The sequence below is a fragment of the Gordionus sp. m RMFG-2023 genome, chromosome 3 (genome assembly GCF_954871325.1).
Source record: "Gordionus sp. m RMFG-2023 chromosome 3, tfGorSpeb1-WG-v2, whole genome shotgun sequence".
In the NCBI taxonomy this organism is placed as follows: domain Eukaryota; kingdom Metazoa; phylum Nematomorpha; class Gordioida; order Chordodea; family Parachordodidae; genus Gordionus; species Gordionus sp. m RMFG-2023.
In genome coordinates this window covers 37,907,413-37,959,294 of record NC_088777.1, presented here as the reverse complement: position 1 = coordinate 37,959,294, position 51,882 = coordinate 37,907,413, and the positions used below count along the sequence as shown (strand labels likewise).

At 25.6% G+C, this 51,882-nt stretch overlaps 3 protein-coding genes across 4 annotated transcripts; 1 reads left to right on the top strand and 2 right to left on the bottom strand.

Annotated features, from left to right (window-relative positions):
• Nucleotides 1-9,431: 9,431 nt before the first annotated feature.
• Nucleotides 9,432-10,605, bottom strand: LOC135926948 (uncharacterized). The gene is made up of 2 exons (XM_065462881.1): nucleotides 10,055-10,605; nucleotides 9,432-9,618 (listed from the first exon to the last, which is right to left on the bottom strand). The coding sequence occupies exons 1-2, from the start codon at nucleotides 10,603-10,605 to the stop codon at nucleotides 9,432-9,434; spliced, it is 738 nt and encodes a 245-aa protein (XP_065318953.1).
• LOC135927370 (GTP-binding protein 1-like) lies at nucleotides 10,561-32,836 on the bottom strand. Of its 2 annotated transcripts, none has more exons than XM_065463338.1 (10): nucleotides 32,693-32,836; nucleotides 25,580-25,710; nucleotides 24,774-24,895; nucleotides 24,094-24,189; nucleotides 23,577-23,812; nucleotides 20,474-20,645; nucleotides 20,000-20,182; nucleotides 19,579-19,714; nucleotides 18,574-18,814; nucleotides 10,561-10,645 (listed from the first exon to the last, which is right to left on the bottom strand). In XM_065463338.1, the coding sequence occupies exons 1-9, from the start codon at nucleotides 32,704-32,706 to the stop codon at nucleotides 18,627-18,629; spliced, it is 1,278 nt and encodes a 425-aa protein (XP_065319410.1). In that variant the 5' UTR covers nucleotides 32,707-32,836; the 3' UTR covers nucleotides 10,561-10,645; nucleotides 18,574-18,626. The 2 variants fall into 2 exon arrangements, with proteins under 2 accessions (XP_065319410.1, XP_065319409.1); XM_065463337.1 differs by lacking the exon at nucleotides 10,561-10,645 and adding an exon at nucleotides 16,967-17,125.
• A 1,309-nt stretch (nucleotides 32,837-34,145) lies between these two features.
• LOC135925774 (transcription initiation factor IIB-like) lies at nucleotides 34,146-43,160 on the top strand. Its single transcript, XM_065461246.1, has 9 exons — nucleotides 34,146-34,233; nucleotides 34,388-34,498; nucleotides 34,617-34,698; nucleotides 39,528-39,722; nucleotides 39,858-39,987; nucleotides 40,445-40,554; nucleotides 40,855-40,949; nucleotides 42,068-42,144; nucleotides 42,827-43,160. The coding sequence occupies exons 1-9, from the start codon at nucleotides 34,208-34,210 to the stop codon at nucleotides 42,958-42,960; spliced, it is 960 nt and encodes a 319-aa protein (XP_065317318.1). The 5' UTR covers nucleotides 34,146-34,207; the 3' UTR covers nucleotides 42,961-43,160.
• The last annotated feature ends 8,722 nt before the right edge of the window (nucleotides 43,161-51,882 follow it).

Here is a 51,882-nt window from a genome sequence, read left to right as displayed (position 1 = left end):
ATAATCAATTCAATTTTAGAAGAATACACAGAAGTAGAAAATTATTTAAATAAACGTATAGTTGTGACTTATTAGGAGCAAATCTTGTAAGTGCATTCAAAGATGATGAAACTCTAGCATGTATATGCATATTAATTAATATTAAGCAATATATTTTTGACAATTGTTAACCTGAAATAGCCTTAAATATTAAAGGTGTAAAAAAATATTACAATATTTCAAATAATCTATAGCTAATAGCAAACTAAGCCACACCCTTAAACAAGATGTAATAATGAGATGGAGCTCTGTATATATCATGATACAGAGTTTTTTTAAATCATATTCTAAAATGTAGGTGTACTTGCTTAGCAAGCAAGAATCAAATAGATTAGCCACAATTGATATTGACAACATACGCGAGTTAGATAAATTTTTATCGGTATTTAAAGAATTCTCGGATAATCTTTGAAAGCCCAGCCCGGCCCGGATAAATTAAAAAAAATTTTTTTACAGCCCGGCCCTGCCCGGATTTAAAAATTTAAGGCCCGGCCCGGATATTTTTTAAAAAAAAATTTCAGGCCCGGCTCGGAATTTTTTAAAATTATATTCGACCTGGTATATACAAAAATTCACCTATGAGGTATTTTACCATATTTTTCAGTATTATCGCTTATTATTTAAAAAATACATGAAAAAAGCTAATATTTTGAGAATATTATATTGAATTTATAAAACTGTTATTTATAAAAATGGATATTTTGAGCATATACTATATTTTTTGCATTTATAAAAATAAAACTAATATTCATAAAAATGGTAATAATATTTTGAGCATAATTGCATTTAAAAAAAATAAAACTAATATTTAATTTATAAAAATGGAAAATATTTTGAGAATATAATATATTGTATTTAATTTATATAAAATAAAAATAAATCGCTATTTAAAAAATTGCATGTATAATAAATAGTATTTTGAAAATATAATCTAATTGCACAATATTAATATAATTTATTTTATAATTTTTAAATATTTTATATTACATTTATAGGTTGGTTTTTCAGGTGTAAAAATTTTTTATTAATTTTCATGGATTTACCATCACATTTATGTCTTTTTAGATGTGATGTACCATGTTTATAATTATAAGATAATATACTTGAACAATTCTTACATTGTACGTAGCCAATGTTTTTTTTATTATCATCTATGATGATGTTAAATTTAGCCCATATTTCAGATTTTAAATTATTATTTGTATTTCTAAAAGAATAAATATTATTTTTAATTTTATTAATTATATCATTAGTATTTTGTGCCATGTTATTCCTTTATTTGATTGTTTTGGTAAATATTCTAAAAATTTAGATATGAATTATAAAAAATATATTATTAATACTTGAATATTGGGGCTTATTTAAGATATTCCTTTATTTGATTGTTTTGGTAAAATATGTTGTAAAAATTTAGATATGAATTATAAAAAAATATATTAATACTTTGAATAAATTTGCAGGAAATTAATAATTAGATCGATCTGTGGGTGTTAGGTGTGTTAACCATTACCCAATATTATATTAATCACAACTATAATATAATATAATCTTATAACTATTAACTCATAATGTAAAAATTTTTATAAAAAATATTAAGGCCCGGCCCGGGTTTAACAATCTTAGGCCCGGCCCGGATATATTTTTTAAAAAATTTTTAGGCCCGGCCCGGGTATATTTAAAAAATTTAAAATACGGCCCGGCCCGGGGTATAGGGCCGGGCCTGCAGGTCTCTGATATATATATAATAATTTATCGCTGTTTTAATAATTAATGGACATCATGTGGCTAAGCAATTTATATGCTTACAATTTAATAGTTAATTATCTTTTTTCATCTTTCATTTTAAAAAATATTTATAAAAAGTAAATATTCATCAATTAAATTTGTTCCTTTCAAGTTCCAACTAATTGTGCACAATATGCATTAATTAATTAATATTTTATATCAATGAACAAATTTCCTTTTAGTTTAAACACAATTATGGTCTTTTTATAAGATAAAATTGTAATTAAAACCAAACCTTATAAGGCAAAATAATCCTCGTAAAAATTAAGTTTATCTGTTGTATAAAAAATTATAACTTTTTAGCTATACAATTGATTAACAAATTTATTTTAAACAAATAAATAACTAAAACTTTTTTTACAATAATTTCATTGATATTCCTGTTATATTATTATTTAAAATTAATATTGCTTACTCGTGTATTCGCGTAAAATATATATTTTTTAAATATTTATCGTATTTATAAATAGTCCCCTGATTTTATATATCATGTGTAGAACACACGTTTCCCAAAAATGTATAAAAGGAACGAGATTTAATTATAATAATTTTGTTTTTTTATTTTAATAGATATATATTTTGTTGGCCAATAAAATTAGCAGTGGAAAATTTATTACTTTTAGGTTAGAGTTGTGTTGGTAAATTGTGTGATTTATAAAATAGCGGTGTACTGGTAGAGTTTTCTATTATATAATTTTCACAATTTCGTTGATTTTTAATGAATAAATTATAAGTTTAATGTATTAAAAATTTATTTTTAATAAATGTTCGTTTTAAATGATAATTTGTTCGAAAGAACGGTAAAAAAAGGAGTAGATATTTATTTATCACTTTTTTTAATGATGTTGGAAGAATGATAACGAAATATAAAAAATGCTTACCGATTTTGTGATCTCAAAAAAGAGTGTTCGAAATAAATGGCAAACTCTGTATGCAATAATATAATTATATAAAAATCTATGTCAAATCTACTTATGGCCCTTCTCAAGGATGTGTAACTTGTTACATGCTAATCCAAATTAGAGATACATCACAGTCTGAAAGTTTGGCCCGCGGGCTAAAATAAAATATGGGGCCAGGCTGGGCAATTTGTGCAAATCATTTTTTAATGCAGGGTAATCTGTCTAAATAAAAAAACCCGGAAAGCTAAAAAATATTTTTTTAAATTTTTATGAGGAGGTTAATGCCGAATGTGGTGATAAATCTAAATCACAAATTAACGACATCCTCGGCAAATGGTTTAATCAAATATTCCAGAGCTGATCAAGCTGAAAAACTAAACTCGGATCTCAGAATTATAAGAAGCCAAAATAAACAAAAACGAATTGTTTTTATAAGCAATCGACAAAAATAAATAGTAAAAATTTGTAATTATTTTAAAAAAAATTTATTGTCATTTTCCCCGTTCGTTGGAGATATCTTCATTTTTGCTATATTGTGATTTGTGATAATCTCTTATCAACAAAATTATCGCAATCGATACCATTAAAGAGGCGAAAGTTGCGATAAAAATATATTTTATAATGTCTTGAGTCACACGCTTGTCTTCGAAATTTTTTGCATAATCAAATTCGTCCGTTTCCATTGAACTTTTAGATTTATCTATAAAGAGGTATATTTAAATTTAAAATAAAAAGTTTCTTGTGTATCAAATGGATTCCTAACAAGGTTATAGTAAGATATAATGGCATTTGGTATAAAAAATATATAATATAATCAAATGATTTGTTTTCGGCTATATTGTTAAAATGGTGGAGAACAGAGGGAACTATTAAAATTCTCACCCATAGAAATCAGATTTAGTATTTAAGAAGACCAAGATAATTGTACCCTTTTTGGATATACATATATTTTTTAAATAATTATAATAACCTTAAATATAATAACCTTATAAATGATTGATTAGCATAATCTTTAGAAGTCCTTCTTTTAATGAAACACAATTAATATTACCCTGAAAATCGAATTGAGCATCTTTATTTGCTTTATCGGTAGACGCTGCAGGTCTATATAAATTTTCGAAATAATCGCGGTTTTGATAAAATGAGGAAGGGTTTTTGTAACGAAAATAAAAATCTTCCTTCGAAGGAGCAGCCCGCTCTTTTGATTCATGGTTTTGATTTCTGTATTTTAAAGTTATAATTTCCAAATAAAAAATATTCAGAAAATTTATCAATCATAGCTAGCACACTAGGGAAATCATCTCACAGTTTATATTCACCCTTATAAATATTGTTATTTCAACATGATATTGTTAATGAATGACACATTTAATTTATAGAATTTATCTAACACCAAATTTTAAAATCGTTATATAAAAAAAATCTACATATAAACATATATTTTATGATCTGGGTTTTTGAGTATTAACTCCTATTTTATGCTGTTAAACTACATTTCTGCAAAGTTTCATGTATTTAAATTTTACCACTTACCGAAGTTTTTTTCCACTCCACCACTGAACTTTTAAAAAATAAAATATCTATAAAGAATGCGTGCTTACAAAAAAAAGTTTTGAGTCTTAATGAAAAATAGTTGAATTTGAAATCAATTACTGATAGTGATTCTTTAAAAAATCTTTGACAGGATATGTAATGTAGTATTCCATCATGTATAGAGTATCGGGAGTGCAATTTGAGTTTTTAATTTATATTTAAAAATCTATATAATAATTCATATAAATTAGGAGTAGTTTAAAAATTCACGATAAAATTTTGAAAAATTACAGCTCTATACCTGCTGAAGCGCATTTTCGGTCAAATCAGATTTTTCTGATTTCTAAAATAACACTAAGTAAACGATTTAAATTTGAGTGGTTCATCCCCGTGAAACCCTTATTCCGTTAAGACAACTAAAAATGATATTATTAGCAATAGAGGTCATTGAGTTTCCAAAGTTGGTGCTCAGTTAAAAATCTGCACCCATTTTGGGACAAATTTTTTTATGAAAACCATCCTTTTGCACTAGGTTATGGCAGATTATATAAAGTTAGAGATATGGTTTGATTAAACTGTAAATGTGGGTAAACTGCGAGTTCTTAGGGTAAAAATTATTTTTATAGTTATCTTTTCTTTTATATCATTAATGGATATATTTAATAACGTTTTGTATTAACAACAATAAAGATTCATTAAAAAAATAATAATATATATTTATATTAAAAAAAAAATATATATCAAAGACCAACAGGCCCGAGTCGGGTACACTGGGCCTTATTTTTATTTTTTTAAATATAGCCGGGCAGACCTAAAAAATTTTAAAAAAAATACCCGGACAGGGCGAGGCCGTATATTTTAAAACCAAATATTTCAAATCGTGATTATTAGCTATAAAAATTAAAATAATATATATAAAAAAAATCCGGACCGGGCCGTGCTAATGGTACCTCTGCAGGTCTCTGATATATATAGAGTTGATATATCAATTTTTTGTTTTATATCCTTAAATTACTTCGATTTATTATTTTTTTTGTTATAAGGCAACTTAAATATTTCAGTTTTAAACTGACTTCAATTTTTTTTTTGTTACAACGCAGCGTAAATATTTCGTTTTAAATCTTGATCCTAAAGATATATTTAAGTTTTATTTTACTGTAAAATTTTATTACCGCTTTGATATGCACTTTAAAATTTTGTTTAAACCTTATTAATTGACGATAAAAATTTTACAAAATAGCAACAATTTTTGATCATAATTAAAAATGTATTATAATAAATGTATATTACTTTAGAAATGAAAAATTGTAATGTTTCTTTTTATAATATAATAAAAATGACTAACGTATTAAATCTAACTTAAATTCCCCCTCCCCCTCACCCCCATTTCCAGCATAAAGATTATATAATTATTTCTTATTTTAATAATAGATGGTTTAAATTTGTTAATGAATCGTATAAAAAATAATTATAATTAAAAAATAAAATTTTATAATATATAATACGCAAGTTGGCGTTTATTGTTATCTAATATTATAATCAGACTTGCAAGTAGAGGTGGGACCAATACCAATATAATATTGGTTTACAATACCAATACCAATATAAACCAATATATAATTAAATATTGGTATTGTTTTACAACCAATACCAATACCAATTACCTAAATATATTGGTTTTGAAATATTGTTTAAATACAATTTTAACCAATACCAATATTAAAAATTTAAAATAGATAAATACATAAAATTATTTGGTTTTATGCGTGGATAATTATATCGTGGTATATTTTTTTACTTTCATTCATAAACATATTACATCTGTTATTTCTTCCAAATATTCCTGTGATATCAATATTGGTGTTATTTATAATTATAGTTTATTTTTATTATGGAAGTAAGTTTTCTATATATCTATCAATTTTATCTATTAATTCATTTAGGATATTATAATGAATGAAAACCAAATCGAGAAATAAATATAGATAATGATGTTGATACTAATAATAATAGCGATAATGAACAAGAAGAATCAACGATATCTAATAAAAGACGAAATACAGCAAAAATCTGGGAATTTTATACTAGTTGTGATAACAAAAAAAAGGCTATTTGTAATAAATGTAAAAAAGATTTATCTATTCCCAATTTTGGAACCTCAGGATTATGGACACATCTTAAATCCATCCGCCCAACTTTATATAAGAAATGTGAACAAATAAATAATGGCAGTAAAAAAATTAACACCATAAAATCATTTTTAATTAATAATGTAAATAATAAAACTAATTTAAATAATTTAATTATGGACTTTTTTATTCAAAATAATTTAGCCTTTTCAATGGTTGAAAATGAGTCATTTAAAAATTTAATAAGCTTTTGCAACCCCTCATTAACATTAATTTCTAGAAAAACACTTAAAAAAGAAATTATGAAACATTATCATAGTTCTTTTATCAATTTAAAATCTGTACTTTCTAAAATTACTTCTAAATTTTCTTTAACAATGGACATTTGATCCTCTCCAAATAAAATACCCTTTATGGGCATAACCATTCATTATATTGATAATGATTTTAAATTAATTAATCATTTATTAGATTTTATTCCTTTTAATAATATTTTTAATTCTGTATTAAAAGTAAAATTTGAAATTGATTTTTTTTGTATTACATTAGATAATGCTAGTAATAATTTAGCATTTTTAAAAATTTTAAAACTAAAAGACAATTTTGATAATGTGTGCAAATGTTTTTGCCATATTATCCATTTATCTGTCATGGCTGCATTGGAACCTCTAAATCCAACTTTAAAAAAAATAAGAAATTTTTAAACTTTCTATATCTAAATTTAATAAACTTGAAAAAACATATCTTGAAAAAAATCCAAATTTAAAATTTCCTCACCCTATTTTGGATATACCAACACGTTGGAATTCAACGTACCAAATGCTCGAAAGGGCTATATTGCTCAAACCTTATCTCACAATATATACCAATCATCAACAAAATACTAATGAAGAATATTATATTAGTGCCTTAGCTTGGAATAATATTGAGATATACCGAGAATTTTTAGAACCATTTAATTTTGCTACAGAGATGGCCTCATGTGCTAATACTCCATCAGTTTCAACAATCATTCCTTTATATTCCAGTATTTGAGCACGTTGAGAGTTATGATAATAATCCTAATGCTATTTTAAAGACAGCTTCATTAGCTGCCTTGACAAAACTTAATAAATACTATAATTTTAATAAACACCTATATATTATTTCAACAATATTGACCCAAACTATCAAGTCACTTATTAAAGCATAATAGTATAGAAACTCTTATTGGATGTCTAACCAATGAATATAATATTTATAAAACAAATAATTACAATTCAGCTGAACCTACAAATGAAACACAAAATAACAAAAAATTATCCTTTTTTGACAAAATATATCAGGTTAAACCTAGTCACAACAATAATAACTTAGAAATAAGCAAATATGTGGATGAAGCCACAATTTATAATGATACAAATCCATTAGACTGGTGGAAATTAAATAAAAATAGATATCCAATATTATCAAAAATTGCCAGAGATTATCTTGCAATTCCAGCTTCTTCATCTAGCTCTGAAAGGGCTTTTTCAGAAGAAAGGTATCTTATAACATATCAACGTTGTTCACTAGATGAGCATACTATCCAAGCTTGCATGTGCTTAAAAAGTTGGATGCGCATGAAGGATTCTTCTTAAATACATAAATTTTTTTCTTTATATTACAATCTTTTGCACTATATTTTATATAAATAGACAATTATGTTACATTTTTAGTGTATTCATTTTGCTATATTCTTTGTGCTAAATAAAAAGTTTCAAAATATACGTTTATTATTTGATTGGTTTGTTGATTTCAAAAATATATTAGTTTAAAAAAAGAATTTGGATTTAGTAAAATTTTGGAAGTTGGTTCTTAGCCTTGTTTTTATGGTAATGCTTCATGATTTTTTTTTCCATGTTTATTTAAAACTAGAAATTAAGAGTTTCATAATCACTATTTCTATTCTTTTAATTAGTAATTTGAATTTAAACCAATACCAATATAAACCAATATATACCAATATAAACCAATACCAATAGCAATACCAATACAAGAAATAGAAAATATTGTTTAAACCAATACCAATATTTTAAACCCAATACCAATACAATATTTTGTTTATATTGGGTTTTTAATATTGGTTCCAAGCCCTACTTGCAAGCCCGGTATATAGGCCGGGCCGTATTTTAACTTTTCAAAATATACATGTGCCGGGCCTAAAATAATTTTCCGTATATTTTGATTCGCCATTATTAGCGATAAAAATTAAAAATAAATGTAATACATTTTTAAAAAATTTAGGCCGGGCATAAAAATAGCCAGGCCGGGTAGAAAAAAATATTAATAAAAAATCAGGGCCTAACCAGTATAAATTTTTTTTTTAATCCAGGCCGGTTTGGGCCATGATAATGGTGCCATTGCAGGTCTCTAATTATAATATATTATATAACAAGAATAATTATTGGATCAATTTTGAAAAATTGGACAATTTATATTGATTATAATTTATTCATATCTAAAATCTCAAAATTTAAATCACTATAAATAATTAATTATAATATTTTCCTTTACTGGTAAATACATTTAAATAATGTACTAATTTTATTTAAAATAATAGAGAAAAAGTATATTTACTGACAAATCAATTAAAATGTTAAAAAAATATGTATCTATTTATTGTTAAATATTAGAATCCTCCAGAGGTAACAAATGCATAGCCCAATCTGGGTACGTAAAAATAAATTTCAGTCTGGACCAGATTATTTTTAAAAAAAATTCAGCCTGGCCGAGCCCGGGTTTTATATTTACCAACCATGCCCACCTATTTTTTAAAAAAAATATGACCTGCCCGTTTATTAAGGTCAAGCTTTGGTTTAAGTCTGCTAGCCTAAGGTAATTATTTTAAAACATCGAAAAAACATATATTCCGAAACCTATATTAATAATTAAAATTCAAAATACAATAAATCCTCAACTGAGAATTATTTAAAAAGCTAATTCCCCTAAAATCTGACAAAATTAACACTTAATAACCAAAGAATGAATGGATAATTAACTAAAAAAACAGTATAATCTCGTTTTAAAACGACCTTTTGTGGTTAAGAGTATTCATAGCTTCTAGCCGAGCCAACCACCAACGAGATTCGTAAGGTTGAGCTGGTCTATTTTTACTGGCATGATCAAAATCTTCCTGATATTTCAACTGATCTTCAAAACGGGCGCTCCAAAAATTCGGATCGTAAGTGGATTCGTTTTGGTCATCGGAACTATAATATGCATATGCAAACATTTCTAATATATAATTTGTATTTTTTAAAAAAAAATCAATATTTTGTATAAATTTTGCAGCAGAGTACATGACCAGATGGTGTAGAGTATTTGATGTTTCAGGGGGTACGCTTTTAGGATGTAGGGGGTAAAAATATTGAGAGCATTGGGTAAATCTAGGCGCGTTACCTCTAATATTTTTAATCTATGGTGAAGACACCCGAAAAATATGAGTAAAACTTTGAAGAACTAACTATATCATTTATACCGCGACATTCTTAAATAAAATGACCGTTTATATTGGTTTAAAAATCAGAAATGTGTAGTTTATATTTCCAAAAACTTTGAATGGATGCAACACTTTATTTTATTTCTGACAACCGTTAAACCCTAATGTATAAAATAAATAAAAAAGTTAAACAACTTATATAAAACCTGTCGTAAAACGATGAACCGTATCTGTTCGAAACATTCCTATATGAAGACCTATTTTTTTCGAAGCCTTTCCTAGCCTTATCGAAGTCACTCCCATTTTCGTACATTCTTGACTTTTTTGCAAAAAGAATCTTATCATATTCTTGTCTCTTGACGGGGTCTATCAAGCATTCATAGGCTTCCGCTATTTTTCTGAAATTGTCAGCTCTTGTTTGACTATTTATCCGCGCATTTTGATCAACTTTAGAATCTGGGTGATAAATCTTGCATTTAGCGTAATAGGCACTTTTGATGGCTTTGTTGTCGGAATTGAATGATAATCCCAACAGAGAATAGTGATCTATCTTTTGTGATAACTCCTCTTCGCTAAGATGAGAATTTTTGGAAAAATATTTGATTTGAAGTTTGAAATTATTGTTACAAGATTTCGGAGTAAAAATGGATTTAAGCAAGAGAGAATATTTCATACGATTATTATTGTTTATCAACTTCAAAGAATTTGTATGTGAAAGAATGGGTGGTGTTGTGTCAAAATGATAGTTATTTATCATATTTAAAGTATGTCTATGTTTTCATGTCGGATGTTTAAGACTGTGATTATTAGAAGAATTATATATTGGTAGGTTTAATTTTAAAAATAAATAACAAATATGGAAAAGCAAAAGAGGTTAGTTTTTTTGAAAAAAAATAATGAACGGTTTTCTTTTATTTTTGACGAACTTTGAACGTGAATGCGTTCCTTTTTTGACGAATGCGTTCGTTTTTTTACGTTCGTTCAATTTTAGAAAATTTTTTAATTTTTATTCATTTGAAAATAAAAAATATTAATATAATATTAATCCAAATTTTTTTAAAAAAGGGGGTTTAATCAGCTGTTTTTAGAAATATTTTTTTTTATTCACTGTAAAATATTAATTTTAAACATGGCCAATATATTGTGTTAAAAAATATACGGCTTTTATTTATATTAAATTAAATATTAAAGGGATTTTTTAAAAAAAATTTATTCATAAAGTTTTGAAGGAACATAATTGCATCCTTTTTTTTGTAAATGAACATTGAACGCATTCAGCACTAATAAAATCTAATATATGCTGTAAGAAAATATAATTTTTTTAGTGCAAAATTGAATCAAAATATTATTCAAATAACCTTCAGAGAGTAGAATAATTTGGTATTGACCTATGGTACCAGCAATAAATAAAAACCGCTGGCCATAATCTCTATTATAAAACATAAAAAAAATGTGCAAGTTAATATTATTTTAAAAAATATAGAATATAATTAAAATTTTAAGAAAAAAAAAGTTTATTATTTTCTCAAGGAATGTATCCAAGCATAAACCTGCAAAAATAAATATAACCCCTCAATTAAATTTTGTTGGGGGGAGTGGGGAAGCCACTTAAAAGTTAACTTAAGAAAAAATCCTGATAACATTGAATTTATATTTTATCTATTACAATAATTTTTCATATATATATTTCTTCTGGTAACCATATTTTCCTGCAAAATGGGCATATACCCATCCTGATTGGGATCCTTTAAAAATGATTTATTAAAAAAAGAAATAAATAATATACATCCCTTATAATTTTTGTAACCTGTGAAATTTTGAGTAGAATACAACTTTAAATTAGTTTTTTCTTCTTTTTATATATGTCAGATAAAACCAATCTTATATTATATTTATTATACATATTTAAAAATATGGTAAATATTCCTATTCTAAACAATATAGGTAATTTTTTGAATCTTTATTTGATATCTAAATCAGTTTTCCTAATAATTAATTTTTAGGGGATTATAGATAAACTTCTATTTAAAAACCAAATTTATTTGGATGTATAAAACTTAAAATTAAATAATTTTTGATGTACTGACGTATACACCTATCAGTATATAATAATTTTTATAGCTACCATTGCTTTACCATATATTAAAGGGACAAAAGATTGTATTGCCAATCACAACATAGAACAATATTTCAACCTTCAATAAAATAAAAACAATACTACCCTAATACCTATCTTAATAAAAATAATTACCTCAATGACCTAGTATTTACCATGCGATTCTTGTAGTAAATGCTATATTGTACAAACTGGAAGAATAAAAAGAGAATTGCTGAACATTCTTATACTAAAATTTTTATAACCATCTCTAATTAGTTTAGCTGAAAACTGTATCATTATAAACATCTAATAAAATTTTAATAATAGTCAAAGATTCTATCAAAATACACAAAAAACCTAATAATCTTAAATGGAGGATATTCCATTTTTCCTTATTAGCATTTTTACAAATATTTTATTTTGTATTTTTTCTGCAATGACTTCATGAAAGTAGATAGACTATTGCCCTCACTTATATATTATAAATAGATATTATTGATCAATATTTAAAACATCAAATTTTAGAATAAAAATTTGCCCTCATAGAAAATAAAAGTCAGCATGTCAGATTATAATTCGTTTGTCTATTTTATCTCATTTATAAATTAATATTGATATACAAGTTAGTACATATTTTAATTATGTTTACTTAGGATATTTTATGATAAATAAGCGTATATTTAAAAATAGTAATAAAAATTTTTTGAAATGTATCAAAATATGATATATTAAATAAAAAAGCATTTATTATAAAAAGCGGCCCAACATATGTTTTTAATTGTCATTATTATATGATTTAGACAGTTGTAAATTTGATATTTTCATATGAAATTATTATATTAAATTTGTTTTATTGCATTTTATATGAGGTATTATCTCTCCTTTAGATCTTTAGTTTTGACTGAGATGGTGAAGATATTAGATCATATTTCTCAGTTTCAAGTGATGATAGAAAGCAGTAGAAGATATGAGACTGAGAGGGGGGGGGGGATATGACGCAAGATTGCTATTAAGATTAGTGCTCTTATTATTTTAATAAATTTTGGAGGGGAATAGGAAGTAGTTATCATTTTGGTTTCCTAATTAGAGATAACGGAGGAGGGTGGGGAAGGGGGTTATAATTTTAGAAGGAGGTTATAGGGATTAATGAATTTCAAAAAATAAATAAAATAGATGAAAATCGGATAAGTAGTAAATAAAAATAGCGTAGATAACTATATTCCGATTATTTAAGATTAGACCTGAAGTATTTAGATAGAATTCTCTATTATATATTATTGTAAATTACATTTTATTATCTCTCTTAACCAAAAACAAATATCTTTTTTTAACAGTAAATAACCAATTATCTAAAATACAAATTGATATCAAAAAAATATAATGTTAATATGATATAAAAACGCTAATATAAAATAAAAATTATTTCACCGAAAGGTATAACAAACAAAATCAGATTATTTAACAAGACCAATGTCATCGTTTTCACGAGGAAAAAATGGAAGTAAACGCTAATTTACCATCTACTTCAAACACATTTTTTACTCCCATCCTTCTTAGATATTATGAAGGCAAATGGCTCAGGTCATCCCCCCTTCCCGGTTATAAAGGCACTGAAGAAAGTTAACTCTCTTCCAGAACAAACTTTTACATTTACTCAACAACCGTGGAAAAGCATTTTATACTATGTAAGCAATTAATTATTTTTAAACCATATAAAATACAAAATAATGGGAATAATATAATTAATTTTTTAAAGATGAAAATCCGTGATCTGCTTTTTCGGTTGTTGTTGTGAAAGTCAGAAGAAAATTATATTTTTATTTTCAAATATTATATAATTGGCCTTGGCCTTCTTTCTTCTAAGATTGATTTCTTCATATCATTTTTGAGCTATAGATTATTTTAAATATTAACAGTTCCTTTTAAATTAATTATTGCTTTTTAAAAAATGAGTGGAGATTTCACAAAAAAATGTTTCTTTAAATTGCCTTCAAAATATTTTTCTCTTTTTTTAAAAAATAGCTCATTTACCTCACCTAAACTTATTTTTAATTATCAACATATTCGTATGGTTTTCTATTTTCGATTCCCCAATATTATTTTTTGAGGTAATAAAACAATTACACCAAATATATTTATTATTGACGAGATACTTTCTTTTGCTTTATTATTAGAAAAAATTAGCTTTCCGGATGTATCATTTTTTTTATAAGGTAGTAAAAAATAATATTATCTTTTTAACATGGTAGAAATTAATTTAGTAATTTTAACAGATCTCAACTTACTCTTTAATAGAATTCACTTAATTTCTTAAAATTTATTGCTCTCAATTACGAATATATCTTTTTCAAATTAATTTGACTTGACAATTTTTTATATATTTTATTTAAAACCCATATGTATAAAATTTTTAACATTAAAACAAAAGAATGAATCACAAAAATTTATAGAAGAGAAAAATATCTATTAAAAAATAATTAATTTTAATTTTAATAATATTTTTCTTTTTTCACCAATCAAGAATATTATAATTATTTATTAATTATACAAGGCGATGACAGTCATATGAGTATAAAAATAATTTATTTTATTTAAGATTATTTTAAAGAAAAATGGCATAGGAAGCAATACTACCCTTGTTTATATAAACACTTTATCAAACACTGCTGAATAAACCATTAAAATATATCATCAACCGCCATGATAATTAAAATTGTTTTTTTTAAATCCACTTCCATATCCCCATATATAGAATAAATATTAACCAACACTAAATATTTAAATCCCCCATGAAAGCATTTGAACAAAAATCAAGCATAATTAATCTATAGTCCAGTTTTTAATATATTTAACATTACTATAAAAAATTTAATTTAATGAATCATACCAAACAGTACAGTAATATTTCCAGCTCAATAAACTGCTGTATATGAATTTATAAATTTTCTCGTTAAAAGTTTACCGAAATTTTTGACTATTGTAAAATAAACGTAAAATTTTGGTTAATTTAAAAAAAAATCAATTTGGTTGATTTAATTTTAGATTCAATTTTGTTGCAATTTATTGGCCGTGTCATGGAAAGAATATATTTTTTAAATAGGTTAAATTAAAGGAAAGAGAACATGCAAAAAAAGACTTGTTATACGTTTCAAGAAACACAAAGCATAACGAAAACCCAGTTTCTCTCTTAGTTTTATTTTAAGTTTTCAAGGTTCTTAAAATTTTAATAATAAAAAAGCATGTTCATAATCTACGATTATAAGTTTCACTCCAAGTATCAATTTATAAAGTTTTAAAATCAAATAATACTAAAACCAAGACCAGGCCCAAATAATACTAAAACCAAGACCATGCCCAAATATATTATAAAAACTAATAAATAATAATGTCTAAAATTAGATATCTGAGAAATTGATATTTTAAGCCCAGTCTCATCCAAGCCGTGCCATTTTTTTACATTTATGTTCAGTGAAATAAGATAAGTATTAAATTAAACAATCGTCGAAAACTTCTTTTTTTTCTTCAATAGATTAGATTTTTATTTAGGATATAAATTTACACTCCCAAAATTTGATTTCGGAATTTAAATCAAATTAATTAAAACGTAAGTCGAACAAAATTTACTTCATCCCGGAATAACAATAATAATAATAAAATTAATAAATAATAATAAGTAAACAATTGAACCGATAATAATAATAATATAATTAATAAATAATAATCATAATATGGAGCAATAATGATGATAAACAGCATAAACATGAACAAATAATGAGACAGATAATAATAATAACAAAATAATGATTACGAAATAAAGAATAATAAACAAATAACGTAAACCAATAATAATAATAACTGAATACCAATAAATAATGATAATCGACAACTAACTAACGCTACAAAATAAAAATAATCCTCGATTATTGAGACCAAGAATAGGTGTCATCAATATACAACATTTTCCTTCGATCTAGGACACGATATTTTGAGATCGACATACATAATTTAGAGAACAAAATAAAATTATTTAAACATGAAAGAAAGCGTTTGGGGGGGGGGGGAATCAAGTTTTATAAAAAAAATTGGATCAGCAGGTACATTACTATATGAAATCTTACACCAACAAATATTTACTATTTTGCTAGAAAGGTAACTAATAAAATAACTATATCTACTCCTTCCTTCTTTTGATAACTACATAGAGGTGGCCCCTAGATAACATGCATGGGATCTATATATTAATTTCATAATATAGGGAGGTAATCAAATGATGGCAAGTGATACTGGAATAAATGGATTTTTAATTAGCAACCTGGTAACTATTTTCTTTTATCCTGCAATTGTTTTTTCTTTATAATATAAAATTTCTATATATTGATTTAAAAAAATTATACACAATACATTAGTGAAAATTTGCAATGCACGCTTTAACTCCTTTGGAGAAGGTAATAAAATTTCGTGAAGTGATACAGAAATAAATAAATGTTTATTTAACACACCCTGATAATTTTTTTTATCTTTATAATATAAAGTTTCTATATATTGATTTTAAAAAAGATACGCAATATTTATAATAAAAATTTCCAAAAGAAATACAAAATAAAAAAAACGGTCACTCTATAAAAATTTATATTCTTACCCCTCTTCTCCTAAATAACAATTCTTCCATGCTAATTACTTTTATTATTTTGCCTTATCCCGCTCAATTCACATTGCTTCCGCGATAACCGTGGAAGAAGCCTACAGGCTTCAACTAATAAGTGAAATAATAATAAACCCAATTCGAAATTAAATCATTTTAAAAGTCGGAAAATCAAGCAATGAGATTTTAATACATTTACTGCTCGTATTTCAAATTTACCGAAATAGAGGCTAAATTAATCAAAATAACGAAATTCTAAAAATCCGGGGTTGAGCTTAAAAATCTTTCTGTAGTGCATATAAAAAATACAAATTTTAAATAATAATTATTTATTTTCTAAAAACAAAGATCGACAATTATTCCGCAGTAGATCAATTTTTCTATTACAATTTCGGTGATATATATTAATATTTTATATAATAATATTTCTTTGATTTAAATTAAATTTACATAAATAAAATCCTATTAAATAACTAAAGAACAAAATAAATATTATATTTCAACTTATATGCTTGTTTTTTTCCCGTATATTTCCGACTTTTGTGATAAATATGAAAAATAAATAAATAAAAATTTCAATATTTTCTTAACAAAAATATTTTAATTTATTGTCATCCACCCTACACCAATATAATACTGCCTAGACTGACAGTTCAGCCATTTAAATATGTGTCAATATAAATCAGCTGGTACAATTTTGTTTTTCTTTAAATAAATTTTTGTAATTTTTTATTATTTATAAAATTCCTATAAATGGCGTGCTATACTAACTAATTTGCATTTAACGATGCTTCAAAATGTATTTTAAATAAATGATGAGTCTAGGCATGTAATATAATGTCATTGTCCTAGACATAATCATCTTTTTGTCAATACCTATATTTATTTAAAAAATTACTGCACAATAATTTTACCATATTTTATTAAATTTCCTAAATATGTATTTTTATATTTATTAAATAATAATTTTTTATTTTCTCAGCTAAAACTATTCTTAAAAAGTAAGTACTGTGCTACTGCTAATGATTGATTTTATTCACAAATTTAACATTAAAATTTTACTTATTTAAATTTTTTTTAAAATAAAAATTGTGCCATTTCATACCAAATCACACGCCTCTAAATTTCTATTATTTCAGATAAAAAATTTATATAAATATTATAAATGTTATAATTAGGTTAGAAACGATATTTGAACATGCTGACTTTTATAGTATCGTATATTAGGAGTTAAAGGTGCAAAAAACGTCATTTTTACTTTTTTCAAATTACAAATATTTTTATTAATTAAAGACTAAATAAATTGAATTTAATTTGGCATATATGATTAAATAAAAGATTGATGATTAGGGGAAAAAAACATACATTTATGTTAACCAAATTTATTTTTAAAATGTAGGACTTTCAATTTATGTAAAAAATTTATATTCTATATTAACTGTCCTGTTTCCTTCAAATTTACGGGGCAAACGAAGTTTACAAAAATTAAAGCAAATATTGTCTTAAAAATATTGGGCTATATTTTAATACAGTTAAAAACCTTTTCCATAAATTTATAACATTTAATTTACATACTATTCATACAAATTTTAGAATTGAAAGGGGCGGCTAAAAATGTTTTTTTTGGCGATTTGGCATGGAATTGCTCAATTATGAATATTACTATGCTTCTATTCTTACCCATAGCAGCATATTATAGTTAAGTATCAACAGATAACTTAAAAATATAATCGAAAATAATAAAATAAAAATTAGATTTTTATTTTATTTTATATGGCAATTAGAGCCAGAAGAAAAATATAAAATTTTTATTGCAAGAATTAACCAAAAACCTTCCCTTCCTTGCAAAAGCTTTTTCAAACCTTAACTTTTTTTGGTGCTCAAAATTTTTTAAAGTTGTTTTTACGATAAATTAATTATAAACATAAAGAAAATATAATTAGTGCAAAATTGCATGTAAAAGTAAAATTTATTAATATCCTTACTATTTCTAAATTGCGATTAGAGACTCCATTAAATCATATCAATGCGGAACCATCTACAACAGTTCGGAAATAGATCCTATAGCCTTGGTTCTTCCCTCCCTAAAGACTATCTTTTGACCGCACCTCAAAAATTCTGGCTGTTTAGTGAACCTAAACCTAACCAACGCCCTATCACCGGTTCTTAGACATTCCAGGGACATTTCAAGGAGCGTCGCGGTTTGTCTAACGCTACCACAATGTACTTTTAAAAAATGTATTGGGAAATATCAATAGTTATATAAAAAATAAAAGGAAAGCGCTGTAGACAAAGAACTAAAGACATAGTCTAAAAGTTTATATGGGTGTTGCGCATGAAAGAATGGTTTATACAAAAAAATAAATTATCACCATACATAACAAATAGAAATAGAGCTAATTTATTATTTTTTTAAAAAAATATATTTTTTGAATATAAAACTTAAATTTTCCTGAAAAAAATGAAAGAATAATGTTTGGTAACGAAATAAATATGAAATTCTAAGAGAAAAACTAACTACGTATAGAATTAAATTTAAAAATGTTATAAAATTGTAAAATATTAATTCAAAATTTTCGACAATTTAAATTTCATTGATATAGTTGGATGAAAATGTTTTAGTAAAATATGTTTTAGAAATCTAGAAAGTAAAAAAAATTTTCCAAATTTCGTATCATTTTATTTTTCATAATTTTACCATTAAATCACATTTTTTTTAAAACCATTTTTATTAATATTTAGATAAGTTTAAAAAAAATCCTTATCCTATCTTTGTAAAATATCTTGATATTAGTATATAAAAATCTAAATGGTTATTTTGTTGATCGATTTATACTTATTTATGAAAGTTAACCATAATTATATTAGTAAATATTGGAGTTGTTCGAGTAATAATTCAATTTTATCATTCAGCGGAAATATGGATAATTGAACTAAATAACCCCCAATCAAGAGAGGCATATTATATAATAGTAATTTAATTTTTTTACTCATGGCCTGATATTTTGGTTTTATTGTGGTCGGATGATGCAGTATAAGAACATTTGCGTTAAATTCCCAATAAGATTTTGGTTGAATGGCCGGGGAAACTAGCACCATACCTTTCCTAACGTCGTTTTTGCGAACCTAAAATTTATAAATAATTGATAAAAAAAAGGGCTTCGATGAGTTTCAATTTTTTTTAAATAAGGGAATTATGGATGAAAGATAAGAAAAAATAAAAAGAATAGAATAGGATTTTATATAAACTTTTGGTAAAACTAATTTATTTCAACTTAAACAAAGAAAATTCAGAGGAAGAATTCATTTAATCAGAGGAGAAAACTTACTCAACGGAACATAAAAATTTTAAATAAAAAAAAATGGAAGAAGAAAAAAATTTTTAAAAGAGAAATATTAGATATCTAATACCTTTTTAAGAGCCATGGAGGCAGACTGGCCAGCGCTGACCTTCTCAACGGGCATCCTTTTCCTATGGATGGACCTAATATTGACGGGGTTAAAATTACCGCTTCTGTCCGGGCCTAGAAGAAAGGTATCCCCAACTTTCATGATCCCGTTTATGCAAGTTCCAGACACAACCGTCCCTACACCCTTAAAATAGAATAAATATGTTGTATAAAAGTTAATTCTCATAAAGAAAGTTCACATTAAAAATCTTTAAAAAAATATAATATATTATATGGTACATTAAATAACCAAGGAATCAGAAAAGAAAGAGTTAAAACTGCTAAATTAAAAACCGAATAAAAATATTAGGATTAAAATAATTTTATGTCATTTACCTTTCTGTTATGATCCCTCTCGATGCTAAAAGATAGCCTCAACTTTAAAAAAATGTTTCGTATTTAAATATGGAAATTAGATAGATACTCAAATACTTACAGGGACTTGATAGTAATCGTCAATGAGAAGTTCAGCCGGTTTTTCTATGTCAAAATGCTCTCGTCTGGAGCAAGAAACTGAAGGGATAGAGGGGGTCAATAGGTTGAGGAAGCTTTTGAGTAAGTCTATATTTTGGCCTGTCACATTCGAGACCTGGAATATCGGGCATGTTCTAGCGAAATATGTTTATATAAAAACTTGCCTTATTAAAAAAAAATGCCAAATAAATAATCTTAGACTGTATTCACATATTTGTGCTGTGAAAGTTTAGAGAAATACAAAAAAATATATAAAGGATTTTTATTATTTGAAGTCTACAAATATTTTAAAAAATTTCATTGATAAATTCCGATACTCTTCGTAAAATTTGTTAGATGGACAGATAATACCAGCCCATTGCAGAACTGTAGTTTTATAAATATTTTTTTATTTCTTACCTTCTTTCTTTCCTTTAATTCTATTTTTTATGTAATAATAATTTAATTTCTCTTTTTTAAATCGTGTTAATTCCTATTTAATTTATATTTTTTTTAAAGCAAAGGTATTTCCAAAAATAATATAGAATGGATAAAATAGGCTTTCCCTTTTTTTATATAGAATTTCTGTTTTATATGAAAAAAGAAATTATGTTTAATTTTCGTTATCATTTATTTTACCCTCTTGAAATTTTATCCAGTCGAAAATTCTCAATAATTTATCCAAGCGTTAGTTTAAATTATTACTTGAATTTTTAAATTTTTGATATTTTATTTAAAAAAAGATAGTAATTGAAGAAAAAAAATTTCAAATTTTTATAAGATATTTTTTGTAGGGATTCAGCGTCAATAACTAAATGTAATTTGACAATTGGATGGAAATTTTTTCAAGATATCGTCAAAAATCAATAATATAGTGAAAACCAACATGTACTATCTGCGCAACTAAAAATAAAATCAAAATCATGAATGGAGAGATTTCATTCTCCAGCAATTTATTATATGCTCTGTAAAAAGGTTATATTAATTATATTGGCAATTATTACATAAATTAAGTGATGTGCTATGGTGCAACAAAAACTATATTATTTATAATGTTTAATTATTACTGCGAATATTTTAGAAATTTAAGTAAGAAAAATTGATAGCGTGGTATTAAAAAAATCGACTGGTAATAAAGTATTCTCGTCAAAATAATTATTTGCGCTAAATATCTCCGTCATTAAATAGCATTTGAAATTATTTTGTAGTTATTTAGTATTTCTATTTTAAATACACTTTTTCAAAAAAATTTGCCCAACCCTAAATAGAATAATATAATCCTTAAAATTGATAGACATGTAACAAAATTTTTTACAAAATATGGAGATGGAATATCCAAATTCTAATGCGACAATGTTAGTGGTTGTTATACATTTTTTATAAGAGCTATAACTTTAAATGTAGTGTATGTTAAATTAAATTTTAAAGGAGAGGATATAGGAAAAAAATAACTTCAAACGAGGGATGTGAACCCTTCGACTAAAAAAAGGGTCCAGGTCCGGATAGAGGAATAAAATTTAAAAAGGACCCGGGTCCAGGTTCAGAGAACATAGAATAATGACTCAAAATAAGATTTTTTTTCATTCATTTATTATTATACTTCAATATATACATATTCATAATTTATAAATGTAATTTATATTTAAATGTTTTATTCAATCGCACAATGATAATATCTTCTAAAATATCATCCTTGAAATTTCAACGTAATTAGACAATATATATTTCAAAATGAAAATTCACGTTCTACCCTTACGTAAAAAAGATAGTTATCTTTATAAAATTATTGTATTTGTGTCGCAGGTACAACCATGAAGATTCTAAATAAGATATATAATTCTGGATATATTGAAGAATTTTCTTCCAGAATTTTAAAATATTATATCCTTATTAATTCTCTTAATTTCTGAGAATTTTTCTATAAATATACAATAGGCATTTTTTGATCCTCCTTTCTATCTGATAATTTGATTTTTTTTTCTCTATCTAAAAGTAAAATTTCAAGATCATCAATGTTGCTATTATAATTGCTATTATCACTACAAGCAGTAGATATTGTCGTAACCTCCAATATATTGTAAATAATGGAGTTTTGCGTATGCCATAAATCCTTAAACAATACTCAATAAAACTTGATATCGAGGGTCTAAATATATAGAAGCGTATACAACACTATTTTGCAAATATTGTTGTTCTCGAATTTTCATGTTTTCTAATATTTCTTATAAAAAGGACTGTAAATCTTTTTAAATCTAACTTAAAGGAACTAATACACTAGTAAGGTCCTTTATTTGGCACCAATCAACTTCTGACAAAATGCTTTACATGCTCCTATAATAAAATCATTACAGAAATGTTTCAAACTTAATAATCGTTCTAGCATCATACAAATTGAGGACCAACGTACTATGCATTATCATTTAAATTAAAATATATTACTTGCACTACAAAATAATCAACATATTTCTATAATATAGCATATTAATAAATTTACATAATAAAATATTATTACCTACAATAGAAAATAATTTATGAAATATCAATCTCTAAATTAAATTGGAGTCCAAGAAGAAAATTGAAAAAAAAATGCGAAGATACACAAAAAAAGTTAATAAAATTTAAAAAAAATTATATTATTTTTTAAAAAAATATTTTTATTTAAAAAATTTTTTATGACACCTAGAACCCTTGGACCCTCTACTTTTAAAAAGTGTCCGGGTACAGCCAAAATACGAGGGTTCAGGGTCCGGGTTCAGATCCCTGCTTCAAATTAGTTATATGCAGGTGGTATTAAATGTAATTTTTTTCTAAAATCTAACTATAACATTTTTCTCTCATTTTACTATTCCAACTCACTCAGTGGCGTGACTACTAGATGTGATTCCGGGTCAGGACATTCCCTAATCCCAAAATGTTTGCATATTATGTTGTCCTCGTATCCTTTCTTTCTTTTTTTAACAAGGTATATCGAAATATAGATTTTTTTATATCCCTTTAATTTAATTAGCTTTTAGATTATCAATAATTTTTATACCCAAATAAAACACAAAATTGTGGTAAAATCAAGCTATTTGTTTTTAAACTACCTTTGAGATACAAAGTCCGAAACTTTGACAACATCTTCATTCGAGTTAACAAAGATAGGAATTTTACGGCAACCTGCCGATTTAAGTACTTTAGCTACCAGCTTCACGTTATCGGCCAAAACATTAGCTGGACACATGTCCGTTTTAGTCAGCACTACGAACACTGGCATATTCAAAGCCAGGGCAAGGCCCAAGTGTTCTTTAGTCATACCTACTATCCCGGCATTAGCACCTATCTAATTAATAAGATGAATAAAAAATTCCATTTATAATATCTGAAATTATGTGAGTCAAAGTCAATTAGAATCTGTCATTAACATGTCAGGCATAGAGCTATTTTAAAAAAAACTAAAATTAATATCTAATTCACATATGTCTAATTGTAAATTATATCAAAACTATCAATAATTATTTAAAAAATATTATTCTTTTACTTTAGAATATTTATATATCATACAAAAAGAATAAACATTTTCTTATTACTAATTAATTAAAAATATGTAAATGCGTAATCTACCATAAGCATAACGAAATCTGGATAATGGCCTGTCATTCCAAAAATGGTCGTCTTTAGGTATTTTTCATGACCCGCTAAATCGATGAACGTTATCACCTAATTTTGCGTTTATTTTCGTAATTGCGAATTTTTTTTAAAATGATTTATTCAAGTAAATAGCATATTATTATCTTGCATGTAAAGTATCATTTCCATTTCCAACATAAATTGTATCACAAACCTGTAAAGTTTCCATTTTAAATTCATTTACTCATTTAAAGATTTCCATTAAGTTTTAATGATACTTAAGGAGGTAAAATTCTATATAAATAAAATCGAATAAATTATATTAATCATCTTAAAATAATGCAACGAAATCTCAGCCCAATCTCATAAAGTCGGTAGCCATAGTATGAAGAATGACGTGATGTCGCCAATTAGTAAAATAGTGTTGTGACTAATTTAATTTAACTCTTGCAATAAAAAGTGGCCCATTTATCAAGATAAATTTTTTTTTAAAGTTTTGCCCCCCCCCTCTCTCTTCCACTTGCCATAGGGCAGGTATTAGCTCAAACGTAAAAAAGATGAGATTTTTTTTTAAATTGATCAATCATAATATATTTTGCTGAATAATTATATTGGATAGAAAATCAAGCCTTAAAAAACAAAAATAATTATTGATCTATTTATAATTTAATAACCTTAGCGGAATTCTGGCAAATCCTTTTCCAATCGATATGCCCGTTGTGAGCTTCCATTTGGTTGACTATGTTTCCTTTGCTATCGAAACCCAAAATATCGTTACCCACGCTACTGGTTCGGCCTAAATAAAAATAAGGTTAAGTGAGTAAATCACCAGTAATGTATTTCTCTTTTTTTAATTCCTCTTCCATCCTTTTATAAATTTAATTTATGATATAAAATGAATTGATCAAGTAATATACGAATTAACCTGCCAAGGTTCATAAAATAAAATATTAAACAACCTGGCCCGGTATAAAATAATAAAAATGATCACCACGAACCGAGTGATTTCAAAATAATGAAATATTCATATTTAAAAGGTGTAACTTTTATAATAAATTATTTGGTATTATAAAAAAAATGATCAGAAGAAGAAAAAAATTAAAATGGCGTCGCTAATTTGTCCTAAAATGTGTTTCCAACAGTTACGAATAAATAATGAGTAGTGATACGAGGATCGAATCAAAATAACCGCGCAGTGCTTCACACATCGATTGCCGGAAAAAATTAAAGAATAACAAGATGTTACAAATCAAGAATATATTTAAATATTTTAAAATCCCTTATTAACTTCTTTTAGGGTTTCAACTTTGGAAAAACTTGCAACAAAGCTACTTTTTTTTACAAAAAACAAGAGTTCTGCTTAAAGAATGTTAGATTCATACGTTAAGGATAGATGATCTTAAATCTAGTAAAAGTTTAATAAAAAAGATCTAAAAAATCAAAATTTAAAAAAAAAATCAATTTATTTTAAATTACTAACCCGATTCGATTTCGTGTTTATGTCTGAACAATTTTTGCCTCGAATGCCCTCGCCCATTATCGAGATCCCCATGGGTCAAGACCCCAAGTAGGGTACTCTTGCCTGCGTCTACGTTCCCTACCACCGCAATCCTATTTATAAATAAATATTTTTTATAGCTTATGAACAAAAATGAATGTATGATATAAAAAATAAATAAATCAAGAACTTGTAAGATGATGGTCACATTATACAAGGTTAAACAAAAAATAAACAATGTGCCCCGAATTGAGAAAAAAACAAAAGACAAGCTTATTATACCACGTGTTATTTAATTGGTATTTTGTAATACCAAGAAAAAGAATGCAATTTCTTTTATCCCGAAGCTTGGAAATCTATACTAATATTAAAAGTATAAAAATACGGTATTCCCGGCGCTAGATCTTACAGATCAAAGAGAGTCGATTTTAGGAAATGGTCGGTTCATAAAATGATTTTTTTTCCCTATAATCCGGATAATCTTTTAGATTAATTTAGAGTTGCGTAATCGACTAATTTTAGCCAACTCCAAAATGGCATAGCCGAGTTCTAAAAATCGGAAAAACCTAGTTAGAGTCAGATTAAGGAGCTAAGCTAATAGTCAGTTAGCGTTACTTAAAAAATAAAAAAATTAATTAAAGGCTAGGTAGTGTTGCGTGACGCTGATGGACGATTAGCAGGTACATAATTTTTGACTAATTCGTTTTAAAAGATTTTTAGGCTAAGCCAAATTAGGCCTAGGCGAAGTTGGCTGATTATGCAACATTGTTCTTTTGTTTTAAAATGAAAAAAAATAAAATCATATATTTAGCCAACCCTCTCTATATTATCATAAAAATATTTAGGCAATTATCCTAAAAAATATTTCCTCCGAATATATACAGAGATATTCTAAAGTTATTCAAATAAAATAAAAAGGTTTATGATTTATTTCATCTTTAATTTTCTTAAATTTCCACCCCACTCCCCTGGCCAATTTTACTAATTTCCACTTTTAGTTTCACGATAAAAATTCCTGAGAAAATTTATCATATTTAAACAAGAAATCTAAGCAGCAGGCGATACGAACCCCCTGCAGATATTTCTGATATATGAAGACATCACGTATTTAATATAATTTTTTTAAATAATATTAATTTAGGTCAGATGAGGATATATTGATAAGAAATTGTATAACAATAACATCGTGAATTTCATTTTCGTTCATTTTAAAAAATAAAATTAGGAATAATCATTTTTGTTTTTATTTACCAATTTGGAATGGATTGATAAATTTTATAAATATGGATGATTTGGCGTCAATAAAATTTTAATAAATTTATTTATTTTTAAAAAAAAAAAAGTTTGGCATTATAAGAAAGTGTTTTATAAGGTTTGATTGAAGTATAAAAAAAACCGCTATAACCATTATCCCGTTATGAATTTTTAATAAGTATTTGCATCTGTCTATTATAATAATAGGTTGGTACAGCTAGACCTAACTTCGACGGCGGGAAAACATGGGGAAGGGGGAAGAATAATCATTTTCCAGTATACATTTAAGAAAATTTAAAGAAGCCATCACTAAAAAAATCATATATAAATTTTTAGGGAAATAAAGATATTTCTTTGGTCTTATTAACATCAAAATATAAATTTTTTTTAATATGTAAAACGGTATAGAAAGGTAATTCAAGGATTTTTTTTGAAAAAATTTGCACTTTCTCATTAAGGGCGAATTTATAGAAAAAGCGTGATGCTCAAGAGGTGCGTTATTTACAAAATTAAGCCAATTTGGTATAATTTATAAATATGGAGCGTTATGATGATAACGCTATGATAAAATTTGAAAAAGATATGTTGGTATGCGATAATAAAAAATGCAATACGATTATAAAAATGATAGCAAAACTCAATTATAGTTTTTATTAACAATTTTTTAAAAAGCAGAAGATTATTTTTATTAAATATTTGTAATAAAGCAGAAGATATATTTTATTAAATATTGCTATAATGAATCAGCTTTGATTTCGATAGAATTATAGTTGATTCCGTTTTAAAAACTAATTTAAGAGCTAAAATAGAAATAATTATTTTATATAATATTTAAGAAAATCATATGACTTTTTACGAATTCGTATATTATATTTATAATCGTATGGCGTATTTTTTATCAGCGCACCGTAATATATGTATTTCAAATTATAGCGTTATCAATAAAACTCATATTAAATTTATACCTATTAATTGGTTTGATTTTGAATAACACTGCATTAAATAAGGCAACGCACATAAACCGTTTGCTATAAATTAGGCCTAAGAGTTAAAAATAAGAGGGGGGGGATCAAATTCCACCCTGCCTGCTCATGTTGACAGAAAAAACTCATGCTCTTTCATGCCCGATGCTCAACATTTTTAACCCTACAGACATCATCTTGAACAAGAATGAAAAATTCACGGTACGGTATATTTAATTTCTTTCTGAATGAAATGCTACTATTTTTATGCTTTTTTAAAATTATTAAACAAACAATTTAATTACCATTTATAAATCAAATTTTTTATTTAAAAAAAAAGAAGAATGTTCAAATTTTTAAAATTTAAGTGTGTTCGATGTTCCATAAACGCCTTGGCTATAATCTTTCACTAGAGGCCAAACTTAAAGAGGCGGATAAAACTTTACTCGCTAATTTTTTTAAATGAACTCTTCAAAATTTCAAAATATATTAATTTATTTGTTCTATAGCTCTGATGAATCTTTTTAGTACCTCCTCATAATTTTAACTGGTAGGTGTAGAGGCTGCATCAGAATCAGAAGAATATTCCTAAATGTTATTGTAGCATCGAATTTTAAAAAATTTAGCATTTGTAAAGTTGTTGAAAATATATCTGCCTTTTCAGCATCGGTTAAAAAATTTTTAATATTTGGATCTAAAAACAAACCTACATTACTGGCTGTATGATAAATATTTCTTTTATAAGAGATATTGCTTTATTTATTAGGATTTTCATTCTTATTATCACCTTCTGAGAGGTGAAATTTTTTTTTATTAATTATTGTTTCCATCTCGATAAATTATATTTATTGTGTGACGAGAATCTGCGTTAGATTATCCAAGCACTCTTTGAATATAGATAGAAAATTTCACGCATGCTTAATCAATGTCGCCAATGTTTTTAATTGGTATTAAGAAACTTTGTAACATGATATAAACAGGGTTCCATCTCATTGTTATATTTTTTATAAGAATGGCTCAGCATGCATAAAATATTGCACTAATTTTTTCAATCATTTATATTTGAAGCTATCTCGGATAAGAGCAATTTTTAAAAAGATATTTTAATTTAAATTTTTATAATTTGACCGTAAAAAAAATTCTTGCATATAAAATGCGATTTCATTAGTTTTCAAAAAAATTAACCACTTTTCTGAAAATTAAATTAAAGGAAATATATGATGTAATATATTACCAGATTGACGATTCATTTAAGTGCCTTTTTAAAAGTGTCCATAAATAGAAGTCCGCTGCAGCGCCATCATCACAACTGACTGCCATGTATGAACATTTTTAATTAATGAATAGTTAATCTGGTATTATATACATCATTGACTGGGATATGGAATCCAAAGGGATTCGGATCGATCTTAAACAATTTACTGAGGACGATTCTTAATTTTTTAAATCTGCTGATTTGAACGGAAATGCAAATCCAACTGTGAATTTCAAACAATTTTGCAGTAAACTTTACAACTACTCTTAATTTATATTAGCTTTTCTATAAATTATTAAAAAAATAAATAAACCAAAATTTTATGGCGAAAATTGTTGAAATTTTTAAAGTAGGTACTCTTCACATAGTGAAATACATGTCCGGTTAAATTTAAATTTTAAGAACTTTAAAAATCCACCTTGGCAAATGATTTAAAATTGAGAGGTTCCGAAATCCTAGTGGGTTCAAAATCTCGATACCACATTGTTATAATTATCGAAATTGAAAAAATTAAAATCCTGGTGATTCGTGGGAAATTTATAAACAGGCTCAATCACGCCCGGTGATAATTTAGGAAGCTCGTCAGGCCTAGATATTCAAAATTCATTCACTCACGTTGTGAGCCATGCCTATCTCTAATCCCAGGGAAGTTTAAATATTAGATAATATTACAATGGAAAATTTTGATTAATATGGTAAAATTCAAATCCAATACCTTGATTTTTTAGGATCTTATATAATAAATTTCATTGAGTTTTAACATCCCATCCTTATCATTAATATATATAATGCATTCAAAATTTTTAATTTGCATTCATTAATCTGTACAATTTTCTTGGAGATAGACAAAATGTCTATGGTAAAATTGTACATTGATAAAATGCCATTGAATTGTAAAAATATAATAAATATTATTAAAGTCTGATATTTATAAGGTTTTATCTGTATATGACATATATAAATGTTAATGAAATCTCTCCCCACAAAAAAGTCATAATATTTATTTTTCATATCGTAATAATATAACTTTAAATGTTCAAAATTTTAAGCATTTAGATTGAACAATATGATTAATTATACATACAAACCTTATATATAACATTACATTTTATAGAACACTTTAGATAACTAATTAATAAATAAAGGTCAATTCTAAATATTGAAGCTTATAGTAGTATTAAAAACAAAAACATCAATAATTTAACAAACAATATTTTATTGGCACAATATTTAAAATGAAAACTTAAAAATGACCTTTGATATATTTAAATTAAATAAAGTGATGACCTTTAATATTTTAAAATTAGATAAAGTAAAAATTCCTTTTATAATATATAATATTCTATTCATCATCTAATAAAAATGTGTGTACTTTTAATGGGAAATACAAATTTAAGTTACAAGATTTTATTAGTATTGCTGAATAGATTCAGCAATGTGATATTTAAATAGTTTAAAATTTTTCAAAATGGTCTAAAAAATATAACTATATGATTATTTAAATATAATGTCTCAATTACATCTGGGACTCCTGTGAATTAAAACTTTAGTAATTGAATTTGTAGTACTCATTTTTTTTATTGCATTTATATTTATATATTAAAAATCATATTATTTTTTATTATTATTTCAAATATACACATTGCAATGATCTATATGTAATGTAGCAATGTAACCTTTAATCCTTTTTTTTATAAATGTGCAAAACTTCTACTTAAACATAATTGGTTAAATATTTCAAATAATAAAAACAAAATATGAATATTGCTATTAATTGCTAGGTCAAGTCAACACTCCACGCATGTTTTGACGATTTAGTTGTAAATTAGCCTGAATTAACTCCCATTATTCAAGTTTACAATTAAATTTTCTAAATGAGTTGGGCTGCTTGGTTTAATCCATGTATTTAATAGCAATCACATTATACTTGTTTTGATATTAAACCAATTTTTGATAAAGTATAAGTTTTATATATTTAATAAAATTATATTGGTTATAAAGGATCTAAGTTATAAAATTGATCAAACAATATTTTTACTTTGCTAATATTCAATGAAACAAAAAAGTTTTAAAATGGACAAAAATTGAAATAAATGGAATAAAAGATAACTTATTAAATATAAACATATTGTATTGATTATCTTGATCACTTCTAAAAGTATTAAAATGTTTTTAATGGATCGAACCTATGTATAGGACTTTGTTGGGGATGTGTATTTAGTCATTCAAAAAGTTTTTTATTTACCAGTTTTTTAAATCAAAAATAACATTTTCTATAACATCTCGATAAGCTAAACATGTAATTTTTTTAAAATTTGAACCCTTTTAATATTTGTAGTGAAGGGATGCTTAGTTTAGTCAAAAAATTGATATTTTTTTTAAATTAATGTTAGCATTTTCTGAATCTTTTCAAAGAACTAAACATATATTAATTTATCTCTAGAGCCTTTTAATAGGGGTAGCATAGGGATCCATAATTTGGTCAAAAAAAGTGTGTTTTGTCATAAAAAAATTTTAAAAACTAATATTAACATTTTTTGAATCTTTTTAAAGTTATAATTAAAATTCTGTGTTTCTTATTTAAAAAATAGAGCAGAATTAACAAGGATGTGTATTTTAGTCATTTAAAAAAAATATTTTAATTTCATTAATTTATCAGTTTTTTTTTTAAATTTAAAAAATTTTTTTCTAGATCAATCAATACACTAAACACGATTCTATATTAATATTGTTAAATTTGTGGTTATATAATAGGTAGGGCTGTGCCGATATTAAATATCGGATTGGATTGGCTTAAATTAGGGTTTTTCAAAAATATCGGATTGGGCTGATACCTGTAAAAAACTGCTCCGATTCAATCATTTTACTTATCTTTTTTTTAATTTTATTTTTATTTTTTTACATTAATATTTTCAAAATAATCAAAACACCCAAAGTTTTATTTATTTTAAATCTTTTTAAATAATAATGCCAATTTTATTTATACTTTAAATAAAAGAATTTTTTTAAATATGGTATATGAATTATGGAAATATTTTACAAAAGACAAAGATAATTTTGCAAAATGCTTTATCTGCAGAATTTTACTGGGAGGAATAATGAAATTTTTTTTAATACTAACAATATCCGTAAACTTTTTTTAATTATTGTAGAAATAAAAAAATTAAATTAAATTCATAATTCAATTTTTTGCATAAAAAATATTGATTTCTTAATTACATTTGGTTCAAAGTGAAAGGGGGGTTATTGAAAAATCAATATAAATATCAGATTGGTTTTGAACCAATATCGGATTGGATTGGTAAAAAAAATATATGGATCGACACAGCCCTAATAATAGGGGTAGCATAGTTTCTGGGTTAGTATTTTAGTCAAACCCATATTTTTTTTATCATATTCATCAAATTTTTATATTAAACTAAGATTTATTTAAAATATTTTGTGTTTCCTGAACATTTAAAAAAAAGTGATTAAACAAAATCTTTCAGTGAGAACAACGATTAATAAATAATTTATAAAGTAATCTACAATGTAATTAGTTACTGATAACAGCATTAGATTTTATATATTATTTGTATGTCCTTCTAAATTTATAAATAATATTTAATCGAAACAATACCTAACTTCCAAAAAGTCATTTGGCAAAACTCTTTTTCTAATTAAATAATCTTCCACAGCTCCATCTTCTGATTGTCTTCTTCGTAAAAATGTGAGATCTGATTCACAATGATTTGTAATATTACTAAGAGTAGTCCTTGATTTTTCTAACTGCTGAATATTTAACCCTGGTTTTTCATTAGAATCTTGAATTAAATGTATATATAGGTTTATAATTTAGCTCATTAGAACTTTGAATTAGATATATCCTCATGATTATATTATAAGTAAATATTAATTATTTGATACTTGAAATTCCTAAAGAATAACGAATTTCCCCAAGTCCTTTCTCTAAACGAATAGATAAATCTTTTCTTAAATGATTTAACAATTGTTCATTTGGTTCTAAAAGACACAGCTTATTAAATAAATAATATTTACCATTATTAATGTTTAAGGTTATACTTTTGAATTTTCATTAATACCAGTTTGAGATGTATTAATATATGAATTTAAGTTATTGTTCAAGGGTCTTTCATTTTCCTTATTTGGAGAAAATAGAAATGAATTAAATTGGGCATAATTAGATATATTTTCTTGCATATTTAACGTTGTGGTTGGGATAATCCCGTTTTTTGTAATCGACATAATAATGAATCAATATTTGTCTCAAAATTTGTATCAATAGGATAGATGATATAAAATCACCTGGGTCTAGGTGATGCAAAATAATATAAATAACCAAATCTAACTATATAATTGGATTTTTTTCTTCTCGGGTTACCGTTGCAAGTGAATAATTCGTAAGTCACCATCTTATCAGTTTTTATTTTTATTTGAACTATGTTTTTCTATGTACTCATTACTGCTTCACAATGTTAATTAACAGTTTTAACCTAGTCAAAAATAGTGTGTTTAAAATATCTAATTTTGGTCAAATTTTAAAATGAATTGATTGATATTTTAGCCAAAATGTTAACATATAAGCCTGGGGATTTTTCTTATAGATGGCAAAAAGATTTGAACTTATTTGCCAAGCCAATAGGCTTGCATAATATTATTTTTGGATAAATTTTAAATCTGGCCGTTTTTAAAATTCGACCTAAAGTGGTATTTATAATAACATTATTCAAAACATCTTGTAATCAACCCTTTATTTAATCGGTCATGAGCTTTTAATCTCTCTTTTCCTAAGGACGATTAAGTGGCTTCGCTTCTTGCGTGTCTAGCTACATCAGACTTTCTAAAACATGTAGATTTACTCTCACTATTACCCTTAATTGTTTCCCGTTACATGGTTTTTATCAACCCACGGCAAAAGCTGTTTGACCTTTTACTTTTATAGCTATGGAGGCTAATCAATTATAACTAAGGAAGAGTAATTTTTAAAAGTTTTATTTTCATATTATACATAAAAATTCTTTAAAAATCACAATTTATAATAAAATATAAGTCAATTCTTTTCAAAGTATTTTTTTAAGATATCAAATTTTGCAGTTTGCTGTCAATCATTTATTCTGGATCTATATTGACAAACTAGGAATGGAAACACCACTTTCTCGTAAAAGGTTTAAAAGATTTTTATTATATTATCTGGCTCAACTTAAACCTTATATAGAGTTCTTAATACTCGTATAACCAAATTTAATGAATTTATTAAGGAAGAGGATAATGCATAGATTTGGATGAGAAATTCTTATATTTATATTAGTTTTTGTTTAGGTTAAAAAAAAATATTGTGTCATGCCGCTATCATCCTGAAGCATTGTTAGTTGAAGATTATAGAGCTGGAGATATGGTATGCTCAGAATGTGGTTTGGTTGTTGGAGATAGGTAATAAATTCTTTGCTATATATATTTGAAAATGATTATTTGTGATATTAACATTTTTATTGAAAACATATGCTTTCATTCTAAAATTTTTTAAATATTTTATGTGTATAATGTACAGAATAGTTGATGTAGGAAGTGAATGGAGGACATTTAATAATGAAAAATGTGTTAGTGATCAATCCAGAGTTGGAGATGCAGAAGTAATATTTATTAAACCTAAATGTTATTCATTTATTAAATATCCTTCTGTATCAACCCATCTAAATTATAGTGGATTGATTTATTTGTATCAATACATTATCATTTTATTTTTTATTGGATCTAGATTTTACAATAGTACTGGGTTAAACATCTAACATTCTTGCCAGTTCCTACTAGCCAGATCTTAAACAGAATTTTTAATGAGTGCCTGATTCCATTTTTTTTTAAATTTTAGTCTTATGTCAGCCCAATCACATTGAATCCATGACACCATCATTAAAATATAGGCTCTTGACCCAAAAAATATTTAGTTAAGGTATACAAATATTTTTTATTGAACCAGTCTGATATTCCACTCATCTTAAAATATTGATTATTGGCTGATATAAAATTTATGGGCATGACTAAAATACAAGTCCCCAAAAACTACGCATCTCCGGTCAAATGGGTTTAATTTATATAATATTAATAAAAAATCTTATTTAGCTTTATAAGATGAGTTAAAAATGTTTTTTATGATTTAAAAAAAATGATCTTAGTAAATTTTTTAAAAAATTATTTTTTTACATCAGAAAACTATGCGTCCCTGGTCAAGATACATTTTTTTTGAAAAATAAAAGCAGACTCATATTGAGCTCATTAAATGAATATAGAAAATGTTATTTATGATTTTTAAAAAAAATGATAACTTAGTAAAATTTTTAAAAAATTATTTTTTTAAATTAAAAACTACGTGTCCCCAGTCAAGATACATTTTTTTTAAAAAAATACAAGCAGATTCATATTTAGCTCATTAAATGGATATAGAAAATGTTTTTTTTTGATTTAAAAAAAAAGTGATAACTTAGTAAAATTTTTAAAATACTAATTTTTTACATAAAAAAACTATGCATTCCCGGTCAAGATACATTTTTTTAAAAAAAAATAAAAGCAGATTCATATTTAGTTCATTAAATGGATACAGAAAATGTTTTTTTTTTTGATTTAAAAAAAAAGTGATAACTTAGTAAAATTTTGAAAAAACACTTTTTTTCTTCATTTTTTGACTAAAATACGCGTCCCCGGTCAAGATAGATTATTTTAATAAAAATGAATATAGAATCGTGTATAGTTTTTCAAGGAGATTCCATGAATCTGCTTTTATTTTAAAATAAAAATGTATCTTGACCGGGGACGCGTAGTTTTTAATTTTAAAAAATAATTTTTTAAAAATTTTATCATTTTTTTTTAAATCATAAAAAACATTTTCTATATTCATTTAATGAGCTAAATATAAATCTGCTTTTATTTTTTTTAAAAAAAATGTATCTTGACCTGGGACGCGTAGTTTTTTGATGTAAAAAAATCACTTTTTTTAACTCATCTTATAAAGCTAAATAAGATTTTTTATTAATATTATATAAATTATCCCCGTATGACCGGGGACGCGTATAGACGCGTTAGTCATGTCCAAAATTTACTGATCCAATCTGATAAAATGGTGTCTTAATATTAATTAATATTTTCAAATTTCTTGATATATTTATTTATTACTTATTATGTACTTTTAGATTCATGAATATTAACTATAACTGATTATTATAATATGTTTAAATGACTCATCTTATGGTATTAGTTAAGTTATAGATGTCATACTATTAAAAATTATGTATTGATAGGCCATATCATGTCAAATCAAGCAGATTTGACAGATTCCTTTTATAATTGTAAAAATATTTCTGGAATTATTTAGATAGGTAAAAATGAGAAAGCATTTATTTTAGCTCACTAGCACACCTGGTTCTTGAAATATTGGGGCTTATAAGTGCAAAAAGAGCCACTTAAGAATGTGTAAAATTTCTAAAATGCTTATATCTCAAAAACTATTTATAATAAAAAAATATATCATATTCTAGGTAAAAAAATTCTCTAAAGGTTTATCAAAAAATAAAAAAAATTGGCACCAATTTTAATCTTTTACTTCCGGTTTACTTATGTTGCTTTACCTGTGTTTTTAAATGATAAAGGGAATTTGTTTTATAAAATTTTTTGACTTTTATTTAGACACCACTTGAACATGGTTTTTTTTGGTCAGCTGAATTAACTGGTTTCTATCCATAACATACCTTGAGGTTCTATTATCTTTATTGATCTACATTATAATTTCATGAGCCAGTATTTCCTTCTTCCGTGGATTGCATATATTGGTGGTTGCAGGGTTAATGCATACGCTGGAACACCACAATCGTCAATGAGATGATTTTACAAATGGTATCTCTATAACATTGCCTTGCTTTAACATATGTCTTAGTTGGCATTGAATATTTTGTTATTTTTCGTTTTTTTGCAATTCCCAATATGTTAGATACCCTTCTAGGTTTTTTGGAATGGTATTTATTTGTAAATAAAATGACCATAGTCCAATAAAGGAAGGTCATCACTGTACATTTAAAAAAAAATATTATACAACATTTTTTTTATGATAAAACAAATAACTATACAAATGAGTGGCCACTTTGACACATGTGTATATAACATACCATAGAGGCCCTTCCATTGAAACATTAAATAAAATTTAAAATAAGAAACTTTAAACAAACCATTTTCTCTCTTTTGTTTTTATTTTATATAATTAATTATTTGACATAGTGTTGTTAATTTTATGCTCAGGCCTGCTCTGATCACGAACCTGAAAAATATTTAGAAAAAATATAGAAACAGCAAATTCAATGGCATTTTCTGAGGTTAGATAGTAAAGCCCTGCAGGCACCTAAACTTAGGGTTAAAAAAATTTTAATCGGGGTCCACCTATGGGCTTAGAGACACCAAAAAAATAGGATTAAAATGAGTTTTGATGTTGGTTGCCCGAAGATTATTTCCGGTTATACCATCCTAGTTCAGAATTAGATACGAACTTTCTGACAGTATTTGTTTAATTTCATTCGCTATTTTTTAAAATCATATAGATTTTATTCCTTATTTTTTTGATAACATTAATTCGTAAATGGGCAAGATTGAGCTTGAATGGGATATTTAGAATACTTTTGGATCGTTTTTATTTATTTATTTGGGGGGTGGGGGGGGGTGGTTATAAGTTAGCCTCTTTTTGTCCTGCCTATTCTGAAGTCAAAATATAGAAAATCTTCAATTTACACTTTTTGTAAAATTTGTATAATTTCTATTATTGGGTAATGGTTAAATACAAGCTAACTCGGATCATTCTTCAGGTGCTAGCAAGAAAATTCGTTAACATTGAGGCGTTTTAATTTATATTAATTTTTTCAAATTTGAGCCTTTAACTAACCCTGAAAGCCAGAGTGGTAGTTTTAGGCTAAAACACTTGGTCTAACCATTTTTAGTCCTAAAAATATATTTGGTTTGAAGAAGTTTAAAATTAAAATTGTTGTAAAAATAAATTTTTTTAAAAATTAATGTTTTTATTAATATTTTTTTAGTTTTTAAAAGTAAATGTGTTATTTTAATTATTTTTGTAAACAAATTATTTTTATCTGAATATGTTTTATTCAAAATTTATAGAATACAAAATTAAATATGATATTGGATTGTTATCTGCCCGTATCATGGATTTGTCTCCAAAAGTGCTATTGGTACCCCCCCCCCCTAATTTGGGGCTGCACCACACCGATATTAGACTTTTAGGAAATATATTGGATCAGCCAATATTTTTTAAAAATTTAACCGATTCCAATTTTATACATATTTTTATTCACAGTTTTATTTATTTTTAAATAATTTTCCTTTCTGGTAATAAATTTATGACTATAAAAAGCATGAAAGAAGGAAACCACTTATAAAATAAAAATGCTGTTTTTTTTACATTTTTTTAGCTAGAAGAATTAAAGTATATTGATAAACGAATATAAAAATTATCCAACATGTTTGAATATTTTTATTTGTCTTATAGTTTATTGTTTTTAACCAAAGAACTTATATAGATTATTAGCTTTGATATAACTTTATTTTTGAAATCTTTAAATTTTTTATAAGTTTTCTTTAAGAGCTATAACTTATCAGGGTATGTTATTATTGACAAAAAAATCATTTTAAATATCCATATCGGTGTTGTTTGAAATATATATTAGCAAATAATAGATTGGATTGAAGAAAAAATATGGATCGGTGCAGTCCTATTATATTTCCCCTTCATATTCTTGCTTAAGTGAACATAAAAATTATTAAGAATTTTTTTTTTAAATATATGTAAATTCTAAAAAAAATCAGGAGATGGGAGATATTTCATATCATATTTTGTAAATGCAAAAATATTAAATGATCAATTGAAATTTGAATTCAATAACTTTAAAATCAGAGATTTGCAGGCTCGGATTTAAAAAAATAATTTGCCCCGGTCCGGATTTTCTTTTTTATAAAAATGTTCTGCCCTGCCTTGCCCGGGTTTTTTATTTTCAGGCCCGGCCCAAATTTTTTTAATTTATATAGATAATGGCATTTTAAACATTTAGCCCAGGTATTTAAAAAAAAATTTTTTAGGCCCGGATCTGGTATATTTTAAAAAAATTAAAATATGGCGCGGCGCATTAACCCGGGCTTCAGGTCTCTGATTAAAATAGATAATAAAATGACTTTTTTAGCTTTTAATACAGCGAGTGCAGGCCAAGAAAAGATTTTGCATATCTATACATTCAAGCCCTACTTGGCTCTTTTAATGAATAGGAAATTTAAAATACCTGCCTTGTTTATATTGTTTTAGATGAAGAACCCATGTTTAGGAATAAATTTCAAAATTACCATATTTTATTTACCAATCATAAAGCGATGAAATAAATACTGATTATACTAATTTATTTTGTCAAATATATATATCTAGAATCCATTGCTAGATGGAGGTGATCTATCCACCATGATAGGTCCATCATCCTCTTCCGCTTCTTTCACAGAATTTGGGACAGTAAAATATGGAAACAACCGGAGAATCATCAGTAGTTCCGATAGAATTCTTATCAATGCTTTCAGGGAAATCAGGAATATGGCCGATCGAATTAATCTGCCATCTTCATTAGTGGTAATATTTATTTTTCTCTTTTTATTAAAATATATGAAAGAAAGTATTAAAACTAGAAAAGAAGGGGAAAAATATAGAAATGCTATAGCAATAAAAAAAATCATATAGTAAAAGAGTAATGATTCATCATTAAAGGATAGGGCCGACGCTTTATTTAAACAAGTTCACGAAGGACAAGGGCTTAGAGGTAGGAGTAACGATTCCAAAGCTGCTGCCTGTTTGTATATTGCTTGTAGGCAAGAAGGTGTCCCTAGAACTTTTAAAGGTTAAAATAAATCTATTTTTACTTATGATTTTTTTTCCCCAAGATTGTAGGAAATTTGTCTCTACTTTTTTTCTAAACTATTTATTCATGAATGATTTACTTTATAAAAATATATATAAGTTCAGCAGTTTGATATACCTCTGGGCATCTTCTTTATCATTTAATAAAGAAAATATAAATCGCATCTACAATCTTACTTGAATACTTTTTCAAAATGTTTACTCAAGATATTTTTGATAAATAGCCTCATATTAGAATTTATGATATTTTAAAAACTGCTGTCATAAATTATTTTATAAATATTATTTATTAAGAAAACCAGTGAGTAGGGTGGATTTGTAGATTTATCTCATCATTTGGGAGGTGGGGGGATTTCTAATTTTCTTTGAGATAATAGGGTACTTTTTAAATTGATATAATCAAAAATTAGTTTAAAATATTTTTTTGCATCCCAAAGAAATTTGTGCTACCAGTCAAGTGTCCAAAAAGGAGATAGGTAGAAGTTTTAAATTGATTCTCAAACAATTGGAAACCAGTGTTGATTTGATAACGACAGGAGATTTTATGGTTTAGAATATTTTTTATATTATATTTCTTTTCCTTTCTATAACTATATTTTATTTTAATTTTTAAAGTTTGATTGGTATTTTCATGTATTTTTTTAATTCTATTCGATTTAAATACATTAGGTTTCACAAGATTTTACCCACTCAATTCTATCTACATATTTATTTTAAAATCTATTTATGAAATTATTATATTAGATTAAGGCCCAAGAAATTTCTTTTAGTTACTGTACCGAATCATATAAACAATCTATATTTTTTATGATTATTGTAATATTAAAAACATATGTAATGATTTTAGAGTCGCTTTTGTTCCAACCTTGGCCTTCCACTCAAAGTTCAGAAAATGGCCACTTGTATAGCCAGGAGAGCTGTTGAATTCGATCTTGTTCCTGGGTATACATTTTTTTATGTATAATCTTCGTGACTATATTATATAAAAATGTTTATTTTCATAAATCGAATTATAAGCATGCCTTCTTTTATTTTAACAAATTTGATAAAGAATCTAAGAAAATAATTCCAGGAGAAGAATTCCCTGATATTTCTACATAATTAATGTCATATATAATTGTATTAATTAAGATTTAATTTTTTTTAAGAGATTAATAATATTTTTAAATTGAAAATTATTTTAAGCTAAAAAATTAAGGGTGGTTGCATGTCAATGAGGTAGCAGGTACATCTAGTAGGTTCCCGTTCTAAATCGCTAAAACAAAAATCGCTAAAAATTGGGAACATGGTTTATATCTCCTAGAAAATTTTTAAAGTAAATTTGAAATTAATATTAATAGAAACTAGGGGATTAAATACTTGTATTTAAATTGAAAATTTAAAAAAAATCGCTAAAATGGAAAGCGATTTTTTTTAAATTTTCAATTTAAATACAAGTGTTTAGTCCCCTAGTATCTATTAATATTAATTTCAAATTTACTTTAAAAATTTTCTATGAGATATAAGCCATGTTCCCAATTTTTAGCGATTTTTGTTTTAGCGATTTAGAACCTATCCCATCTAGTACATGACAATGCACTCTAATTTTAATTCTAATGTCATTCAATTAGGGGCTCTTTCCATATTAAAATGATCTGGAGATAAATATGAATATCTCGGAATTACTACAAGATAGACAGGTAAATTTTTAATGTATAATCATTTTTGAATGTTAATAAAATTTAAAATAATTTATCAAACAAAAATATTTTAAGGGAGTCAGCTTCAGAAAATGAAATAAGCTTATGTTTTAGATAAGTTTTAATAATTTTTTGCCGATCCCATCCAAAACAAATATCTGATCAGCCGATTCTGACGCCTCTTTGTAATAATTTTGTTTTATAACACTTAATGTTATGTGTATATCTCAAGATGTTTTGCATAAAGAAATAGCTGCTAATTCTGAGATAGCACATATATAACCAGGTCATTATAATATCGGCCAAAATAATGGTACAGCCCTGCATCCAATATAATTATATAATAAATTATTTATTTTACTAATTAAAATATGTAATTAGTCGAAGTCCTGTATCAGTAGCGGCTGCCGCAATATACATGGCATGTTCGGTCTCTGATGATAAGAAAACCCCTGCTGGTAATTGAATTTGAGTTTTAATATAATTTATAATTTAATATATCTAAAACGCTATTTTAGTTAGTTTATACTAGACAATTAAACAATTAATTAAATCTTGTTTTTTAGCAGAATTTTATTATAAATAATTATTTTCATAGTTTTTTCTTTTGATATTTTTGGCAAGAGTGTATAAAAATTAAGGGTTAGAGAGAGAAAACCTAGAAGAGGATGTGCCGAGTGAAGTGAGAATAATGAAGTATTTTAACTTTTTTTTATATTTTGAATTTAACTATTATGATATCTAATAGTGTTTCCAAATTGAGCAAATTTTTAGATGTATTAAAATTCAAATAATTTATTTCAAGTGGTTTCATCCAAATTGGTCTGATTCTATTGCAACGTAAAAATATAGTTAACATTATTGGGTTTTACATTTTTCGATATTGATTTTTTTATACATTGCGGTAGTTATAAATGGAAATATATTTTATAATGAAATTTTTTACATTTTTTAAAAAAATCTCTCCTAATAGTGCATACATTCTGTTTGAATCAACAAACGTAACCGCTCATTTTGTAAACACTATAACTTTTTAAATGTAATTCTGTTTCAAAGATGATTTTTCGCGATTAAGAAAATAACGAAAATTTTAATTGTTTTCATAGTATAAATATTTTATACCTATTTTTTTACTTATAGAAATAGGTGGAATTGCAGGTGTTGCTGAAGTTACAATAAAACAAAGTTATAAGTTATTACATTCAAGAGCCAGAGACCTATTTCCCGACGATGTTAAAGCCAATATACCTTATGAAAATTTGCCATCGCCCTAAAAAATATATAACAAATTTTTCGTAAATTACGAATTATTATTGAACGTGAAGCAAAATGGAATATTTTTTAATGCCAAAACGTATATTACCCAATGTCAAATTCTCGGCCACCTAATATTTTTCAAACTTAAAACATTTTCAAATTACAAAAAAAATTATGTCAGACATTTTATTTTGTAAAATATTAATTAATTTATTATAATAATTTAGGATAATAATTAATAAAAAATTATTATTTATATGGAAAAAATATTTTTTATTACAATTCATTATTAAAATCTATATGAATCCATAATAAATGACCATTAGTCTTAAAATTTGGTTGCCTCTTTCTTAGATCTAATAATTGCAACGATTATTTGAGGCATAGAACCAATTAGTCTGATATCTATTTATAGATATGGAATTACGAATTACTAATATTTTTATTGAGGGAAAGTTTGTTTCTGTTTTATGCATATTGAGATATCTAGGTGTTTTGTCACATTTTTCTAATGGGGGCTTAAATCAGAACTACCTGCTGACCATTCTAAATAATTAATATTGATGTATATTTTAATTATTGTCCTTATTATATTCACCCGAAAGTAGTCTTGATTATCTTCTTATAGGGAGCTTATTTTTACTTAAATTTATTATCCTTCACTGAAGAAACGTTTAATCAATCTCGGCTCTAAAAGTTACTTTACAAAAATGTTACACATTGGTCATATTATATCAAATAGATCACGATTCCTATTAACCTATTGATATTTAGGTGAAAATTTGTATACAAACTAAAGTATGCTTAACTAAAGCATAGTCTAAATTTTAACATCTAATCCTAGCTCTTATATTTTAAGAATAGCAACCAATTATAAAATTTAAAATCCATGTAGAAATAACGAGTTTGTGCTATTTTTATAAAATTTTAAGCAAATGTTACTAAGACCAATCTATAGACAGATTTCAGGCCACCCCAACGAAGGATTCTACCTTCGTCAGCAGATTTCGCTTGAAATCTTCCGGTCTACTTTCTAGGATTCATTCCTCTCTAGGGTGATATATGATTCTTTTTTTTGTTCTCTTTAATATTTTTCATATAAAATTTATATATATCATTTTTAATATATTCTTATTTTTTTTAATATTATATTCCATTTTGATATCGTTTAAGTTGTATTTTATTTCTAAATTGAAACCGTTTTTTAACCCTTCAATACTATGCTGGGGTATATGAAACCCCAGGCATGCTAAAAATGATATTACATAAAAATGGTTTATGATCTGGATTCTTCAGTAGCTTCATCAAATATATCTTAGAATCTATATTCCAAATTTCATATATTTTGGTTAAGTAGTTTTTAAGATATAAGCATTTTGTGACTGATTGTGGTTTGTGAGCAGTGGCGTAGCTAGGAATTTTCCTTAGAGGGGGTCCATACATATAAAAGCTGTGGGGCTTCGCCCCCAGACCCCTTTAACGGGCCTTCGGCCCTTTTGCCCGGCCTTCGGCCGGGTTTATCTTACAAATCATAATCATATCTTCGATAATATATAATAAATATATTTTTTAAATGCATCAATAATATGTTATTATAATTTAGTAGATTATTCTCAATGACTTTATAATAATACTATCCAGAATAATTTCAATAGTAATATAATATCCTTCCACAAACATCAAAACCAGAAAAATATAATTCATATAAAATCACTTTTAAGTCTTTTGAACGTATAATCTCAAAAAATATTTTGCTCTGGGAGGGGTCCAAACCCGAAAACCACCCCCGTAGCTACGCCACTGTTTGTGAGACCCCACCAGAATTAATTTATAATTTTTAAGAAATTTTTTTTTAAAAATTATAATTATATACTAGTATATTATAAAATTTATTAAAGTAAAATATAATAATCTTATATTTTGAGTGAGATATAGGAAATATAAAACGTAAAGATTTTCTCTGGGGGAGTTATTTTATTTTTATTTTTCACCAGCTGACTCATTTCTCAAATTATTTTTATCATTTATAATGATGTTTGCAGATTCTGAAGCTAAATATATAATTATTTAAGATGTAATATCATTTTATTTGAGGTGATTATGACAATATAATTAATAGTGAGGATGAAGATATGATAGTGATCATGATACACAATCTGAATTAGATGAAGAAATGTTAGTTGAAGACAATAAACTTAATTAATTATATTCATGTAATTATGAAATCGTTTATCATAATATCTAAAAAAATAAGTTTACTAGATGGAAAAAGGATCTTCCTAATCAAAGAATAAGAACACTTCAACAAAATTTAATTATTCAACTGCCAGGAGTAAAAGAATAAGGGAAAGAAGCTGACACTCCAGAAAAATGTTTTGACTTGTTCATAACACCAAAAATGATTGAAGAGATTATTTATCATACCAAGGAAAAATTAATATTTTATGTAATAACTATACTGACCAATATGAAAGTTCTACTAAAGAGGTTGATGTAACACAATTCAAGACATTATTGGGAAATCTTTATTAAGCTGAAAATGAAAATAAAAAAAACAAAATATTTTTTTTCAAATATGTAAAATATATTTATGTTTAAACACATTAATGTTTTATGTAATAAATGTTTTGCATGTCAAATTTAACATATTTCAATATTCTATATTTTTTTTATGTTTGAATGTATTAGTGTAATTTTTTTTATATTATGAATTATCATGATTATATGATAGATAAGTTATTTTTTAATTTATTATTTAAAATTTAAAAAAAGTAAGCTTTTTTAAAAATTTTGACACAAATTATAATTATCCTCATCATCTTTAATCTAAGCTTAAGAAATAAAAATAAATAAATATTTTAACAAGTTTAAGGTTAGTTCTATCTTATATCCAAATATTAAATAAAAATAATGAATATAACTGGAGATATATACATTTGAAATTGGGGTCTATTAAACCCCACCAGGGTACTAACGTCATTTTTACACCGGAGTATTGAAGGGTTAAATAAAATTATTCGCAAAGAAAAGTTTTTATATATTAAAAAGTATTAAGAAAGTTTTTTTATTTACTATATTATATTGTATTTATATCCAGGACGAGAACCCAAACCCTGAACCCGAACCCTCGATATTTCGCTGAACTCAAACCCATTTTTAAAATTTAGGGTCTCTCAGGGTTCAGATGAAATGAGAGATTTAAAAAAATAAAGTTCTCACTCTTATTTACACAATAAAGAAAAACTCAAACAGGAAATTAACTTGGAAAATTCAATAAAATATTCTAAGAATGTTAAAATTTTTACTTACGAAAATCATCTATGAATTTTTTTAAAAAATCAGCTTTCTGTATTTCTTGAATAAGCAAAAAAAAATTAGGTATTTCCGCTTTGTTAAATTTTATTAAAGTTACATTAAGCACATTTGTCGGATGGGGGTAGGAGATAAATATCTTGGTGTGAAAAACTGAACCTAAAATGCCCCTAACGCACTTACGATTATGAGTAAAAGAGATCAGAAGAGATTGCCAAGTTATTTTTTTATCACATCAAGATGTGTGTCATATTTAAGCCAACTCTTGCTTACTTAATAGACACAATAAATAACGAAATGCCCTTATAATATTTCGCCCTTATTGCCGTTATCGTGGTAAATATATATAGAATATCTTGTTTTTCTTCTAATAAATTCATTTGCAATCCTTTCTTTGGCAATAATGCCCTGCTTTAATAAATTCGCGCATTAAAAAATACTAATAAAGGCGATAAAAGTTTTGCTTTAACTCCAAATTTTTCACGGAAATAAATTCGCGATATTGCCTTTTATAAAGTTTCGCCTTAAAAACGACATTCGCTATCAAGACTTCCCTAAAAAGTGTTTTGCGATAAAATTTTTCTGAATTGGCCTGATACGTCGATGGTTTGAAAAATATTTTTGGAATATATAGTATATTGAGCATTGCAAACGCAAATAATGCACTTAAAATAGTATCGTGCAAATTGGTCAAAATACCGTATGGCGTCAGAAACCATTTAAAATGATTTACCTTTCCTATTCATCATTTTGCACCTTGACTATAGACTAATTTTTTTAGCAACTCGTTTTTTTCACAAGAAAGTTGACCAAACTTTGTTACCCAGATAAGATTAATAAAGTGGAGGGCAGTAAAATTCCCTTCGTTGTTTAATTATTATGTTAATTAAATTTAATATTAAATAAATGTCTTTTAAAATAGAATATCTAAGAAATTAATGAAATAATAAGGCAGATAATATAATTTACAAAAACCAATTCTTTTTTATAACTTAAAAATTTTGAATCGACGATACTAATAAAAAGTCAACCTCAATTTAAGCAAGGAATGCGTATATTTTTTCATGAAAAAACTGCAGCGCACTGAAATACTGGGCAATTTACTTTTTATTTCTAAACATAAGTTAAGATATTGCATAAACACGTGTTGTAGTTTCTAAACTATAAATCAGAAAATCGATTGAATGGAATAGCTTTATTAAATATACATAGATATTTTATCTCAATACAGAATAAATAATTAAGAAATTGGCTCAATTGCAAAGATTAAATTTCCATTTACGAATATTTTGAGTAACTTTTTAAAATAATTATATAATGTTTAATATATATTTCATTATTTTACTTATTGGTCTTCTGAAATAAAGTTCTATTTTTCAAAGATCATTTGTTCTTATTGGTATTCATGCCAAAATATACCTTCAAATCTCTATATATTTTAAAATATGCAATACCTACTTAGCGTTTCTTGGAAGATATCTACGAATTAATTATTCATACCCAGATTTAAAATATCCTTTGAATAAAATTGGGCCAGATTTTTGATTTTTTAAATATCTAGCGCCCATATATTTTTAGAAGAATTGTGAGGTAATAAATTTTGTAAATTGGATACTCATGATAAATCACTAATCGTGATTGATTTGGATTAAAAATACTCTGAAAGTGGTATAAGGACAATTATTTTGTAATAAACTTCAATCAAAGTACCGATATTGGAATGATATCTTTCGGTGCAAGTCAAGGCTTCCGCATCTCATATAATTTTCTCATGCAATTGGTCAATATTGTTTTTTACTTTTCTAACTTATATTAAAATAATTAATAACAGCAATTTTCTTGATTTCGGCCGGTGAACGTGATTTTTCTTCATAATAATTTTAGTTTGAATGGCATGACAATAATCAAGTATAGTATTGTTCTAACAACAAAAGAACATTGCGCTTAAAGAATGAAAAATAATAATTTTTAATAAAAATAAATTTTCTTATTAAAATATATTTCTCATTAGCTAAAAGGTCTGGATGGGCTGGTTAAAAAATTTAAAACATTGGGAGGGTGGTTAAAATTATTTTTGAAACAATGGGTAGCCGGTCTCTTGGGCTAAAACCCACCCATAACAGACCTCTAATATGCTAACTCCACTAGTCCAACTATTCAATTCATGACAATTCCTTAGCCATTTCAATTAGAATAATGATAAATTTTTGTCATAATAAAAAAGTTTATTATTATCTATAATAAAATATCATTAACATTTCAATTATATTTTTGAAAAAATAATTGGTAAAATTAGAGATCTATAAAATCACGGCCAAGCCCACCCGGCCCGAACGAGCTTCGGTTCGGGCCGGGTCTATTCTTTAAAAAAATTTATGTTCGGGTTGAGTCAGGCCTAATATTTCTAAAAAAATTAAACCCCTCACCCACTCGCATAAGGTTTTTAAAACTAACTGATAGACATTTTCAGTTTGGTAAAGATGAAATTCAATTTTAAAATTTTTATTCAGGCTTTACTCAAATATCAGAAAAAATGTAATTTAAATTTTCTTGTTTTCCTAATATAAATCGCCTTTTCTCTTAGAAAAACTAAAATTTCTTATTTTCCACTCTCATTATAGAATTAATAATTCTTCTAATTTTTAATAACAACTTTAATTTTTTCCCTATCAAAGACCTATTTCTAACAATAATAGTGTGAACTAAAAAAATAGGATTTGGCTGAACCTGGAAATAAAAAATGTCCGATATAAGAAGGAGTAATCATATTCATCCATTACGAATTATTATTTTGTATTTTACTATTTCATTTTGTTCTATTAATTCTATGTAGCCGTATATTGAAGGAGTTTTACATTTAGTACGTTGAACAATATAAGCTATATTTTCAATTAATACCCACCTAGAATCGTTTTTTATGTTATTTTATTAACATTCTAAGTTTCTAATCAAATTCTTATCGATCCCCTCAGATTTTTTTTGAATTTTAACGTTTGTATATAATATAACTAAAAATAGAAAATTTTCCCAACTCCAAACAGCAGCTGAAATATGGGCCTCTACAAAAAATAAGGCATTTTGTTAAAATCTCTCCCTTTAATTTTAAATATCTTTAGATATAATTGAGCTAGAAGCATCATTTTTATTTATTTATATAGTCTAATGGTAGGCCTTTAAAGTTATAATTGTTTTTAAAAGAATTTAATGTCAAAATTCAGATAACGTAAATGGTTATAAAATCAAATCGATATGCTATTTTTTTCTCTTGATTTTTATATATATAAATATAGGATTAATGATTAAATATATAAATTTTCTAGTTGGGCCTAGCTCAAGTTAGGAGAAATCACATTTTCATTATTAATCTAATTCAAATATTCTATGATAAATATTTGATTCAATAATTGTAATATAAGTCATAAGCTGTCAAACATTTTATGTTTAGTATTTAAAAGAATAGCTTTAAAAAAAAATTTTTTGGGAGGGAGGGGTCTATTAATTTATTTAATGAGTTAAATTCTTCTCATCAAATTAACTAATAAATACAAATCAATTTTTGATTATAGTTTATTGAGGACAAAATTTTATTTTTATTTATTGTAAATTCAATAATCTAAACTTGCGTGAAACTTTTGTATTCCGGGAATGAGTTTGACCTTTTAAGATATTTTTTTATATTCGTCATCTTTTCCATATGCATAATTAATTCCAGTGATATTTGCTTTATAAAAATTAAATGAATCTAATGTGTTTACTATTTGTTTCTCATATCTACGCTGAAGGTAGCTTTCTGCTAACCTTTTGGTAATGTTTTCCATAGGCTATTACGAAAAAATATCATTCCGCTTTGATTCCAAATTCAAGTTCACGATGGCCTAGATCATGAATTTTTTTCATATATTGATTACTACACCATCAAATTTTAAAAAACATTTTTGATAAATTTTATTTTAAAGAAAACCAATTATTTTAGTTTAGAAAAAAAAATGAATTGGTCTTAAATCTGCAAATTTATTATAATCACTTTTATACCATTATGTGTTTCTTTAAAATTAGAATATAATTCCTTATTATAACATAAAATTAGTATTTTCTTCAATTGGTTCTTTAACCTTTATTGATATAAAACGATTATACCAGGTATCTTATGACCTTTTAATCAAAATTATTAAATTTTCGAATAAGATCTATAAAATAGCCGAAAACACTTTCACCCTTTATAACATTTGTACAGGATAAAACATCCTTTCCCGTCCAATTTTTTTGTTATCCTTGCCATGGTTCAGTTATAGAAAATTCTCTTTATTTTTCAGGTCCAAGAATTTGGTAAAACCACTAATATCTGAATTTTTTCATTTCGAGAATGTGTTGTTTCAAATTTATTTTTCAATCTTAATGATTTCACATTCATGGTTATTAAAATTATCTTGACAAATTTTTATAAAAATATTTCTTAATTTTTTATGTCATATAATGCAAATTATATCGATAAGGATTTATTCTAGTTAATCATACAAGGAAGTTTAGGCCTTCACAATATATATGTCTATCCAAATTATGTGAATTTTAAGAACGAAGTAAATATATTACATACAATAGCACCCCCACATTATTTGAGACCTGCAGGCCAGGCCAGGCCGTAAGCCTGGCCCGGGAACACTGACCATTTCGTACTATTTTAAAATAAAAATTCAGGTCTAAAAAAATTATTTTTAAATGCCCTAACCATGCCGGGCTTAAAATATTTTTTAAAATACCCGGGCAGGGCCAAATATTTTAAATTTCCACCATTATCTACAAAAATTTTAAATAAATATAATATATTTCAAAAAAATCCGGTCTGAGCCATGAAAATATAAAACTCGGGTCGGACCGAAATTCTAAAAAAATTTAAGCTGGGGGAATGCAAATGGTACCCCTGCAGTTATTATAAAGATTTTAATATATTACAATTAATGATTTATCAAATATTTATTAAGAATTTTTACAAATGACTAATGATTAAAATGCCATATCTCTTAAACCTGAATTCGGCCCAACTTGAAAATTTGCATATTTATTCATTAATCCTATATACCGATTAGATTTTATGACCATTTTCGGTTATCTATTTCCAGTTTTTGACATTAATTTTTTTTAAACAATATTTGCCATTATATAACTTTAAAGGCCTACCATAAGACTACATAAATTTATTTAAATGACACCTCAATTATATCTAAAAATATTTAAAATTAAAAGGAGAGCATTTTGCCTAAAATGCCTCATTTCTTTTACTTTAGTAGCCCATATCCTAGCTGCTGTTTAAAGTTGGAGGCTAAAATTTTTATTTTTTTTCTTTGTTATAATATATACAGTAAAAATTTTAGAAAAATCTGAGGAGGTCGGGTTGAAACTCATGTTGATTTGTCATGGAATTCACCATATCTATATTCCAATACTACATCTCTAATTCGTTTTTTTATAAAATACAATCTTAATTTGAAAGTCTATATTATTACATAAATAATAAAAGAAAAATTATAATTTTTAAGAATGTAAGCAAATAGTTTACAACACTGAGCTCTATTATAAATTAGAAATATAAAAACTGGTACAAATAATATTCTTTCTTCAATATTCCAAAT

What these genes read in the sequence shown, in the direction of transcription:
- LOC135926948 (XM_065462881.1), bottom strand. Translation starts at nt 10,605, where the DNA reads ATGATAAATAACTATCATTTTGACACAACACCACCCATTCTTTCACAT. An exon ending in GGTTCATCGTTTTACGACAG is followed by an intron (nt 9,619 to 10,054) that starts GTTTTATATAAG and finishes TGCATATTATAG; the next exon opens with TTCCGATGACCAAAACGAAT.
- LOC135927370 (XM_065463338.1), bottom strand. An exon ending in TAAACACGAAATCGAATCGG is followed by an intron (nt 24,896 to 25,579) that starts GTTAGTAATTTA and finishes ATTTTTATTTAG; the next exon opens with GCCGAACCAGTAGCGTGGGT. An exon ending in CCTCCATGGCTCTTAAAAAG is followed by an intron (nt 19,715 to 19,999) that starts GTATTAGATATC and finishes TATAAATTTTAG; the next exon opens with GTTCGCAAAAACGACGTTAG.
- LOC135925774 (XM_065461246.1), top strand. Translation starts at nt 34,208, where the DNA reads ATGGAAACACCACTTTCTCGTAAAAG. An exon ending in GGTTTGGTTGTTGGAGATAG is followed by an intron (nt 34,499 to 34,616) that starts GTAATAAATTCT and finishes TATAATGTACAG; the next exon opens with AATAGTTGATGTAGGAAGTG. An exon ending in TGATAAGAAAACCCCTGCTG is followed by an intron (nt 42,145 to 42,826) that starts GTAATTGAATTT and finishes TTTTACTTATAG; the next exon opens with AAATAGGTGGAATTGCAGGT.